Source organism: Carcharodon carcharias, chromosome 18 (assembly GCF_017639515.1).
Source record: "Carcharodon carcharias isolate sCarCar2 chromosome 18, sCarCar2.pri, whole genome shotgun sequence".
Classification (NCBI taxonomy): domain Eukaryota; kingdom Metazoa; phylum Chordata; class Chondrichthyes; order Lamniformes; family Lamnidae; genus Carcharodon; species Carcharodon carcharias.
Window position 1 is genome coordinate 54,521,514 of NC_054484.1, and position 72,089 is coordinate 54,593,602.

General features: G+C 44.2%; 1 protein-coding gene across 1 annotated transcript; it reads left to right on the plus strand.

The window, feature by feature from the left end:
- Nucleotides 1–5,919: 5,919 nt before the first annotated feature.
- On the plus strand, nucleotides 5,920–16,681 carry nr0b1 (nuclear receptor subfamily 0, group B, member 1). The gene is made up of 2 exons (XM_041211736.1): nucleotides 5,920–6,540; nucleotides 16,230–16,681. Exons 1-2 carry the CDS (start codon nucleotides 5,982–5,984, stop codon nucleotides 16,499–16,501), a joined length of 831 nt encoding a protein of 276 aa, XP_041067670.1. The 5' UTR covers nucleotides 5,920–5,981; the 3' UTR covers nucleotides 16,502–16,681.
- The last annotated feature ends 55,408 nt before the right edge of the window (nucleotides 16,682–72,089 follow it).

Genomic DNA, 72,089 nt, shown 5'->3' on the forward strand with positions numbered 1-72,089 from the left:
TTGGATAAAAAAATTGGCTTAAGGACAGAAAACAGTCAGTTAATGGTTATTATTGAGACTGGAGAGTGGTAGACAGTGGTGTTCCCCAAGAGTCAGTGCTGGGACCATTGCCTTTTTGATATATTAAATTACTTGGATCTTGAAATACAGAGTAGAATTTCAAAATTTGTTGTTGATACCAAACTTGAAGGTGTGGCAAAAAGTGAGGATGATACAAATTACCTGTGAAATGACATAAATAGGCTAGCAGAATGGGCAGGACAAGTGACAGATGAAATTTAATATACAGAAGTGTGAGGTGCAGTATTTTGGCAGAAGGGATAGGGAGAGGCAGTATAGGCTTAATGGCAGTTGTTCTAAAGAGTGTGCCAGAGCTGAGGGACCTGGGGGTATTTGTGTATCGATCTTTGACTGTGGCAGGACATATTGAGAGAGTGGTTAACAAAGCATATGGGATCTTGGGCTTCATAAATAAAGATATTGAGTACATAAACAAGGATGTTATGCTGAATATTTATTGTTAGAATCGTATCTCTCAACTGAAGTTTTCTTTTACAAAATGGAAGGACTTGGCATGATCTGGGTGTATTCTAACCTGGGATGTTTTTTAAAAGGTCATAAGTTCACCTGGGAACTGTAAACAAGCAGGCCTCTTCCAAAAAAATCACTTGACCTATATGATAATTGAGAAGGAGTTGTTTGTTTGGTTGAACTGCAAAACACTTTACTTAATGTTCTGTTGAAGGGTCAAGAGGACTCGAAACGTCAACTCTTTTCTTCTCCGCCGATGCTGCCAGACCTGCTGAGTTTTTCCAGGTAATTCTGTTTTTGTTTTGGATTTCCAGCATCTGCAGTTTTTTGTTTTTATTACTTAATGAAAGGCTGGGGGATTAAAAAGGCAGTCACATGACGCAGAGGGAAAAAACTTCTGTTGTGGACCTGCTTGCTTGAAAGGCAGTTTTGTTGGAGACCAAGCTGAGGAATAAAGGCCGACTTGACTGGCTTCCCACCTTTACCTTGCCTAACATTGTGTGTGGCTATCAACCTGTAGCCAGAGAACCTTCATCTGAGTGTAACCTGTCTGAATTTGGAATTGCAAAGCTTAGGCCAGTGGTGAGAATGTCCAGGCACCCGGCGGTACTAGCGGCCTGTCTTCACGCAAGAAGACTCCAGGTCAACAGTGTTGAAATTCTGCATACATTATCCTTTATTTTATAACATCCATCCTCCAAAGCCCTTCTCTGCAAGCAGACTTTATCTGTTTGTCCATTGTTTGCCTTCATGTGTGTGTCTGTGTGTGTGTGCTGGGGGAATTCTTCAGGAAGAGTTAGATAGTTATACTTCCCGATTACAATTGTGTGTTAACCGGTACTTGCAACTTGTTAAAAGAAGTTTTGTTTTAAAATAAATTAATCATTCTGAGTTTTTAAAAAAAGCCTGGCCAGAGTCTCTTTTCTTCTGGGTACTAGAGGTGTAGGTACACAATTGGTCATTTTGGTGAGAAAATTAAACATTTAAAGTAATGGTATGGCCAGCAGAGTAATGGGGCTTGATAATCCTTGCACTCTCCCACAACGGTCATTAAATTATAAAGCCCTGATTAGGCCCCATTTGGAGTATTGCATCCCGTTATAGTCTCCACATTTTAGGAAGAATGTGAGGTTGTTGAGAGGGTGTAGAGAAGATTTACCAGGATGGTTCCAGGGATGGGGATTTAATTACAATGTTAGGTTGGAAAGGCTAGAGTTGTTCCCTTTAGAGCAAATGCTGCGACCCAAGCCAAGTTGTTCCAGTACAGCTACAACACTGGCATCTACCCAACAATGTGGAAAATTGCCCAGGTACATTCTGTACACAAAAAGCAGGATAAATCCAACTTGGTCAATTACCAGCCCATCAGTATACTCTCCATCAGTAAAGTGATGGAAGATACACAATTGGCCCAGTTTGGGTTCCGCCAGGGCCACTCAGCTCCTGACCTCATTACAGCCTTGGTTCCAGCATGAACAAAAGAGCTGAACTCTTGAGCTGATTTGAGTGTGACTTCCCTTGACACTGAGGCAGCATTTGACCGAGTGTGGCATCAAGGAGCCCAAGAAAGACTGGAGTCAAAGGGAATCAGGGGGAAAAGTCTCTGCTGGTTGGAGTCATACCTAGCACACAGGACAATGGTTGCGGTTGTTGGAGGTCAATCATCTTCGTTCCAGGACATCACTGCAGGAGTTCCTCAGCGTAGTGTCTTAAGCCCAACCATCTTCAGCTACTTCATCAATGACCTTCCTTCCATCATAAGGTCAGAAGTGAGGATTACACAATTTTCAGCACCATTCGCGACTCCTCAGATACTGAAGCAGTCTATGTCCAAATGTAACAAGACCTGGACAATATCCAGGCTTGGGCTGACAAGGTGCAAATTACATTTGCGCTGCAAAATTGCCAGGCAATGACCATCTACAACAACATAGAATCCAACCATTGCCCCTTGACATTCAATTGTATTACTATCACTGAATCCCCCACTAGTAACATCCTGGGTGTTACCATTGGCTAGAAACTGAACTGGACTAGCCATATAAATACTGTGACCACAAGAGTAGGTCAGAGGCTAGGAATCCTGTGGTGAGTAACTCACCTCCTGACTTCCCAAAGCCTGTCCAGTCAGAAATGTAGTGGAATAGTGTCCACTTGCCTGGATGAATGCAGCTCCAACAGTACTCAAGAAGCTTGACGCCATCCAAGACAAAGCAGCCTGTTTGACTGGCACACCATACCACAAATATTCATTCCCTCCACCACCAACACACAGTGGCAGCAGTGTGTACCATCCATAAGGTGCAGTGCAGTAACTCACCAAGGCTCCTTAGACAGCACCTTCCAAACCCACAACCACTGCAACCTAGAAAGACAAGGGTAGCAGACACATGGGAGCAGCACCACCTACAGGTTCCCCTCCAAGCCACTCACCATCTTGACTTGGAAATATATCACTGTTCCTTCACTGTCGCTGGGTCAAAATCCTGAAACTCTCACCCTAACAGTATTATGGGTGTACCTACACCACATGGACTGCAGCGGTTCAAGAATGCAGCTCACCACCACCTTCTCAAGGGCAATTAGGGATGGGCAATAAATGCTGGCCCGGCCAGCGATGCTCACATTCCATGAATGAATAAAAAAAAAGATTAAGGGGAAATTTGATAGAAGTGTACAAAATTATGACAGGCTTGGATAATGTAGAAAAAGAAATTCTCTTCCCAATTGCTGATAGTGCAAAGACTAGAAGAGAAAGATTTAATGTTTTGGGCAAGAGATGAGGGGGAATGTGAGGAAGAACATTTTTTTAATGCAGTGAGCGGTACTGACCTGGAACTCATTGCCCACAAAGTTGGTGGAAGCAGAGAGAATCATCGATTTCAAAAGGAGATTGGATAGGTTCTTGAAGGAAATAAACCTGCTGGGCTATGGGGATTAACTGGGAAGTGAAACTGACTGGATTGCTCAACAGAGAGCCAGCATCAACTTGATAGGCCAAATGGTCTCCTTTTCTGCCCTAAATGACTCTATGGGTGGAATTTTCCGAGCCTGCCGATGGCATGTATGAAAAATATGGTGGGACCTACTTCACAACGTTGTGAAGGCAGGTCGCGATCTTCCGCTCAGCCCGCCAATGACGGGCAGCATTTCCCGCCATTGGTCAGCGGGGAGCTAATTGTAATACATTAGCATTTAATTAAAAGGCCATCTTGCCAGGCTCTTGGAAGCCTGCTGTATCGTCCATCCATGTCGGCGGGAAAGCACACCCACGTGTTTCACAACAGTACACAGGCAACGTGCACTTGGCGGCCTTCACTTGGGGGAATTGAAGTGAGTGAGCAGCAGCATTCACCACAGCTTACCTGTTGTTTGCAGGCCTCAAGAGTCCTGGGGGGAGGGGAAACTGATGCCTGGCCCCGCAGGTGACTGCTGAGGGGTGGGGGTGTCTGGGAGCAAGTGCTGGCCAGCCTCGGAGGCAACTGCTGAGGTTTATCAGGGGAGAAGTCAAGTGCTGCCCTGGCGCTGCATCCCATACACAGGGAATCAAGGTTGGGGGTGCAGGGTAAGTGAGGGAAACGGCCATGCATTCAGGAAGCCTGTACAAACTGACCATGCCTCTGCAACTAAGACAGGAATGTACAGGCCAGTCTAATCTCAGTAGATGCAGAAAACTCTCTCAGCCCAGTGCACACAAGACATTCTGATCCCAGTAGGTGCAGTGAGGTGTAGAGAGAACAGTCTGATCCCAGCAGGCACAGTTAGGGTTGGAGAGGGCAGTCTGATCCCAGCAGGCACAGTTAAGCGTAAATAGGACAGTCTGATCCCAGCAGACACAGTTAGGCTTAGAGAGGGCAGTTTGATCCCAGTAGGTGCAGTTAGGTGTAGAGAGGACAGTCTGATCCCAGTAGGTGCAGTTAGATGTACAGAGGACAGTCTGATCCCAGTAGGTGCAGTTAGGTGTACAGAGGACAGTCTGATCCCAGTAGGTGCAGTTAGGTGTAGAGAGGACAGTCTGATCCCAGTAGGTGCAGTTAGATGTACAGAGGACAGTCTGATCCCAGTAGGTGCAGTTAGGTGTACAGAGGACAGTTTGATCCCAGTAGGTGCAGTTAGGTGTAGAGAGGACAGTCTGATCCCAGTAGGTGCAGTTAGGTGTACAGAGGACAGTCTGATCCCAGTAGGTGCAGTTAGGTGTACAGAGGACAGCCTGATCCCAGTAGGCGCAGTTAGATGTACAAAGGCCAGTCCCATCCCAGTAGGTGCAGTTAGATGTAGAGAGGACAGTCTGATCCCAGTAGGCGCAGTTAGATGTACAATGGCCAGTCTGATCCCAGTAGGTGCAGTTAGATGTACAGAGGACAGTCTGATCCCAGTAGGTGCAGTTAGATGTAGAGAGGACAGTCTGATCCCAGTAGGTACAGTTAGATGTAGAGAGGACAGTCTGATCCCAGTAGCTGCAGTTCGATGTAGAGAGGACAGTCTGATCCCAGTAGGTGCAGTTAGGTGTACAGACGACAGTCCGATCCCAGTAGGTGCAGTTAGATGTCCTCTGACGGTCTGATCCCAGTAGGTGCAGTTAGATGTACAGAGGACAGGCTGATCCCAGTAGGTGCAGTCAGATGTCCTCTGACAGTCTGATCCCAGTAGGCGCAGTTAGATGTACAAAGGCCAGTCCGATCCCAGTAGGTGCAGTTAGATGTACAGAGGACAGTCTGATCCCAGTAGGTGCAGTTAGGTGTAGAGAGGACAGTCTGATCCCAGTAGGGGCAGTTAGGTGTACAGAGGACAGTCCGATCCCAGTAGGTGCAGTTAGATGTCCTCTGACAGTCTGATCCCAGTAGGTGCAGTTAGATGTACAGAGGACAGTCTGATCCCAGTAGGTGCAGTTAGATGTACAGAGGACAGTCTGATCCCAGTAGGTGCAGTTAGATGTACAGAGGACAGTCTGATCCCAGTAGGTGCAGTTAGATGTAGAGAGGACAGTCTGATCCCAGTAGGTGCAGTTAGATGTACAAAGGCCAGTCTGATCCCAGTAGGTGCAGTTAGATGTACAGAGGACAGTCTGATCCCAGTAGGTGCAGTTAGATGTACAGAGGACAGTCTGATCCCAGTAGGTGCAGTTAGGTGTAGAGAGGACAGTCTGATCCCAGTAGGTGCAGTTAGACGTACAGAGGACAGTCTGATCCCAGTAGGTGCAGTTAGATGTACAGAGGACAGCCTGATCCCAGTAGGTGCAGTTAGATGTACAGAGGACAGTCTGATCCCAGTCGGTGCAGTTAGGTGTAGAGAGGATAGTCCAGTTTTAAAGCTGTATTGCTCCGGTGAGCGGGCGCCCTCTGCTGCTGCTGCCGCTCGCAGTGGGTGGGACCAGAGCTTGGACCCTTATAAGTGAGCAGGCAGCCTCGGAAGCTTCTTGTTTTGAGTGAGTGTGGCGGCGGCTGCCAGCGATGTCTTCAGCTTGTGCGGACTTGTGTCAATGTAAGAACGACAGGGGGCTGAGCAGCATCCTGTACAAACTGCTGAAAAACGATGACCCGGAGCTTCCCCCGGAACAGCAGAACCCCGCTGCAACCTCTCGACCTCCGGGGCAGGGCTGCCCCTGTAAGTCTAGGCGGAAAATGGTGCTCAAATGCCCCCACACCAGCTGCGCAGCAGCCTCCGTGGTCCTAGCGAAGACGCTGACATTTGTTAAGAATGTGCCCTGTTTCCAGGCTCTGCCCTGGGATGACCAGCTCACCCTGGTGAGAAGGTGCTGGGCGCCTCTCCTGGTCCTGGGACTGGCACAGGACAAAGTCGATTTCGAAACGATGGAAACCTCCGAACCCAGTATTTTACACACGATTTTAACCAACGGGCCCCCGAACATCCAGGAAGAGACAGGACATCAACATTTACCTTCGGCGGCCGAGATCCAAACCATTCAAAGGTTTCTGGTGAAGTGCTGGAGCCTGGACATTAGCCCCAAGGAGTATGCCTATCTGAAAGGGATTCTCCTGTTTAACCCAGGTTGGTATATTTACAGATAAATTTGGCACAGTGATAAAATGTTTCGTCACGGAAAAGTTTCAAGTTAGTTGCAGAAGTGTAACTGGAATAATTTTCATCGCTAATTTCTTTATGATTCGCTTCTCCATTTTATCCCGATACACCGTTAGTGGCGTAAATATTGTCATGAGAAGTGTTAAGGCTGCACCACGGAATTTTCGCAGCATCATTATGTTTCATACTGACTGACCCTGAGGTCAGAGGGTAAACGTGGAATTATGGCTAAATCCCATTTCAGAGAGTGTGAGCTGAGACCCCCACCCCAGTAGACAGTCCCACACCACCTAGGGATTGGCGAAGTGTCGCGTGTAACTCCAGTCCAACGCTAATTCAAAAAGGAGCGAAGAAGCCTTTGCATTTATATCGGACCTTTCACATCTTCATGATGTCCCGATGATGCACTATACAGTGAAGTACAGTCATTTAGGCAAACGCAGTAGCCAATGTACACAGCGAGATCCCACAAGCGCACAAAAAAATCCAAAGCTAACTTGTTTTAGTGGGATTAATATTGACTAGGGCAACTCCCCTCTTCGCCAAAGAGCGTCAGGGTTCCCTTCACATCCAGCTGAGAAAGCTCAAATTGGAGAACAGCACCTCCAATAGGGCAGCACTCTTTCAAGTATTGCACTCATGGAGAGGGGTTTGAATCCACAGCCTTCTCACTCAGAGATTTGAATGCTACCATGAAGTGAAAACTGAAAGTTAAAGCTTGCTTAAAACAGGCTCACGTACCTCTTTTTAACAATTATTATCCAGAATTAAATACAAATGTTCCAATAGTGCAGACACTCCTGCCCTCAGTTCTCAAATGTTTAAATTTGAAATGCTGTGAGAACAGCTCTGTATATGTGTGGCTCCAGTGATGTATCTGCATATGCCAAGGAAACCGCTGGGAGCCTCTGGCACTTGAAACAACAGGAGAGTTCTCGGGCTGAATAATCACTTCTCGAGTCCTTGATGCTGGGAGGAACTGATACTGCAGCAACTAATCTGAGACCCTGTAACTACAGTGCTATTAAATACCAGGTTTCCCAACTAAATAATATTCTGCCCTAAAATGTAATAACATAAGATTGCTTTACAATATCAGAAGCTGCAGGATAACAAGATATGAGTGACATTTACAGATTTTAATTGCAAGGTTAAAAGCCTTAGTCTTAACACGGGGGCGCCCTCACGGGCCAACGCAGAAAGGCTGCACTCCCGAAGCAGGTAATGGAGAGGAAACCATTCCATTGGACCAGGCACGGCTGGGATTGCAGCTTCTCATCTTCCTGGACCTGACATTGAGCCATGGAACATCCAGTTTAGATGGATGCCTCCACACGTAGTTTTTTTTTTTGGGGGGGGGGGGGGGTGGGGGCACCACAGTGATGGAAAAATTCTGGTGATGCCGCAAAATCATCCTGATTTGGGACCACGACAACCCTCATTGACTGTCTCCCCGTGGAATGCGCAGCTGACCCTAATCTTAATAGTACGTTGGATTTTGATCTGGCTGGTCAGACATAGCCCACAGCAGATGACAGTGAATGAGTCACTTGTTCTTTCATGGCAGAATTTCTCTGCTCACTGTTTCTAATAAAATGCTAAATACATCACCGGTGTGATGAGGAGCTCACCTGTTGAATCCTCAAAGTCTACCCACCTCGTTGTACTGCCTCAAGTCGGCAGTGTGATGGAATACTCCGCTCCATACCTGGATGGATGTTGCCCCAGCAGCAGTTCATCCTAGTTAGACCACTTCGCTTAACCGGTGGCCCTGTATCTACTCCTTCCATCAATGGCACACTGTGGCTGCTGCATTTACCCACATGATGCAATCGAACACCTGATCAATATTACTTTGACAGGACCTCCCTCCCCTGTGACCTCTATCACTGAGAATGAGAGCAGCAATGTCATGGGAATGCAGTCTCCTGAGAGTTCTCCTCCAAGTCACATATCATCTTGATTTGGACGCAATGGGCTGGATTTTCCCTGTCTCGTGGAGATGAGGTTTGAGGCGGGTGGAATGGAAAGGTAGGGATTGCTGTGGTGGGACAACTCCCTGGATCATTCTCGCCACAAGGAATTTTCCCAGGGTCGGGCTGGAAACAGGATCGGCTGCATATTCTGCAGAGAGGCAGCCAATGAGAATAGTTAAGGCCCCAATGCGGGGAGATTTTACAGCATCACAAGAATTTTCCCTCAAAAAAAAACACTGCGTGTGGAGGCCTCCATCCAACCTGGATGTTCCACAGCCCACTGACAGGTCCACCTGATTGAGAAGCTGCAATCGTGGCTGTGCCTAATCCTGTGGAGTGGCTAGACCTGCTGAGTTTTTCCAGGTAATTCTGTTTTTGTTATCCTTTCCATTATCTGCTTCAGGAGTCTTCAGTGCAGCCCTTGTGTTGGCCAGTGAGGGCGTCCCCACGTTAAGGTGCTTCCTTGTTACCGACCTGCCTCAGCAGCGCTACCAGCCTGGTGTAGTTGCCAAGGCGCCAGGGTTTTCGGCCTTCTGATTGGACTGGCAGCATCGGGGACCTGTCTGACATTCTTAATAGGATGACGAATGTGGAGGTGGCCAATTAGGAGGCTGTCTCCCACAATATTGCACCACTGGTCTTGCTGCTGTCAAGTGCAGGTTCAGGACTCCCATTTGGTTACAGCGCTGGAGCCTTGCAGCCTGCGAGCGAATGCCACTCAATGTTCCCTATAAGCCACATAGCAACCCCGAAGTTCCCACGCACGAGTCGGCCCCATTCTGCACGGCTGCGCAGAAACATTAAAGGACCTTCACACAAAAAAATGAATAGGCTGCGCACCACTAAAAAACTTTGAGGTGACATTGTTTGGACATATATTCTGAATGGGATTGGGCTAACGTTGAGCAGACAGGAATGATCACATTGTACAGAATCAGAGAATGTATCGCACATAAAGAAGCCATTGTGCTAGCTCTTCAGCCAGAGCTGCTGCTCTAACTTCCAATTCTCTGAGCTTTCAGCAGATCCTTTTATATTCAAATGATTATTCAGTTCCTTTTTAAATGATGTCACAATGTCTGGGTGAAGAGACACTTGTGGTAAGCTATTCCATGATATGTTGATCCTCTGTGTGAAAAATGTCTCTTTTAACCCCACCCCAACCCATTCTTCCTGTAATAAACCTTAGTTTATGTCCTCCTTGTTTCCAACTTGCCAACCAGTGAAAACAATGTTTCACTACTTATCCTCTCATCATTTTGAAAACCTCAATTAAATACTTCCTTAACGTTCTTTCATCCAGTAGAAAAGGCTGCAGTTTTTCAAGCTTTTCACATCAACAATAACTTCTCATTCTGGGTCTCACTCTGGTGATTTTTTGTTAACTTTTAAATACCTCTTGTATCTGCACCTCTAGATCTCTATGCATCTTATGCTACATTTATTTTCATTTTTCTTTTTCTTAAATTCTACTATTTCACATTTCGCTGCGTTGAACTACATCTGTCACCCAAGTGCACATTCTCTGTTCTCCTGCAATCTTTTGCATTCTTCCTCATAGTTGACTGACCCCTCTAATTTGGTATCATCTGCAAATTTTGATATCATTCCTCCACAGAAAATATTAGAAACACTAATAAAATGATAGTGGAACATACAAAATAAACATGTTTTACATTCAGAATAGAGTAGCAAAATAGCAACATAAGTAATTTCCTTTGCGCAATGTACAAGTAAAGAGCTGAAAGTAAATTATACATGGTGTGAGAAGCCAATATGATTTGGTGCACTCCAGCTACAGTCCCTTAAAAGCATAAGAGCCGGTGCAATTCTGTAATACTGCATGTTAGTTACCAAAAACACACGTGCATTTCTCTCTCTTTCCCCCCCACCCCCCTCCAACCCCAAGTTAACTCTTTGTTTATTTTTACTCTACATTTGAGTCCTCTTGCAAAGTTTTTGACTGAACTATGACAGGGAGATAATAGGGACATGCTGCATTTCAAAGCTTACTACTGGGCCACTGGTTTAACCAATTTTATATCTAGTGGAGGACCATTTCATCTTCACAATTGTGTTTGATGCATTTTGCGGATGCAGGCATATTGTTTTTCCTCGGCATTAGTTATAAAATGAAATATGTGTCAGAAAAGGACTATACTTCGATCACTCTTCAAAAATCATGCTTTACTATACGTGCAAATTTTTGTCACAATTAAAATTTTTAAATAGGGAAAAGAAAGTCAATATTTTCCTATGATCTTGGAGAATCGCCAGGGGTTTATGAGAAGCTGCCAACAAAATGAAAAATAATCTAGCAGTTAGTCTCTAATTGATGCCAGGTTGTGCCTTTTGCAATAAACAGGTCTTGTGACCTTGAAAAAATTGCCAACTCACAATCAATTCCATGTTAGGACCATAAGAACATAAGAAAGAGAAGACCCAATTGCAGGCTGAGCCTGTTCCACTATTCAATATGATCATGGCTAATCTTGAGCTTCAACTCCACTTTCCTGCCTGCCCCTCGATTCTGAGAAACCATAAATCTGTCTATTTCAACTATTCAGAGATGGCACATCTGTGAGAGAAAATTCCAATGATTCTCAACCCTATGAGTGAAGAAATTTCATCTCATCTCAGTCCTAAGTGATCGGCTCCTTATCCTGAAACCGTGTCCCCTTGTTCTAGATTCCCCAGCCTGGGGAAAGCACATCTCAGTGTCTACCCTGTCAAGCCCCTTCATAACCTTGAATGTTTCAATGAGATCACCTTTCATTCTTCTAAACTCCAGCGAACATAGGCCCAATTTACTCAGTCTCTCATCATAGGACAACCCTCTCATCCCAGGGACGATCTGGTGAACTTTTTCTGTGATGCCTTCAATGCAAGTAGATTCTTCCTTAAATATGGAGACAGAAATTGCACACCATATTCCAGGTGTGGCCTCACCAAAGCTCTGCACAATTGTGGCAAGACTTTTTTTTATTCTTGCACTGCAATTCCTTTGCAAGAAAGGCCAACATGTAATTTGCTTTCCTAACTGTTTACTGTACCTGCGTGCTAACTTTCTGTGTTCCTTGTACAAGTACAACCAACTGTCTCTGGACATCAACATTTACAAGTTTCATGCCTTTAAAAAAAATTCTGCTTTTCTATTCTTATGACCAAAGTGAATAACCTCACACTTCCTCAGATTATAGTCTATCTGCCACCTTGTTGCCCACACACTTAACTTGTCCATGTCTCTTTTCAGCTTCTCACAGCTTGCACTCCCACCTAGCTTTGTATTGTCAGCAAACTTATGTGCATTATTGTCTGTCTCTTTGTCTAAGTCATTAATGTAGATTGTATCTACATTATATCTACTATATAATATCTGACTCCCCACAACTGATCCTTGTGGTACTTCACTGATCACAGCCCTATTTGAAAATGCCCCATTTATTCCTATTCTCTGCTTCTTGCCCTTTAACCAATCCTCTATCCATGCTAATATATCACCCCCAACTCCTGAGCCCTTATTTTGTGTATTCACCTCTTGTGTGACGCCTTATCAAATGTCTTTTAGAAATTCAAGTATACTACATTCACTGATTCCCCTTTATGTACCCTATCAGCTATATCCTCTAATAACTCTAATAAATTTGTCAAACATTTCCTTTTGGTAAAATCATGTTGGCTTGTTCTAATCATACTATGCTTTTCTATGGAAATTGTTAAGACTGCCTTAACAATAAATTCCAGCGCTTTCCCGATGACTGATCTCAGGCTAATGGGTCTGTAGCTCCTTGTTTTCTCTATCCTTCATTCTTGAACACTGGTGTTATATTTGCTAACTTCCAATCTGCTGGAGAATTTCCAGAATCTATAAAATTTTGGAAAATCATAGCCAGTGCATCCATTATCCCTGCAGTTATCTCTTGTAGAACCCTAGAATGTAGGCCATCAGGTTCTGGGGATGTCGGATTTTAGTCCCTTGAGTTTCTCCAGTACTTTTTTTTTCTGCTGATATTAATTATTTTAATTTCCTCACTCTTATTAGCCCCCACATTACTGCCTATTTCTGATATGTAACTTGTGTTCCTACCGTGAAGACAGACACAAAATATTTGTTCAATTTCTCTGTCATTCCCTATTCTCCATGATTATTTCTCCTGTCTCTGCTTCTAAGGGATCAACATTTGTTTTAGCTACTCTGTTCCTTTTTCTATACTTGTAAAAGCTCTTACAATCTGTTTTTATATTCCTGGTTAGTTTGCTCTCACGTTCTATTTTTTCCCCTTTTATCAACTTTTTGGTGGCCCTTTATTGGTTTCTATAACATTCCTAACCCTCAGACTTACCAGTTTTTTTTTTGCAACATTATAAGCCTCTTCTAATCTAATACTATCCTTAACCTCCCTAGTAAGCCACAGATCTTTCTTGCTGAGGCTTTGTTTTTCAATGGGATCTACTTTTGTTGAACATTTTGAAATGTTTCTTAAATGTTTCCCTCTGCCATTTACTGCCATACCTTTTAGTCTATTTACAATCAAAAAATTTGCCAGGTCTGCCCTTGTACTTATGTAATTGGCTTTGTTTAAGTTGAAAATTCTTGTTTGTGATTGGAGCATGTTATTTTCAAACTTAACATGGAATTCAGTTGCACTATGATCACTATTTCCCAGTGAACCTTTTACTATGACGTTACTAATTAATCCTGCCTCATTGCACAATACTAGATCTATAACAGCTTTATCCCTAGTTCTTTCCTTTACATATTGCTCCAGGAAACTGTCACAGAAACAAACTAATCTTCCAGACCAGCTTTGCCAATTTGGCCCAGTCTACATGAAGACTGTTACAAGCTCTAATAATTTCTTGTTTAATGCTCTATCCAATGGTATAACTAGTGTTAGAGAGCCTATTAATTATTCCCACCAGCATTTTCTGATAGTTGCTATTCCTAATCTCCACCCATACTGATTCTACATCCTGATTTTCTGAGCCAAGATCTTTTCTCACTAATGTCCTCAGGGTTACCTCTCTGCCATTGCTATTTTGCTTGTCATTTCAAAATGTTGTGGATCCAGGATATTGATTTCCCAACCTTGGTCACCTTTTAACCATGTCTCTGCATTGGCGATTAGACCTAAACCACTCATCTATATTGGTGTCACTAGTTCATTTACCTTATTGCAGATGCGCTATGCAAACAGATAAAGTGACTTTAATTTTGCTTTTTACTATTTCCTTCATGGATCTTACTCTCTGATGCACTATTACCATTAAAATCTCTGTCCCTTTCTGTCCCATTTAGCTTGTCTTTACCCATATCTATTTCCTATATTTTCCTGTTTCCTCAACTTTTACCTTTGGTTTCTAAATCTTCCTTCACCCAAACGCTCCTCCCTCCATTTTTTAAGTCTATTTTCCCTACTCTGTCTGTATATGCAATCTGTTTGTATGCCCTGTCCTGTCACACTCTGGTTACCATTACTCGTACTGCTACCCTGAACTATTGCCCTGTCCTTTCTCTTTAACTTAACAAATTTCCCCTAACATGAACCCTCCCTGCCCAATTAATTAGTATAAACCCCTCTCTACAGTTGCGTAACAGCACTTGTTATGCAACTTGTCAGGGCACTGGTCCCAGCATAGTTCAGGTGAAGGCTGTCTGAGCAGTACAGCTCCCTCTTTTCCCAGTACTGGTGCCACTGTCTGATGACTTAAACCCCGTTTCTCTCACACCAGTCTTTGAGTCATGCATTCAACTATCTGATCTTATTTACCCTATGCCAATTTGCTTGTGGCTCAGGTATTAATCCAGAGATTATTACCTTTGTGGTTTAGTTTTTTGATTCAACCCTGAGCTACTCATACTCCCGAAGCAGAAACTCTTTCTTAGTCCTATCTTTGTCATTGGTACCCACATGGACCACAACAACTAGATCCTTCCTTTCCCACTCTAACTTTCTTTCCAGCCCTGAGGAGATGTCCTTAACTTGGGCTCTGGACAAGCAAAATAGCGTGTGGACTCACGCTTTCAGTCGTAGACAACAATATCTATCCCCCTAACTATACTGTCTCCTACTACAAATACATTCCTTTTTACTCCCCCCTTGAATAGCTCCCTGCATCATGGTGCCATGGTCAGTTTGTTCATCCACCCTGCAAGTGCTGCTCTCATTCATACAAGCTGCAAGAACCTCAAACCTCTTGGACAATTGCAGGAGTTGAGGCTCCTTCATTGCTACCTTTTGAGTCCCCTTACCTACCACAGTCACACCCTCCTGTTCCTCACAATGAATCAAATCAGAAATACATAGCCGAAGGGGAGTGACTGACTCCTGGAACAAGTGTCAAGGTAACTTTCCACCTCCTTGATGCATCACCGTGTCCAAAGCTTGCACTCCAGCTCATCAACTTTGAGCCAAAGTTTCTTGGGCTGTAGACACTTACTGCACATGCGGTTTCTGGTGTCCACCAGCTCCCACATGCTACAGCTGTAACACATCACTCGCCCTGCCGTCTTTATTGTATTTCATTTAATTAATTAGGTTTCAATTAGGCTTAGAAATGCCATTCAATTGTTGACTAGTTAAGTTTTTTAACTAGTTGATCTATAAATTTATTGCAATATTTACATCTTGCCAGTACTGCCCTCATTTGGAGGGATAAAACTCGCCAATAAATCACTTACCCATTCACCTAACTAATGCCTTTAAACCCTCACAAACTACTGGAGGCTGAAAAAAGGTATAAAAAGCAACAACTGCTAAGACAGCTTCCTGCTTCAGTAATTAATACCTATTCAGGCAGCCACTCTCAACTGATTGACTGATAACTGCTACTGCCAGGCTGTTTCTAGTAAACTACAATATTTTTAAGTAGCTTTCAGTTTTAAAATCCTAAATCAGACTCTGACTGTTATTCTAAATTATATCTTGAGAAAAACTTACCAAAGATTAGCACTGGCACTAAATTCCCAGTTAGCACTTGTTCCTCATTGCACTCAGGCCTCATTGTCTCCAGCTTGTGCCCCACTCTGCATTATATGAATTAAAATGAAGAAAGAGGACATTCAGCCTGTCATTTCTGTGCTGGCTCCTTGCTGGAGTTGCAGCCTCTGCCCTGCAAGGTCCCATAAGTTTACATTTTCTACTACTTCAAATATTTATCCACTTATCCTTTGAAAAGATGCAATAGTGTCTGTCTCACATTTCCTCTGGCAAAACAATTTATGCTCCAACAATTGTCTCTAAAGAAATTTATTCTAACCTGTCCTTTCACTACCTTAGTGACAAGTTTAAATTCAATTCATGGTCTGTCACTACTGATTCATCAACCAGAAGAAATCATCCTTCCCTATTCATTCTGTCAGAATCTATCATTTAAAAAAAATCTATGAAATCCACTCTTAGCTCTTTGTGTTTCAGTATTTGCACCTAACCGACATAGTTTAGCTTTGCATTTAAAATATGAAGATTCTGTACAACATAGTCAAATACAAATTAATCTTGACAAGGTGCACACATTATTTTTGTTTTAATTTGTGACCACCCAATTGTAACAAGCTGTGCAATGAAAATAGTTAAAACAGTTTTAAGTCGAGGTCTGTTCTAAGTTTCATGTGATTTTTTAATGTGGATTGCATATTCCTCTGTGTGGTGTTGAAATATTGCACTGTTCTTTTTGTAGAGCTCCCAGGACTGCACTGTGTAGGGTACATTCAGAGTCTTCAGCAAGAGGCACGGCAAGCTCTCAATGAATATGTGAAGACAATTTATACCCAAGATCAGACTCGCTTTTTCAACCTGATCATTGCACTTTCCATGCTCCGATCCATTAGTGCAGGTGTCATTGTTGAACTTTTTTTCAGACCCACTGGTAATATAAACATAGAGGACAAGTTGCTGGATATGCTGTGTGCCCATAGCAAGGCTCAAGCTACAGGGAAAACGAGTGCATAGTAAATGCTGATGTTGCTCGATGTGAATATGCTGTAAAATAGTCTATTTAAGTTATTTGTGTTTTTGCAGACAGTATTTTTGTATATTACTAATCTTGAATTTAATGTGATTTGTCATGAATAAATGCAATATTATTGAGATTGACTGAGCTCTCATAAACTTGTTTAATTTTCCAGTAAAGCATGTTGTTTTTCTCGTTTCAGTATGGGAATATTTAATGCTTTGTGACACTGCAGCAAACTCTTCTTCATCTCCTGCAACAATTATCTGGTCATTTTGATGGCCTGCATAATGTACCTTGACCTTGGTCCTTCACATCTGTATCCTAATAATAAAAGAAAGTGCAATTGTGTTGAGGATAATATATAGCTGATAGCAGAAAACAAAGTTTTGATCCAGCTACTTGGATAATTTTTGTCATAAACCGAGAAAGAAAGAAAACTTGCATTTATCTAGTGTTTTTCATGCTCTTAAGCTGTCCTTCACGGACTATAAATTACATCAAATTTACAGCATGGGAACAAGTAGTTCAACTCAACTGGTTGCTGGTGTTCATGCTCTACACAAGTCCCGTCCCACCTTACCTCATCTAATCCTACCGGCGCATTCTTCCAATTCCTTTCTCCGTCATGGCCTTATCCAGGTTTCTTTGGACTTTAAAGAACAGTCTTGTGTTCATCACAGAAATAGAACAGCAAGTAAAAACACATCAATTTTTGTTTTGTTTGTTTGTGAGATGTGGGTGTTGCTGGCTTGGCCAACATTTATAACCCATCCATAATTGCCCTTGAGAAGGTAACGGTGAGCAGCCTTCTTCAACTGCTGCAGTCCGTGTGATGTAGGAACACCCACAGTACTGTTAGGAAGGGAGTTCCAGGATTTTGACCCAGTGACAGTGAAAGAATGGTGATATAATTCAAGTCAGGATGGTGTGTGGCTTGGATGGGAACTTGCAGGTGGTGATGTTCCCATGCATCTGCTGCTCCAGTCCTTCTAGGTAGTAGAGGTTTGGAAAGTGCTGTCGAAGGAGCCTTGGTGGGTTGCTGCAGTGCATTTTGTAGATGGTACACACTGCTGTCACTGTGAGTTGGTGGTAGAGAGAGTGAATGTTTAAGGTGGTGGATGGGGTGCCAATCAAGCTGGCTGCTTTGTCATAGAAACGTAGAAAATAGGAGTAGGAGTAGGAGTAGGCCATTCGGCCCTTCGAGCCTGCTCCACCATTTATTATGATCATGGCTGATCATCCAACTCAATAGCCTGCTCCTGCTTTCTCCCCATATCCTTTGATCTCTTTTGCCCCAAGAGCTATATCTAACTCTTTCTTGAAAACATACAATGTTTTGGCCTTAACTACTTTCCGTGGTAGCAAATTCCACAGGCTCATCACTCTCTAGGTGAAGAAATTTATCCTCATCTCGTCCTAAATGGTCTACCCTGTATCCTCAGACTGTGGCCCCTCGTTCTGGACTCCCCCACCATCGGGAACATCCTTCCTGCATCTACCATGTCCAGTCCTGTTAGAATTTTATAGGCTTCTATGAGATCCCCTCTCATTCTTCTGAACTCTAGTGAATATAATCCTAACCAACTCAATCTCTCCCTATATGTCAGTCCCACCATCCCAGGAATCAGTCTGGTAAACCTTTGCTGCATTCTCTCTATAGCAAGAACATCCTTCCTCAGATAAGGAGATCAAAACTGTACACAATATTCCAGGTGTGGTCTCACCAAGGCCCTGTATAATTGCAGCAAAACATCCCTGCTCCGGTACTCAAATCCTCTCGCTATGAAGGCCAACATACCATTTGCCTTCTTTACCATCTGCTGCACCTGCATGCTTACCTTCAGCGACTGGTGTACGAGGACACCCAGGATTCATTGCACTTCCCCGTCTCTCAATTTATAGTCAATCAGATAATAATCTGCCTTCCTGTTTATGCTACCATTTATCCACATTATACTGCATCTGCCATGCATTTGCCCACTCACTCAACTTGTGTTGTTTGGTGTCAAGCTTCTTGGGTGTAGTTGGAGCTGCACTCATCCTGGCAAATGGAAAGTATTCCATCACACTCCTGATTTGTGCCTTGTAGATGGTGGGCAGGCTTTGGGGTGTCAGGAGGTGAGTTACTCTCTGCAGAATTCCCAGCCCCTGACCTGCTTTTGTTGTCTCAGTATTTATATGGCTCGTCCAGTTCAGTTTCTGATCAATGGAAATGCCCAGGATGTTGATCGTGGGGGATTAAGTGATGGCAATGCCATTGAATGTCTCTCCTCTTGGAGATGATCATTTGCCTGGCACTTGTGTGGCATGAATGTTACTTGCTGCTTATCAGCCCAAGCCTGAACGTTGTCCAAGTCTTGCTGCATACAGACAAGGACTGCTTCAGTATCTGATGAGTCGCAAATGGTGCTGAACATTGTTCAGATGTCCCTGAATATCCCCACTTCTGACTTTATGATGGAGGGAAGTTTATTGATGAAACAGCTGAAAATGGTTGGGCCTTGGACATTACCCTGAGGAACTCCTGCAGTAATGTCCTGCGACTGAGACAATTGACCTCCAACAATCACAACCATCTTACTTTATGATACAAACAGCAAATGAGATCAATAATCAATGAACACTTGTTGGCAAGTATTTTACATCTTGCGTGATTTTTATTTCCATTGGTTTCAGGTACTGCCAATTGAGTGAAACTAAGACCTGAGAAAGTGAAACATATGCAGTTAATGAACATTAGCTTTATGGTTAATTTCATACATTTAGAAGTTTACAGCATAAAAAGCAGGCCATTTGGCCCAGTTATTGTATGTGGCAGTCCTTTGCTAGAGCAATCCAAAATCAATCCCACTGCCCTGTTCTCTTCCCAGAGCTCCTTATCTTTATCTCAAATGTTTTTCCAATTTTCCATTAATACATGCAATGATCTCTGCCTCAATCACTCCCTCTGGCAAAGCAATCCATGCTCCAAAAACCATCTGTGCACAGACATTTCTCCTGTCCTTATCCTCATTACCCTCATTCTTTGTGGTTGTATTAACAACCCACAAAAGCGCAATGGTGATAATAGTCTCAAGTCTTAAAATTATAGTTTCTCATTGCCGGCATCGCTTGGTGAATCTATGCTTTACATTTTCAATGGATATTTACAATGGGTGTTCAAAACTATACATGGTACTCTTAACTGTAACCTAACAGATGTTTTGTGTACAAATTTATCACTATATCTGTTTTCCTGTAGCCTATCCCCCTATTTATAAAACCCAAAATGCTGTTGGTTTTTTTTATGGTTTGATCTGTCTGCATTCACATGAGATCTATGGGCGGAATTTTCCGTGCACGCTGCCATCAGATGTCATGGCCGGCACGAGTGGACAATATTACAGGAAGGCCAAAAATCAGTTTCAAAGGACAGAATTTTCCCTCGGCGAGCTGGGGGCGGGGGAACAGCGCGATCAGCCCGTCGACCTGTCAATGGCCAATTGAGGCCATTGACAGGATAATTAAGGCAATTAAAGGCCCTGCCCATCCAACCTTAAGGCTGGTGGGCAGGCCAGGAGCCCCAGCGGGCTTCTGAAAAAAACATGTAACCTCATCCAATGGTGGGATGAGGTTTCATGTCTGTTTTTACAAACTTTAATAAAGTTTCTGTGATATTTATTAACATGTCCCATCTTGTGTGATATTGTCACATGAGGGGGACATGTTAATAATTTTTTTATTTTTCTATTTTTAAACTTTCAAAAACGTTCAGCGCTCTCCCTGAGGCAGCACTTAGTCTCAGGGAGCAGTGGGCTCTTCCGTGCGCACGTGCGAAAGAGCGCACTTTGGCAATTGGGGAATTCGCCCCCACCTACACAGGAAGCGCATAGCACTTCTCGTTGTGTAGCCCGGAAGGCGGGCCACCCAATTGGCCCACCCATTTAAAATGGCGGCGGGGCCCGTTTCGGCGGCGGCCATCGGCTGCCCGCCCACTGCTGAGCCAGTGGGGCCTGCCCGCCCATCAAGGGCAAAATCCTGCCCAGGATGATGAGAAAGTAGTTTGCATTCGTCTGCTCATCCTGTCAATGGCAGGCCTTGTTTGCTGCTGCCGCCACACATTAGGATCTTCATTGTAATACATCTGCATATCATTATAAGCCCAGCTTGCCGGAATCACCCCCACCCCATGCTGGATCACCCAGGCACATCGGTGTGACCGCATGTTGTAATGTTTCACAACTGTACATAAGTGATGTGCACCTGGCGAGCTGCTCTTTGCTCAGGCCTTCAAGGTTTTTTTGCCTACCTTTCTTCGGGCAGCACTCATGGTCATCAGCGCCAGGCTTCACAGACAGCTCCACCTCACTGTTAGGGGTGCCTCACAGGCAGGAGTCTCTACCTACCAGACCAGCCAAAAGGCAGGGGTGGCTTTTCAATGGCTGTAGGGCTATGGCTTGCTTGGGGAAGGAGGAGAAGTGGCCTTAGGCAAGGGAAGTGGCTACAAGGCTAGGACATTACTGGGGAGGGAGGTATCCCAGGGTGTATATAGGGACACATGTTGATCTGTCCATGTGGCCCCAAGAGGTGAGAGCTGAGGAGGCAGTCCCCAGAGGAGATGAGGCCAGATGGAGATGAGAGGTTGTGTGTGAGATCTCCCTTGAGCTGGCAGTGAGTGAGATGCCAGTGAATGTGTGATGGGCTTGTGTGAGAGTTTAGAGTGATGAGGTGGTTGCTTAACCTGGCAGCATAGATGAGATCATTCATCCTCTTTGTGCCCTGGATAGCAAACCTCTTCTGTGCAGTGTTGGCACTGAGCACTACTGCCACCGCTTCCCAAGCCAGAGTGGTGACACTGATGGGCTTCCTGCAGCCAGGGCAGGGGTAGAGGACATCACGTGAGGTTCCAACGGTGTCCAGAAGGCATCCCAGGTGTGCGTCACTGAATCAGGGGCTGCAGTCTTCTTGCCTTTCGGGGCCATGTCTTCTGTGCAGCAATCCTGGGCTGGAAGCACTAACAGGCATGCGCGCAGCTGCACTTTAAATATGGTGCCCGGCCTGAGGAAGTAGCGAGGTGAATTGGAGGCTGCCCACCAGCGAAATGGTGTATTTCCCGGGAATGCATGATTAATGAGTCAGGATTGGGATGATACAGCACAAAAACCCCCCATTGTGGCCAGCAGGTAAAACATCCTTTTTCCTGCCAGCTACCACACTTAGTGCAAATCTGGGATGATTCTGCCCTATGGGTTTGAACTTCTATTTGTATTGCTCATCACATCCTTCAGAGTGTTTTTTCATTGAGTGTATATACATACATTTCTTGTTTGTCTTCTAAATGTATTACCTTTCCCTTAGTCACATTATAATGCACCCACCAGCAGTCTGCCCATTCCAATGACCTGTCTGTATTCCTTAAGTATTTTAGACCTCTACTCACTGATAGCCAAACCATCTATTTTTGTTATCAATAAATGTTGAGTTTAAGTTGCTTATGCCCCAGTCCAAATACTAGTAAGAAACCTGGGTCTGAAAATATGAGCACACAGGAATCGATTGCTATACCTGAATAGTGTGGCCCGACGCAGAGCTCATATTGAGTCTCAGGATTTATCATCCTGTAGCTTCCTAGCTGAAAGGTAAGCACAGCTCAGCTAATTGGTAGAAGGGAGAGGGACATCCCAGGAGAGGATGTATTCTGGTTTGAAAACAGGGTTCTATTGGATCAGGGGTAGTGATTTCTGGAAGGCAGGTGGCAGAGGACAGGGGTTACCCACTGCGATGGGGGAGGGATTTGGTAGGTCCACATTTAGTTAAAATTTCCTTTTTGGTAGTGGCCTGTATATCAGGCAGCATCTGGCCCTATTTTCCTGAGCAAACAAATCATGCAGCCTCAAACAGGTATATTAGGCTATTTATTTGCACATGCAAAGGGTTTAAAACCTGCGTCAGCTTGCAATCAGTGTGAGCTTCTTCCTCATTATGTTGGAGGCTTAGGGACATTTGGAAAATGATCACTGTGCAGCTGAAATATTAAATTTAACTCCTATATCCACAGATGCTGAATGACCATTTTTTGCTTCAAATTCCCAGCATCTACAATAGTTTGCTTTTCACTATCCTTAGGGATTAACTTGGTATTAAAACATTAAAATATATGTTTAAGAGATTAGAATTAGGTTTAGAACATATCACCCTAGTGAGCTCTGTGAACAATGATCAGTTTTTTTCTGAACACATAAAGCTGATACCTGTAGGCAGACAATGCATTAATATGTAACTTACTTCACTTGTGTCTGAGCCTGATATCCCATGAATGTTTCAGCAAAAATATGGGTCTCTCTTCCTATGCCATGCTGAAGTATAACACTTAACTCACCAGAGGTAAAGCCAGGGACCTCTAGGTTAGCTATCCATGCCACTCCATGGATAGCAGGAGATTCTAGCAGGAGATTCATTTGTGAAGTCGATAGGCTATACATATTTTTCCTCTCCCTCTGATACAATATCCTTATAGAAAACTCTCAAATGGTTAATTATTTCCATGATGTTCTTTTGATCTGTTTCTTCATATGTTTAGAATATTATAGATTAAATACTCTGTTCAAAATATTCCTTTGTCGTGCTATGTATAGGCCTATTGAATAGCGAAATTCCGAAATCTTGGATTATTTAGCAGCACTGTGTCTCCAGGTTTGTGGCTTATGCCAGACACTGTCCTGAGGGGATTCTGTTCAGAACTGATGAAGGTCATAAACTGTTTTCTTGTTTTGAATGTTTGAAATCCACCTTGGTTTATACACCTTCAGAATGGAAACGCATGAGTGATATGATCTGTTGGTATTTGGAGGAAAAAGTTCCTTCTGTTCCTTGAACAAAAAAAACATTTTTATTTTCAGTGATGTTAAAAACCCACTGCAGTGGTGATCTAATTTCCCTCAGGGTCTGGTTACTCAAGTTTGCTTTATCAGCTCGCAGAAGAATAGGGTTGCTCAGCAGAGAAAATACAAATGTTTCACATGAAAAAAAATCAGTTAGAGATTGCTGTTGTGAATATGTGTATCTTAATCCTTTTTTTTACACTTTTGATCACAATTTTACTGAATAATTTCCACAAGAACTTTGCTCAATAAATCTAACCATAGGAAAGTCATCATTAAATGGATAGCAATTCAATCTGTGATATAGCAGAGAGACGAATGCTAAAGCCCCTTCTGTTACAAGTTTGTCAACATAATTGTATGTAAATTTACCTGCTGTACAAATTTACTAAGTTTTAAGCCATTCCCTATTTCCCAGAAATAGTTCTATCAAATTTCACAAAATATTTCAAGTTAACTAGGTAAAGATGGTCACTCTTCCCTTGGAACCACTCTATATACCATTTTTTATACGTCACCAGACTGCAATGGTTTAATAAGGCCCACCACCATCAGTTCAAGGGATGGGCAATAATTGCCAGCCATGCTCACATCCCAAGAATATTTTCTTTAAAGTGTGGTGAGGGTGCTCATTTAGAGATTCGACAAAAGGTATCAGATAAACAGCTGTCAAACTGAGAGAAACTAAATGAGCCATTTTCTTTCCTACTCCAGAGAGCCTTGTCAAGTCAGCAAGAATTTCAGTTATTTACAGAGTTATGCCACTGGGCAAAATGAATTTCAATTCTCATTTCAGATGTATGACTGTGATTACTGTGCTAGAGATCCCTACATAACACACAATACGTAAAGCTGACAGCTTTGCATAGACACAATAGGTTCTTAATGTAATCAGAGAAGGAGAGCCATCTTTGAGATCTTTAAATTGTGGTTATAATTTTAAAGAATCTTCATGAATACCATTCAACTATTTCCTGGTGTCATTAGCTAAAATTTTACTTGAAAGTTTAGGTAGGTTGATACTGCAGTTTCTAACAGTGCTTCAATATTTCATGTTACATATTGTATTGTTCATTTATAGTTCTCTGTGATACCCTTAACTGCATTTTTTTGGAATGCGTACAGATGGATCAGAGAATACTTAATGTATGTCCTTGGTTTCAGTTATGTAATGTTAGGCTGGAGTCCTTAACTTAATATTCATTTTTTGTATGTACTGAGAAAGGATAATAAAATGTATAAATTTCCTCTGAAAAATCTGTATCTCATAAGAAATTCTGTTAAGCCAGCTGAGAGCATGCCATTTTATTTCTTGTTCCTAAGTATACCAAGTGTGGGGTGAGTAACTGCAGCATGCACTACCTGTAGAATGTATTACAGAAACTCACCAAGGTCTCTTTGACAGCACCTTCCTCTCTTATGACCTCCACCACCAAGAAGAACAAAAGTGCCAATATCATGGGAACACCATAACCTCCAACTCAGCCTCTAAGTGAAGTGTCAGCCATGATTCAGTTAGTAGCACTGTTGTCCCTGTTTTAGATGGTTACAGGTTCAGTTTCCACTCCAGGACCAGAGCACAAAAATCTAGGCTGACGCTCCAGTACAACACTGTGGTGGACTGTCAGAGGTGCCATCTTTAGGATGGCTCTGTCTGCACTCTCAGGTGAACATAGAAGATCCCATGCCATTATTTTGAAGAAGAATTATCCCTTGTGTCCTGACCAATATTTATCGCTCAAAGCCAAAGGAATTAGTTATGTGCAAATTAGCTGCCATTAGAACAGTGACTACACTTCAAAAGTATTTCATTGGGTGTAGGTGCTTTGGGATGTCCAGTGATCAGGAAAGGTGCTATAGAAATGCAAGTTTTTTTTCTTTTTAAGCTACATACCATCCCTATTTGGAAGTACATCACTATTCGTTCACTGCCATTCCCCATCTAATACTACACTGAGAACACCATCACCACAAGGACTGCAGTGGTTCAGGGACAAGTCTCACCACGAGTTTTCAGGTTAATTAGGGATACGGAATAATTGCAGCCCTACCAGTAATGGTCACATCATGATTATAAAATTATAAAATATACATGTTTTGGGCATTCAAATTTTAATACATTTGGATAGGCAATGTTAAAATATGGTTTATATACATCTTTTCCTAGGTGAATATGTATACAGGGGGAATAAACAAACATTTAGAACTGAGAAAATGCAATGCTTGCAGTTAATTTGATGCCAAGCCAAATTATTATAAGTACATTTTTATTTTTAATAAAGATGAATTTGAGGTTTCAACATGACTAGGCACACATGTTCTTGTGAATTATAGGAAAGGAAATGGAATTATTTCCCTCCAGTATATGTCCCCATGGTATTCCAAATTGAATCAACAAATATAAATCTGTTCTCCTGTTTAACCATCCTGGTCACACAGGTTCACAAGGTTTAACTCTAAGACACAAAATGCAATCCTGTAGCTGAAAATTGTATTCTTCTAGATAAAGGATTAAGAGAGGGTTTTTGTTTACACCATGTCTCTTGCCAATGCAAGATGGCCACCAATAGCCACCCATGCATGCGCACTAGTCCGCGCGTTGGTAACAAATGCAGCCTTTTGTTTAATCAAATTGTTTTCTACTAATGGCTCTATCACCTTGTTGTGTAGTTTCTTCATAGAAGTAGGTCATAATCAGTCAGTAAGTTGAGCATTGACTCAAATAGCAGCTTGAACTGCAAGCAAAGATGTTCTGATTATTTCAAAGATCAGTTTTCTTTAAATTTATTGAGGATGCAAAATATTCAAGGAAAATAACTGACTAGGTTCCACTTTTGAAGTAATAAAAAGGAAAATAGTGCAGAAATAAAAAAACAGAAAATGTTGGAAATACTCAGCAGGTCTGGCAACATTTGCAGAGGGAGAACAGAGTTATTGGCCAGAATTTTTTGTGGAGGCAGTGGCCCTGTTCAGACCCACTCAGCTAAAAAGTTAGGTGTGCCCAGCTCTGCAGGGCTGGGAAGTCATGACCTGAATTTATGGCCATCAGGCAGTTAAGTGGCTGAAGTTGTGGCTTCCGCCCCAATCTAAAAAGAAGTCTAGCTTTTGAGAGCTGCTGGCTAATCAGGCGACTGACCGCTCTCCAGTCCCAGTACTGTCACTGAGAGCCGTGGCCACCGCTGGGGCTGCAGTCAGTGCCTCATGAGAGTCAACATGGAGACTGGACTACAAGGTAAATGGAGCGGACCTTCTGGGAGTGGAGACAGCCAGACCTGTGAGGGCCACCTCTACTCGGGCAGCGGATAAATAGAGGGTGAGGCTCAGGGCCTTTATTCACCTTCTGGAAGCAGAGACAGCCAGACCTGCGAGGGACACCTGTACTCGGGCAGTAGATGAATGGAGGGCGAGGCTTGGGGCCTTCATTCACCTTCCGGGAGCGGAGACAGCCAGACCTGCGAGGGACACCTGTACTCGGGCAGCAGATGAATGGAGAGCGAGGCTTGGGGCCTTCATTCACCTTCCGGGAGCGGAGACAGCCAGACCTGTGAGGCACACCTGTACTCGGGCAGCGGATAAATAGAGGGTGAGGCTTGGGGCCTTTACTCACCTTCTGGAAGCAGAGACAGCCAGACCTGCGAGGGACACCTGTACTCGAGCAGCAGATGAATGGAGGGTGAGGCTCAGGGCCTTTACTCACCTTCTGGAAGCAGAGACAGCCAGACCTGCAAGGCACACCTGTATTCGGGCAGCAGATGAATGGAGGGCGAGGCTTGGGGCCTTTATTCACCTTCCGGGAGTGGAGACAGCTGGACATGCGAGGCACACCTCTACTCGGGCAGTGGGCTGAGTTTGAAAAAGAAAATGCAGGAGTGACATCACAGGAAAACTGTAAATTGATTGATTGGTGAGAAGCTATTGTTCAGGAGTGTGTTTAAATAGCTTAAAGCTAGAAAAAAGTGTCATTTCTAAAGAAGTAGCTATTTGAATTTCAATAAGGAGCACGAGCAATAGGGAAGTAAAGTTAAATCAAGTCAAAGTGAAATAAAGCAATTAAGTAAACTAAAGTTAGATTAAGTTAGGGTAAGTGTAGTTAAGTTACTAGTAATTAAACTACTTACTCTAAATGTAATAAATAGTTTTTAGAGTTACGGGATGGCAAGTCAGTTCAGCCAAGTGTCCCTGACAAACAGTTGTAGGAAGTGTCACCAGCTGCATTAGCTGGTTTCGGAACTTGAGCGGCGGCTAGAGTCACTGTTGTTCATCTACGAAGCACTGGACTACGTGGATAAAAATTTTAAGGAGGTGGTCACACATCAGGTCAGAAGCATACAGCCAGAGAGGGAATGGATGACCGCCAGGCAGCCAAAGAGAACCAGGCAGGTAGTGCAGGAGTCCCTTGAGTCTATCCTGCTTGCTAATCGGTTTTCCATTTTTGATGCTGATGAGGGCGACGGTTCCTCAGGGGAGTGCAGCAAGAGCCAAGCCTGTGGCACCATGGGTGGCTCAGCTGTACAGTGGGGGAGGAAGAAGAATGGAATAGTGATAGGGGATTCCATAGTCAGGGGATCAGACAGGTATTTCTGCAGCAGTAAACCAGGATGATGTGTTGCACCCCTGGTGCTAGGGTCGAGGATGTCACAGGGTGGTGGCAGGACATCTTTTGTGGGGAGGGGGATCGGTCAGAAGTCATGGCCCACATTTGCTTTAAGGACCTCATCCCTCTTCCCAGGGAGTTAGGAAGGAAATTAAAAAGCAGGACCTCAAGAGCAGTAATCTCAGGATTACTCCCAGTGCCATGTGTTAGTAAACATAGGAATATGAAGATAGATCGATTAAATTTGTGGCTGGAGAATGGTGTGGGGGGGCATCAGATTTCTGAGAAATTGGGACCAGGTCTGGGGCAGGTGGGACCTGTACAATCTGGATGGGTTACATCTTAACAGGACTGGGACTGATATACTCGCAGGAAGATTTGCTAGTGGTGTTGGGAAGGGTTAAAAGTAGCTCGTCTGGGGAGTGGGAACCTGAGGCGTGGCCCAAATTGGAAGAAAGGAAAGTTGGTAACAGGAAGAAGCAATGAGATGAGAAGGCAGGAGGAACAAAGCAGTGCATTGTGTATGTTTTGAATGTGGAATGATGTTAAAAAGACAAAGTTAAGGGCACTCCACTTGAATGTGCATAGTATCCACAATAAGGTAGATGATCTAAAGGCATAAATAGAGGTAAATGGTTATGAAATAATTGCCATTACGGAAACATGACTGCATGGTGACCAAGACTGGGAACTGAATATTCAAAGATATTCAACGTATAGGAAGGACAGACAAGAAGGGAAAGGAGTTGCGTTGATAATAAGGGATGGAATCAGTGCATTAATAAGGGAGGATCTCAGATCAGTAGAACAAAGTGTGGAATCTGTTTGGGTGGAACTAAGAAACAGCAAAAGGCAGCAGACATTGGTTGGAGTTGTTTATCAGCCACCAAACAGTAGTGGTAATGTGGGACATGGTATTAATCAGGAGATGAGAGAAGAAATTAGCATGGGCAATGCAATAATCATGGCTGACTTCAATCTGCATATAGACTGGGTAAACCAATTGAGTACCAATGCTGTGGAAGACGAGTTTCTGGAGTGTGTTATGGATGGTTTTCTAGACCAGTATGTTGAGGAGCCGACTAGAGGACAGGATATTTTAGATCTAGTATTATGTAATGAAAAAAGGCTACAACAATAATCTTGTTGTACAAGAAGCTTTAGGGATGATTGACCACACATGATAGAATTTTACATTACGTTTGAAAGTGAGGTAGATCATTCTGAAGCAAGGGTGTTAAAGTTGAATAAAGGAAGGTGTGAAGGCATGAGGGACATAAGGTGGATTGGGAAAGTACATTAAAAGGTGTGACTGTACATAGGCAATGGATAGTCTTCAAAGAACTATTGCATAGCTTACAGCTCCTATACGTTCCTTCAAGGTGCAAAAACCCAAAAAATGTCAGTCAACCATGGCTGACAAAGGAAGTTAAGGATTGTATAAGATTAAAAGAAAAGGCTTATAAAGTTGCCAGAAGTAGTAGTAAAGCTGAGGATTGGGATGTTTTTAGAATACAGCAAAGGAAGACCAAGAAACTGGTAAAGGGAGAATAGAATATGAATGCAATCTAGCAAAAAACATAAAAACGGACAGTAAAAGCTTCTATACGTACATAAAAAGGAAGCGTTTGGCTAAGACAGATGTGGGTACATTAGAGGCAGAGTCAGGAGAATTCATAATGAGGAATAGGGAAATGGCAGAGAAAGTAAATGATTATTATTTGTGTCTGTTTTTACTGAGGAAGGGACAGGAAATCTCCCAGATTTCAAGATCCAAGGGACGAGGGAGAAGGAGGAGTTGAAAGAAATTAGTATTGGAGAAATTAAGGGAACTGAAAGTTGATAAGTCCTCAGGACCTGATATTCTGCATCCCAGAATGTTGAAAGAGGTTGCTGCAGAGATGGTGGATACATTGGTGATCACTTTCCAAAATTCTATAGATTTTGGAATGGTTCCTGAAAATTGGAAGGTAGCAAATGTCACCCTATTATTTAAGAAGGGAGGGAGAGAGAAAACAGGGAACTGCAGACCTGTTAGCCTTACATCAATAGGAGGGAAAAATGCTAGAATCTATTATAAAGGATGTGATAAATGGATTCTTAGATAATCATTATCTGATTGGACATAGCATGCATTTGTGAATGGGAAATCATGTTTGACAAACTTGTTAGAGCTTTTTGAGGATGTTACTAACAAAATTGATAAAGGAGAGTTGATCGACATAGTATAGTTGGATTTCAGAAGACTTTTGATAAAGTTCCCCATAGGAAGTTGATGAGCAAAATAAGAGCACATGGGATAGGAGACAATATACTGGCATGGATTAAGGACTGGCTAACAGGCTGAAAACAGACAGTAGGAATAAGTGGGTCATTCTTGTATTGGCAGGCTGTGACTAGTGGGGTACTGCAAGGATCAGTACTTGAGCCCCAGCCGGTCACAATATATATCAATGATTTGGATGTGGGGATCAAATGTACTATTCCAAGTTCATGGATGATACAAAGCTAGGTGGGAATGTGTGTTGTGAGGAAGATGTAAAGCGGCTACAGGAGGATTTGGACAGACTTCGTGAGAGGGCAAGAACATGGCAGATGGAACATAATGTGGAAAAATGTGACGTTATCCACTTTGGTAGAAGGAATAGATGTGCAGAGTATTTTCTAAATGGTAAGAGATTTGAAAGTGTAGATGTACAAAGTGGCCTGGATGTTCTTGTCTGTAAGCTACTGAAAGCTAACATGCAGATGCAGCAGGCAATTAGGGAGGCTGATGGAATGTTAGCCTTTATCGCAAGAGGATTTGAGTATGGGAATAGTGAAGCCTTGTTTCAATTGTATAGAAGCTTGGTTAGACCACACCTGGAGTGCTGTGTGCAATTTTGATCCCCTTACCTCTGAAAGGGTATTATTGCCATAGAGGGAGTGCAACAAAGGTTCACCAGATTTGTTCTGGGAATGGCAGGACTGTTTTATGAAGAGAGGTTGGGGAAACTGGGCTTGTATTCTCTACAGTTTCGAAGAATGAGAGGTAATCTTATTGAAACCTACAAAATAATTAAAGGAATAGACAGGGCAGATGAAGGTAATATATTTCCCTGGTTGGGGAGTCTAGAACCAGGGACACAATTTCAAAATAAGGGGAAAGCCACTTCGGACCAAGATGAGGAGAAATTTCTTTACTCAGAGGGTTGTGAATCTTTGGAATTCGCTACCCCAGAGGGCAGTGGAAGCTCAGTCATTGAGTATGTTTAAGGTAGAGATTAATAGATTTCTGATTAACAGTAATGTAAAGGGTTATGGGGATAGTGTGGGTAAAAAGCATTGAAGTGTTCGATCAGCCATGATAGTATTGAATGGTGGAGCAGACTCGACGGGCTGAATGGCCTTCTCTTGTTCTCATATTTCACCAAGGCCAGTCAGGCAGGCCACAGTGAAGGGACTACATTTGGGAGGCCAGGGGGCGGGAGAAACAAACAGGGCAGTGATGATCATTGTGGGAAACCTCCATTGGGCACAGAGTGCCCAACAGTGGAAACACCACCTGATCCCTCAGCCAGGGTTTAACAGGCAGCCCGCCATGTGCTGATAAAATAATTGGCCACCTAAGGGCCTCAATTGGCCCAAGGGCGGGTGGGCTGCATGGAACCTACCCTGTTGCTGTTAAGTTTCCAGCAGAGGTGTGTAGGTGACAGGGATGGAGCCCACCCCCCCACTCGCCCATATGATATCACAACCACTCCCCCAACTGTCAGCCTGCTCCCTTCTCTTTGCTCCCCACAGTCTTCTCCTCTCATCCATCTCTTCTTTTCCTTTAACCCTTCTCCTCCCTTGCTCCTACATTTTTTCTCTCCCCTTCCACCCATTTCTTAATTTTCCCTGTTGTTGTTCATATTCTATCTACTGTTGATGACTGGCATGTTGAGTATTTCCAGTTCATGTCTCCATCACATTTTTCCCAGCCAGGTAAACCTGGATTAGGCTGAATAGGCTCTTTCCAGGCTGGTTGCCGTTATCTCATTCAAACCTGTAACAATGGATGGAATTGTCCCAGATTTGCACTAAGTGAGATAGCAGTTGGGTGAAATGACGTTTTATCTGCCTGCTGTGATGGCGGGTTTTCATGCCGTATCGTCCACATACCCGCTGCATTAATTGTGCATTCCCGGGAAACACACTGTTTCCGTGGTGGGCAGGCTCCCATTCACCCACCACGCCACCACCTTGCACTTCATCACACTGGCACCACATTTAAAGTACAGCCTCGCTCAGTCCTACTGGACCAGGGCTGCAGCAAAGAAGACGTGTCACTGAAAGGCAAGAAGACCACAGCCCTCGAGCGCCTTTTGGATGCCATGCAGGCCCTCTCTGATGTCCTCTAGCCCCATTCTGGCTGGAGGAGGGGCCGCTACATTACCACTCCATCTTGGTAGACGATGGCAGTGGTGGTCAATGCCAATGCTGCACAGAAGAGGTTGACGATCCAATGCAGACAGAGTATTGCAACCATCTCATCATTCTAAACGCACATACTTAAGCCCATCACGAGCTTAGAAACTAAGAACAAGGAGCAGAAGTAGGCCATTTAGCCCCTCAAGCCTGCTCTGTTGCTTAATAAGATTATGGCTGATCTGATAGTAGCCCGAAATCTCCATCCCACCTACTGCCGATAACCTATCACCCCCTTACTAACCACCTTGGTCTTAAAAATATTCAAAGACCCTGCTTCCATGACCTTTTCAGGAAGAAAGTTCCAAAGACTCACAACCCTCTGAGTGAAGAAATTTCACCTCATCTCTGTTTTAAATGGGTGACCTCTTATTTTTAAACAGTGACCCCTAGTTCTAGGTTCCTCCACAAGAGGAAACATCCTATCCACATCCACCCTGTCAATACCCCTCAGGATCTTATACGTTTCAATCAAGTTGCCCCTTACTTTTCTAAACTCCAGTGTGTCTAACCTTTCTCAAAAGACAACCGACCATTCCAGGTATTAGCCTGGGAAACCTTCTGTGAGCTGTTTCCAACATATTTACATCCTTCCTTAAATAAGGTGACCAATATTGTACACAATACTCCAAATGTGATCTCACTAGTGCTCTGTATAACCGAAGCATAACCTCCCTACTTTTGTATTCAATTCACCTTGCAATAAATGATAACATTCTATTAGCTTTCCTAATTACTTGCTGTACTTGCATAATAGCCTTTTGTGATTTACACCCAGATCCCTCTACATCTCAGAGCTCTGCAATCGCTCACCATTTAGATAATATGCTTCTCTTTTATTCTTTCTGCCAAAATGGACAATTTCACATTTTTCCACATTATACTCCATTTGCCCAATCTTTGCCCACTCATTTAACCCATCCATATCTTTCTGTAGCTTCCTTATGTCCTATTCGCAACTTAATTTTCTGCCTGTCATCAGCAAATTTGGCAACCATCCCTTCAATCCTTTCATCCAAGTCATTGATATAAATTGTAAATGGTTGAGATCCCAGCACTGATCCCCCTGGCACATCACTTGTTATAACCTGAAAAAGAGCCATTATGCCTACTCTCTGTTTCCTGTTAGCCAGCCAATTTTCTGTTCATGCCAACCTATTACCCCCTATACCATGAAGTTTTATTTCCGCATGATGTGGTACTTTATCAAATGCCTTCTGGAAATCTAAATACAGTACATCCACCGGTTCCCCTTTATCCAGAGCACGTTACTTCCCAAAGAACTCCAATAAGTTGATTAAACACAATTTCTCATTCACAAACCCATGTTGACTCTGCCTGATGACTTTGAGCTTATCCATGTGTAATAATAGCTTTCAACCCATTCACTGGCATTGCATTCACTGCCAACTCAAGTGATACCACCAACTTTTCTCACACACATACCCTTACCTGTCCATCTGGCCTCAGCTCCTCTGGAGACTGACTCCTCAGCCCTCACATCTTGAGTCACTTGCACAGATCAACACAGATCACACATCCTGAGATACCCTCCTTTCCCAGTAGAGCCCTCACCATGCAGCCTCTACCCTTGCCTGAGGCCACTTTACCCCTTCCCCAAGGAAAACATCTCCCTGCAGCCATTGAAAAGCCACCCACATATGGCTGATCTGGTAGGCAGAGACCCACCCATGAGCCCCCCTAAAAGTGATGTGGTGTTGTCTATGAAGCCTGGCACTGATGACTATGAATGCTGACCGAAGCAAGGTAGGCAAACGTATGTTGAAGTCCCGAGTGAAGTGCAGCCTGCTGGGTGCATGTCGTTTATGTGCTGTTGCGAAACACGTCGGCGTGTTTTCCCGCCGACATGGACGGACGGTCCCTCGGGGGGGGTGGTGTGGGGAGTTGGGGGGGCTGATTCTGGCAAGTTCGCCTTACGATGGTATGATGATGCATTACAATGAGGTTTGCGATGTCCGATGGCAGCAAACGCAGCCCGCCATTGGCAGGCTGAGCGGTTGATCGCAAACTGGTTTCACGCTGTTATGAAACCGATTGTGCCATATTATCTGCTCACACCACCTAACATGCCCGATGTTGGCGGGCATGGAAAATCCCAGCCAATGGGCGGAATTGTCCTCGGTTTGCACTAAGTGGGGTAGCGGGCGGGTAAAAGGACATTTTACCCCTTAGCCAGGATGGCTGGTTTTCATGCTGTATAGTCCCAATCCCGCCACATTATTTATGCATTCCTGGGAACACATGTCATTTCGATGGCGGGCAGGCAAATGAGAGCTCGCCCGCTATCACCTCGTCACTTCATCACTCCGGGTGCCATATTTAAAGTCCAGCTGCGCGCACACAACTTAGTGCTTCCAGGCCACGACTACTGCAGGGAAGAAGACTGCAGCCCCCAGGTTTAGACACGTATCACCAGAACGCCTTTTGGATGCGCACCACGATGTCCTCTGCCCCCACTCTGGCCACAGGATGGGCAGTGGTGGTCAACGTCAATGCCCTGCAAAAGAAGACAGCCACCCAGTGCCGCTACAGGATGAATGGTCTCATCCGTTCTTCCAGGTGACTCACTCTTGTCACCACTCTCAACTCACAAACCCATCACACATGCACAGGGATCTCACACCTCAAGGGACAACACCACTCACTCTCACTCACACCCTCACATTTCTATCAAGCTCATATCCTCTGGAGCTCGTGTCCTCATCCCGTCCATGGCTCCACTCACCACACTAACATTCTATGCAGTGCCATGTGTCCCGCTCACAATCTCTGCATCTGTTTTCATACGGGAGAAGCTGGCTCACCACAGCAGGGAGAGGCCCCAGACCGGAGGTGTAGTGGCTCACATTAGGTCTTTCACTCACTTTGAGGAGTGTGCCATCGCGCTGACTAGTGAGGATGAGGACCATGCCTGTGGCGACGGTGAGGTCGGCGGCGAACGTCCACCTGAGGATCCTGCACCACATCATCCCTCCCTCATCGCAACTGTGACTGCTCTCTCAACTGCTTTTGACTCTACTGCCATGCACTAATTATTTCTACTTTGGTTCACAGAGATCTCTGCCAAGGGACCAACACCCTCAGCCAGCCAGTCCATCAGCTCCATCCACAACTTCACCTGCACCAAGAGGACTCCTCCTCCAGTGACGAGCTGGAAATAAGCAGACTGGAAGACCAATCACCACCGAGGGAGCAGCCGGCCCATGACAGATTCTGGAGGGAAAAGTGTGTGTGGGGCAGGGACTTTCAGAGCTTTGTGCAAGCACTCTCCCACGCACACAAATCATTCACTTTTAACACTCATCTCACTGTCCTAAGCATTTTGAATGCTGCCAGCTGGGGTCACTTTCAGTTGTCCATCTGATTGACCTGCATCTCCACCCACCGACTGATCTCACTCCCATGCAGCACATGATCTCGCCCACTATGACTCTCGTTTCACTTTTGATTTAGCAAGCATGGACTGGTTTCACTGCATCATGCGCTCCCCGTCTTTTATGCTCCACTGGTCACCCACTTCTTCTCCCCCAGCACAGTTGACCTACCCCCCCCCCAGCATCACCTTCCACCACCCCTCCGTTACCTACCAGCCACAACCCTTTTCCTTCAGGGATGTCAAGGTGAAAGTGCACATTTGCTTCCTTCCCAAAATTTCCACCGCAATCCACATTCGCCTCCCCGACCTCCTCCTTCCCACCCCCAGGGCCTCCCTCTGGGTCCCCACCAACAACCGTTGCCATCCCTTTTATTGCTACAGTCAAACCCTCACCCTCCCACCCTACCGCCTCACTCTGCCCTCAGTCATTCTCACCCTTCCTCCATACCACGCCTACCCTCAGTTTGCTCCCCAGGAGGCAGGTGTGGACCTATCTGACCCCTCCTGTGCACGTTCACCTGCACATGAGCATCCAACCCGCACACAGCCCTTCCCCACTCTGCATCCCTTCCCCCCTCCATTATCCTGCCACCCCACACCTCCTTTTTTACGCCTGCCTCCCTGGAAACCCTTCCCCCTGTTGAAACCTTTCCCCCTCCCATCCCTCCCACCCCCACCCCCGGACTCTCGCCCCCTGCTTAGTCCCTTCCCCTTCCTGACTCCTTCCTCCAGCCTCACTTCTTCATCCAGCCTCACTCCTACCCCCTTCCTGACTCCACCCTCCACTCTTACTTCTTCCTCCACCCCTACTCCCTCCCCTCTCTCCACGCCTTCCTCCCCACAGACACCCTCCCCTCTCTGCATGCCTTCCTCCCCCAAGACATCCTCCCCTCTCTGCACACCTTCCTCCCCCCAGACACCCTCCCCTCTCTGCACCCCTTCCTCCCCCCAGACACCCTCCCCTCTCTGCACGCCTTCCTCCCCCCAGACACCCTCCCCTCTCTGCACGCCTTCCTCCCTTCAGATACCCTCCTCTATCTGCTCACCTTCCTATCCCTGGACACCCTTACCGCTCTGCACCCCTTCCAACCCCTGGACACCCTCCCTTCTCTGTACGCCTTCCTCCCCTCAGATACCCTCCCCTCTCTGCACGCATTCCTCCACCTTCCACACCTCTTCCCCCCCTGCACGCCTTCCTCCACGTGGACACCCTCCTTCTCCACACTCCTTCCCCCCCTCAGACACCCTCCCCTCTCCGCACTCCTTCCCTTGCACCTTCCTGGCCAAAGCTTTTTTATTAAATATCCCTATGGTGACACAAAACATCTTAATGTTATCACACAGGCCACAAAATTTGGCTTCGTAGTGCCCGTAGCTCGGGTGCTGGAGGTGCCATTTTGGTTGCAAAGTGGTGTGCAGCGCATACATACATGCAGACTTCTGGTGTGGACCATACCAAACACCACCTTGTGTAGGGCAGTAGCATGGCCACATGGAGTGTGCACAGGAGGTTTGCAGAATAGGCAGATTGTGATGTTGATTAGCACATAATGCTGACTTGATGCCACCCTGGAGCTCAATGGTCTGGCAAATGGTCACTTCTTTAGGTATTGCATGCTGGCTTTCTGCAGTGCTATACTCACACAAACTTGGCTTCCCTGCTGAGGCATGCAGCCACTCAACAGTAACTTTAGCACTGGGCTGCATGCTGCAGTCACTTAAATTAGCAGGCAACATGAACATTGGGTTCTGTCTGCATCAAAAACAATGTTTTTGGTTTAATTCCTCATCATGGTCCCTTGTGGGGCTCAAGTTCAAATCAAATTGAGAACTCATTCTCCAGAACAGTTGTTATTGGAAGGAAAAAATGTAATATGATCAAGGAGGTTGTTTTTAATTGTTGAAATTGTGGCTCAGTTGCACCAATTGATTTTGGTTCCAAGTGAATAGAATGTTTAGAATACTTAGAATAGAATATTCAGAATGTTTCAATTTTGGGATTATTTGTGACATTCTGACTAAAGCCAATTATAAGCAATTACCAATACCAATCAAACTCTAGAGTGATGAGAATTTGACTGGAAACAATAACTGAAAAAGAGACTACATTTCCCTGCCACTTCTCCAAAACACTTCAAAAACAAAGTGACCTTTGTGCTTGGCAATCTGTAGATGTACAAAATGTCATGGATACCTCTTCCTACTGACCACAAGAATAATTTGAATGAAGGCATTAATAAGCATGGCAAGAATCTCTTATTAAAAATTTAGGAGGGAACACTAATCCCCACCCCCACAGGGGGGACGGGGCTGGAATGGGGGGCTGTGGTGAGTGGTTAAATCAGAAAATTTGTGAAAGCTGACCCCAACCCGCCAAGAAGGTGCCTGTTTCCATGTTAGCTAGATCGGGTTACAGTCATCTGAGTTGCCCGCTCTGGAGAGGCGGGTCTGTAATTATAATTTGTAAATAATGCTCTGCTCCTGATATTATGTCAGTGTTTTAACTTTAATGCAGGATGGTAATTTTTCCCAGTGCTCTGGAAACTCAGCAGCTACAGGGAGATGGGAGCAGCCAGATCGAGCAGGTAAGTGCTTTTTGTGGCATTGCTTCTGCTACAATTTGATGAACTTGCACCGCCCTCCCACCCAATTCATCCCCACACCCATCCCCAACTCTCCAAATCCAGAATCTCTCCCAGTCATTTCCTCCCTCCCAATGGCCGGCTGCAACTCCTCAACAACCCAGACACCCTCCCCTCTCTGCACGCCTTCTTCCCCTCAGACACCCTCCCCTCTCTGCACGCCTTCCTACCCCTGGACACCCTCCCTTCTCTGCACGCCTTTCTCCCCTCAGACACCCTCCCTTCTCTGCAAACCTTCCTCCACGTGGCCACCCTCCCGTCTCTAAACCCCTTCCCCCACTGCACTCTTTCCTCCACGTGGACACTCTCCCCTCTCTAAACCCCTTCCCCCACTGCACTCTTTCCTCCACGTGGACACTCTCCCCTCTCTAAACCCCTTCCCCCACTGCACTCTTTCCCCCCCTCAGACACCGTCCCCTCTTGGCACTCCTTCATCGCCCCGGTCACCCTCCCCTCTCGGCACTCCTTCCTTGCACCTTCCTGGCCAAAGCTTTTTTATTAAATATCCCTGTGGTGACACAAAACATCTTAATGTTATCACACAGGCCACAAAATTTGGCTTCATAGTGCCCATAGCTAGGGTGCTGGAGGTGCCATTTTGGTTGCAAAGTGGTGTGCAGAGCATACACACATGCGGATTTCTAGTGTGGGCCATACCAAACACCACCTTGCGTAGGGCAGTAGCATGGCCACAGGGAGTGTGCACAGGAGGTTTGCAGAATAGGCAGATTGTGATGTTGATTAGCACATAATGCTGACTTGATGCCACCCTGGAGCTCAATGGTCTGGCAAATGGTCACCTCTTTAGATCTTGCAAGCTGGCTTTCTGCGGTACTATACTCACACAAACTTGGCTTCCCTGCTGAGGCATGCAGCCACTCAACAGTAACTTTAGCACTGGGCTGCATGCTGCAGTCACTTAAATTAGCAGGCAACATGAACATTGGGTTCTGTCTGCATCAAAAGCAATGTTTTTGGTTTAGTTCTTCATCATGGTCCCTTGTGGGGCTCAAGTTCAAATCAAATCGAGAACTCATACTCCAGAACAGTTGTTATTGGAAGGAAAAAATGTAATATGATCAAGGAGGTTGTTTTTAATTGTTGAAATTGTGGCTCAGTTGCACCAATTGATTTTGGTTCCAAGTGAATAGAATGTTTAGAATAGAATATTCAGAATGCTTCATTTTTGGGATTACTTGTGATATTCCAACTAAAGCCAATTATAAACAATTACCAATACCAATCAAACTCTAGAGTGATGAGAATTTGACTGGAAACAATAACTGAAAAAGAGACTACATTTCCCTGCCACTTCTCCAAAACACTTCAAAAACAAAGTGACCTTTGTGCTTGGCAATCTGTAGATGTACAAAATGTCATGGATACCTCTTCCTACTGACCACAAGAATAATTTGAATGAAGGCATTAATAAGCATGGCAAGAATCTCTTATTAAAAATTTAGGAGGGAACACTAATCCCCACCCCCACAGGGGGGACGGGGCTGGAATGGGGGGCTGTGGTGAGTGGTTAAATCAGAAAATTTGTGAAAGCTGACCCCAACCCGCCAAGAAGGTGCCTGTTTCCATGTTAGCTGGATCGGGTTACAGCCATCTGAATTACCTGCTCTGGAGAGGCGGGTCTGTAATTATAATTTGTAAATAATGCTCTGCTCCTGATATTATGGCAGTGTTTTAACTTTAATGCAGGATGGTAATTTCTCCCAGTGCTCTGGAAACTCAGCAGCTACAGGGAGATGGGAGCAGCCAGATCGAGCAGGTAAGTGCTTTTTATGGCATTGCTTCTGCTACAATTTGATGAACTCGCACCGCCCTCCCACCCAACGCATCCCCACACCCATCCCCAACTCTCCAAATCCAGAATCTCTCCCAGTCATTTCCTCCCTTCCAATGGCCGGCTGCAACTCCTCACCAACTTGTGATGTTTCCCAGTTGCCAGGGACCACCAAGTTCTATCCATGGCCTTTCTGCCTGACAGCTGGCCAACTTCTTCATCTGACCCGCTGGTGGGCAAGAGAAGGAGTAAAAGAAACAATAACTACCACTAAGTTTAGCAGGACCTCCACATTCTTAGCACTTCTGGGTTTTCTCTGAATGCAGAAAACGTACTCGCCTGCTCACCCCCGCATTGCCCTGAGTTTTTGTACTGCAGTATAATTTTGGAAACTCCTGAAATCCTGGACCAATGGTATATTTTTCTTTATTCTGCTGCTAAAATAAGCACTAACATCATATCTAAATATCTTAACTGTAATATTAACTGTAGTTTGTTAAACTACAGACACAATGGGACTAATGCTGTTTTTCTGCACTGTATCATTCTACGATACTAAAAGCACCATTTTACATAGGAATAAACATTTTATTATAAATATAGTGGACCAATTGAGGGTGGTTGGTGATTGGGGGGTGGGGGGTGGGGGGGGAGGTGGGGTGGGGGGTGTGGGGCGGTGTTGGGATTTGGGATTTAGACAAGATTTTACACGGCACTTAATTTCCACTGCAAGTGAGGGAGAGTGTACAATGACCATGGCCTGACTACAGTGCGGCCCTTCAAATGACAAGTTTAGGGCAAACTGATCTGCCACAATATTGTCCACAATTAAGAGGATGAAGAAAAGTTCTGGTCCTGGGGCCTTCCTCCACCCCAGTGTGATCCATGTCAAATGCTCCTTGCATTCTCTTCACTTACTGCAGCTTCCTGACATCAATGTGTAGAAGCAGGCGGTTGGCAATAAAAAAGTGTTGATAATGGTGTCAGTATAAGAGAAAGGATTGAGGGGGCCTTGTATTTGCATCTTCTCCTTCAAAATTTGGCCTAGCACTTTCCTGCTGAAGGCCTGAATCTTGTCAGAGTAATTTAGACCAACTGAGCAAATCTGATGCAGCAATCTTAAGGATGAATTTCTGTATTTCATTTTACTGTCAGACAGAGGGCTCTTAACTTTACATTGAATGTCTATCATGTCTTTTGTATTTTGTGGATGTCAGTGTGAATACTTAGCTGAAAGCTCTGAAGATGACATTAAGAGCTTCCTAGCTTTATTTGGAAATTTCCCTCTAGTGTGTTTGGGAAACTTCCAGAAAATAAAGAGGAAGACCATAAAGCATTTTCCCCCTTGGGGGCACTTCTCTTCATGATTTTTGCTTTGTTGGTGAAAGAACAGAAGCTGCCTGGCAAGCCCAGCTTACAAGAAGGCACCACAGGAAATTCAGAAGCTGCTACAGGTACCTAACAACCAGATGATGTGTCCTTGTTATATCCAGGAGATCCCTGTCTTCTGTTAGACAAATGAAGGAGTTCCTTGAGCTTGGCACTTGCTCGAGGTTCCTGTGTGTTGTAGAGAAGCCCTCTCTGATAGTACCGCACTGATACCATTGGACTCTGACATCTTTTCTGAAAGCTGCTGTGCATCTTCAGAGCATTGTTGTTGGGCTTTAATGGTTCTGACGCTCTTCAAACATTTGTCTTTTCATGACAGGGCCCTTGAGATAAGTATCTGAATGCTCAACAACGAGTATCTTGCATCTCCTAAACCCTCATTCAGGTACCTGCAATAGCTCATCCTTTAGCTTTGTGAGTCATGAATCATCCAAAAACAATTCCTCATCTAGAATATCAGTATCACTCTAAATTAACCTTTCGGATTAGATCAGAATCAGACATCACATAAGAAGGCTATTTGGCCCAGCTTGCCTGTACCAGCTCACTGAAAGAGCTTTTGAATTAGTCCTGTGGGACTAATTAAAACGTGGGCATAAAACAATGAATAAAAATGGAAATAAATTTTAAAAATAATTTAAAAAAAGTGGAAAAAACTAAATAAATAAAGTTTCAAAATAGAAATGCATATTGGAAAAAGGGGATCTAAAAGGGGGTGAGGATGGAGGAGAGTTCATGGTCTGAAGTTGTTGAACTCAATGTTAAGTCCGGAAGGCTGTAAAGTGCCTAATCGGAAGGTGAGGTGCTGTTCCTTCAGTTTGCATTGAGCTTCACTGGAACATTGCAGCAGGCCAAGGGCGGACATGTGGGCATGAGAGCAGGATGGTGTGTTGAAATGGCAAATGACAGGTAGGTCTGGGTCATGTTTGCGGACAGATTGAAGGTGTTCCGCAAAGCGGTCACCCAGTCTGCATTTGGGGTCTCTCCAATGTAAAGGAGACCGCATTGGGAACAGTGAATGCAGTAGACTAAATTGAGGGAAATGCAAGTGAAGCGCTGCTTCACTTGAAAGAGTGTTTGACCCCTTGGACAGTGAGGAGGGGGGAAGTAAAGGGGCAGGTGTTGCACCTTGTGCGTTTGCATGGGAAGGTGACGTGGGAGGGGCTTGAGGTGTAGGGGGTGATGGAGGAGTGGACCAGGGTGTCCTGGAGGGAACAGTCCCTATGGATTGCCGACAGGGGAGGGGTGAAGGAAAGATGTGCTTGGTGGTGGCATCATGCTGGAGTTGACGGAAATGGCGGAGGATGATGGGGTGAAAAGTGAGGACAAGGGGGACCCTATCATGGTTCTGGGAGTGAGAGGAAGATGTGAGGGCAGAGGCGCGGGAGGTGGGTCGGACATTGTTGAGGGCCCTGTCAATCACTGTGGGTGGGAACGCTTAGTTAAGGAAGAAGGAAGACTTGTTAGAAGCACTGTTTTGGAAAGTGGCACCATCTGAACAGAGGTGACGGAGGTGAAGGGACTGAGAGAATGGGATGGAGTCCTTACAGGAAGCGGGGTGTACGGAGCTGGAGTTGAGGTAGTTGTGGGAGTCGATGGGCTTATAATGAATATTGGTTCACAGTCTATCACCAGAAATTGGGACAGAGATGTCAAGGAAGGGAAGGGATGTGTCCGAGATGTACCACGTGAAAGTGATGGAGGGATGGAAAAAGGAAGCAAAATTGATAATTTTTTCCAGATCCAGACGAGAGCATGAAGCGGCACCGAAACAGTCATCTATGTACCGAAGAAAGAGTCATGGGAGTGGGCCTGAGTAGGACTGGAACAAGGGATGTGCCACATACCCCATAACGAGACAGGCATAACTGGGGCCAATGCGGGTACCCATAGCCACACCTTTTTATTGGAGGAAGTGAGACAAGTTTAAGGAGAAATTGTTCAGTGAGAAAACAAGTTCAGCCAGACGGAGGAGAGTGGTGGTGGATGGGGATTGTTCGGGCCTCTGTTCAAGGACGAAGCGGAGAGCCCTCAGATCATCCTGGAGGTGGACGGAGGTGTAGAGGGATTGGACGCCCATGGTGAAGAGAAGGTGGTTAGGGCCAAGGCCCCTCCCATGACTCTTTCTTCGGTACATTGATGACTGTTTCGGTGCCACATCATGCTCCCGTCTGGATCTGGAAAAAATTATCAATTTTTCTTCCTTTTGTTGACATGATGTAGGGCATCAGAGGAATCACGGATGTAGGTGGGAAGAGACTGGACAAGGGGAGAGAGAATGGAGTCAAGATAGGAAGAACTGAGTTCCATGGGGCAGGAACAGGCTGACTCGATTGGTCTGCTGGGACAGTCCTGTTTCTGGATTTTGGGGAGGAGGTAGAAGCGGGTTGTTCAAGGTTGGAAGCTGTGGAGGGAAGATCTCCAGAGGAGATGAGGTCAGTGATAGTCCTGGGAACAATGGCTTGATGTTCGGTGGTGGGGTCATGATTCATGGGGAGGTAGGAGGAAGTGTCAGAGTTGGCGCTTAGCCTCTGCGAGGTAGAGGTCAGTACACCAGACAACAACAGCACCAAATTTGTCAGCAGGTTGTGCCTGAGAGAATGGAATAAGGCAAGTTCAGAAGGAGACAGGTTAGAGTGGGTGAGAGGAGCAGAGAAATTGAGACTGCTGATGTCACGCCAACAGTTCTCAATGAAAAGAGCAAGGGCAGGTAAGAGGCTAGAGGGAGGGATCTAGGTGGAGGGAGAATACTAGAGGCGGGAGAAAGGATCTGTTGAATGGGGGAGGACACCTGCCCAAAGTAGTGAGCACGGAGACGAAGGCAGCAGAAGAAGAGTTCAGCATCATGCTGAGCCCGAAATTCATTGAGGTGAGGGCATAAGGGTATGAAACTGAGTCCTTTGCTGAGCACTAAACATTCAGCATCAGAGAGGGGAAGGTCAGGGGGTATGGTGAATACATGGCAAGGGCTGGGATTAGAAGACGGGATGGGGTCAGAGGGATGGGAAGGAGTGGAGGATCCTGGTTGGGCATTAGTATCAATGAGTTGTTGGAGCTTGCGTTCCTTAGCACTTGAAAGAAAGAGACAAATTTTCTTGTTGAGGCGTCGGATGAGACGAAGAATAAAATGACGGGGACAGCTTTGGACCTGGAAAAAATTATCAATTTTGCTTCCAATTTCCACCCGTCCATCATTTTCACATGGTACATCTCGGACACATCCCTTCTCTTCCTTGACCTCTCTGTCTCAATTTCTGGTGATAGACTGTCTACCAATATTCATTACAAGCCTACCGACTCCCACAGCTACCTCGACTACAGCTCCTCACACCCCGGTTCCTGTAAGGACTCCATCCCATTCTCTCAGTTCCTTCACCTCCGTCACATCCGTTCGGATGATGCCATTTTCCACAATAGTGCTTCTGACATGGCTTCCTTCTTCCTTAACTAAGATTTCCCACCCACGGTGGTTGACAGGGCCCTCAACTGTGTCCAACCCATCTCCTGCGTCTCTGCCTTCACGCCTCCTTCTCCCTCCGAGGGCCATGATAGGGTCACCCTTGTCCTCACTTTTCACCCCACCAGCCTCCGCATTCAAAGGATCATCCTCCGCCATTTCTGCCAACTCCAGCATGATGCCACCACCAAACACGTTCCCTTCCCCCTCCCTGTCGGCATTGCATAGGGACCATTCCCTCCGGGACACCCTGGTCCACTCCTCCATCACCCCCTACTCCTCAACCCCCTCTCACAGCACCTCCCCATGCAATTGCAGAAAGTGCAACACCTGCCCCTTTACTTCCCCTCTCCTCACTGTCCAAGGGCCCAAACACTCCTTTCAAGTGAAGCAGCATTTCACTTGCACTTCCCTCAATTTTGGTCTACTGCATTTGCTGCTCCCAATGCGGTCTCCTCTACATTGGAGAGATCAAATGCAGACTGGGTGACCGTTTTGCAGAACACCTTTGGTCTGTCCACAAGCATGACCCAGACCTCCCTGTCGCTTGCCATTTCAACACTCCACCCTGCTCACATGCCCACATGTCTGTCCTTGGCCTGCTGCAATGTTCCAGTGAAGCTCAACGCAAACTGGAGGAACATATTCCATTTAGGCACTTTACAGCCTTCCGTCTTAATATTGAGTTCAACAACTTCAGACCATGAACTCTCTCCTCCATCCCCAACCCTTTTTGATCCCCCCCTTTTCTATTTTTATCTATTTATTTATTTATTTTCCCACTTATTTTCACTATTTTAAAAATTTATTTTCATTTTTATTCATTGTTTTATCCCCATATTTTAACCTTTTCGATCTTTTTTCACACCACTGTCCCTTCCCCCCACCCCACTCCCACTCGGACCATCTGTCACTTTCCAGAATTATTATCCTGGTTCTGCCATTATCACGTTCTGCTTTCCACTCTTAACGTCACCATTAGCACCTCCTTTAGCCAATACTGCCACTATTAATACACCTTTGACCTTTTGTTCATGACATCTTTTGCAATCTCTCTTTTGCCTCCACCTTCTATCCAGCTTTACCTGTTCCATCCTCCTTAAACAGTATATATTTTACCACATTTCTACTTCCCTTTAGCTCTGAAGAAAAGTCATATGGACTCAAAACATTAACTCTGTATTTCTCTCCATAGATGCTGTCAGGCCTGCTGAGTTTTTCCAGCATTTTTTGTTTTTGTTTCAGATTTCCAGCATCTGCAGTATTTTGCCTTTATTTTATTATATTGAATTAGTCCTACTGTTTTACTTTTTTGAATGGAAAATATTTAACTTGCCTTTATTTATCTCCTTGCTGCTCCCACAACCCAGTTTGGAAGTGCTAATGTTACATGATCACTGGGCCCTGTTCCTAATATTCATTTCTTACTGTGTCATTGCTATCATCAGTGCCACAAAACTCACACTAGACTGATGGCAATTCTGCACTTCAACAGGACATCCATTGCATCAGCACTAGGACAAGCATGGACCAAGCATCATTCATTAGCGGAGATAATTGATCATTCTGTTTCAAAATTAACCTACTTTGACATGTCTCTGTAAAGTATAAGTGCAGATTTAAAGGGGCTTGCAATCTGTAACATGCTTGCTGATCATGATTGTCATTCCTAACATGTTACTTGTGTTGATAGATTTGCAAGAAATGCACAGAAAGAACAATTGAAATTCAAAACAACTGCACTGAATGGATTTTAAAACGTTGCTGTATAAAATCACAGCTGTTGTTCCTTCAATGCTCCAACTAATTAACCAGTCATCTGGTTCGATGATCAGTACCACTTGGATTACAAATTGTGGAAAGCAGCATTTATGCTATGTCTAGGGTCTGGAACCGCTGAAATTGATACAATCTCAAGAGATCTTGCACAAAAGAAATGTTTGCACCACGTTTAGAGCCAATAACCACTAACATTAATCCCAAGAGGTCCAGTAAAAAAGATCTGTCAATATCTCATTTAGGAGCAGTAGCCCGCAGCATATTTACAATGGAAACAGATATCAAGATTATTCATCAGAGTTTAACACATCATTACACAGGAATCCATAAGCAATGTGGGAGACTATTAGAGCAGATAACTGAATCTGACAGACTAATGGGAATACAATGCAAAACTGTGGAAGACCCCAGTTGTAACATCCTAGATGATTTGCCACAAAGTACTCAGAGCAGGAACATGCAAAAATAAATACAATCTCAAGATGATCATTGGATAATATTTAAAAACTAGGATTAAATATTTAAGAAGGAGATGAACTTGCCTTTATACAGTGCCTTTCATGTCTTCGTGATGTCCCTTCATGGCCAATAAAGATCTATTGAAGTTGTAGTCACTGTTGGAAAATGTGGCAGTAAAGTTGTTTACAGCAAGGTCCCAAAAGCAGCAGTCAGATAACTGACCCGATAATCTGTTTTGATGGTGCTGTTTGAGAGATAAATATTGGCCAGAAGGCCAGTACTTACTCAGTACTACTGAGTAAGGTGTCAGTCTATGTTACGGCCCAAATTTTCACCATGACAGAGAGGCTCTCCATCATGGCTAAAATAGTGGAAGTGCTTGAAAATCCTAAATTTTGCCCCCGAACATGGAAATTCCCAATCTCGCGGAGGCGGGATGGGGAACAGGGTGTGTATTGCGCATGCGTGATTTATAGAGGCAGTTGGCCATTTAATTCATCAGCTGCCTCCATTGAAGCAGGATTTTGGTAGGTCAGGAGTGTGAAACCCGAAGTGTGCAGATTAAGAGGTAAGAGCAGGTCTGAACTTAGTGGATTTGTTTGACTAGCCAGGACCTCTTTGGATCTGGCCCTGGGACATCTTTGGGGAAGGTCATGTGCCCTTTGGTGGCAGTCAGGTACCCTTTGGAATTGTTAAAATTAGGCATAAATGTCCTTAAAAAGTGCATAAACTCATTACTGTCAAGTTCATTGGAACTGTCAACAGACCTGTCAAACTCAATTGTCAAAACTGTCAGAAATACCTGTCAAAGCATCCATCAAAGGGATCTGTCAAAACTGTCAGAAGCACCTGTCAAAGGGACCTGTCAAACAGACCTGTCAAAACTATCAAAAGCAGTTGTCAAAGCACACGTCAAAAAGACCTGTCAAAGAGAACTGTCAAAACTGTCAGAAGCACCTGTCAAAGGAAGCTGTCAAATATTTAAAAGTCCTGTCCTTTAAATTTTTGAAAAAAAAAATGTCTGGAGTGTTAACAAAATGATTGCTTGCTATTTCACTCTGTCTGTTGACTTACGCCTGAGTGTTTCCATTACCATTTGTGCTGTATGACTGGTTTCACAATGTTCCATTATCATAATGGGTGTGGGGGAGGGGTGAGGATTGAAGGTTGGAGGGAAGTTTTATGTTTTAATCTTTATTTTTAAGCTTTGGGCACAGTGACAGAGCCCCAGGCAGTCCTTCCACCCAGCCCACATCTGCACCCAGCCTCCTCCTCGGTTCTTCCTGGGTTTCCTGCCCCCAACTTCCAAATAGCCCAAACCCCCCAGCCAAAACTCCAACGTCAGGCGGCCATTTTCAAAGGCCATGTTCACGGATCGGGGAATTCTCCCATTTCTGCACACCTGACCCAGGATCGAAAATATGGGCCTTTGTCTTTGGAGTGGGTTGGGAAAGGAGGGAAGGGAGCAACCAGGAGGAGAGGAAGATAGGGTTGGCGGTGGGGGGAAGCATTTGATTAAGAGAGGAAGGTGATTGAAGAGGCAGTGACTAGGAAATGGAGTGGGATCAGGAGAAGAGTGGAGATCACAGTTGGAAGTGGGATTGAAGTTGCGACCAGAAGGGGATGGAGCAAGTGACTGTTGAGATAGAAAGTTGAGTGATGGCCGGCAGTGGCCCATGATTTGAAAATGGCGCTGGGAAAAGCAGGAGTGTTCCACATTCAGTTAATTAATTTTAAAAACCTCTTTTTGACAGGAGGCGTATATTGGTCCCTTTAAAGTACTGGTTAGGCCAGATATAGACCTGCTATATATAGGCTGGCCCAGCTAAGGCCTCTTTCAGGTGTGGCCCTGGTGCCTATATTTCCACCTGTACAAATATAGTGACCAGTGCACTACCTGTACATGCTTCCTCCCACCATAGGTGCTTAATAAGTGCCTGAACGATGCGTGCAACACCATTGAAATTTTGGGCCTATAGGTTTATATTTAAAAGGCACAGCAGTATCTCTTGTAGTACTTCCTTTTTGTTTTGTTATGTCTTTAATTGAATTGATGTCAAAGATCACTCAGGAGAAAGACCATGAGTTTCTCAATGATGAAGAAGAGCTGAGTCAGATGAGCATGAATCCCAAGGTAGAAGGATTTATAGCTGAAGGATGAATTAATTTGATTTTGCACAAAAACAATGTATGGGCATGTTCAATTTCAGTTAAGGAAGCCATCACAGAAATCTTTGTTTTGATTGCTCCTAAACCTAGACACTGTTGCAGTCAATCACATCATTCTATTCTTGACCATGAAGTTATTGCTACTTTCAATGTTTCTACTGGAAGGTGTTTATCCATCTGGTGGCAGTTATACTGATATTAGTGTTTTCAAGACTCATTCATTCTTCACTTTCCATTTATTCACCTATTATGGATTAAAAACAGAGAGTGTTCCAAAGCGTTAAATGCTATTGTGGAAACATAGAAAATAGGAGCAGGAGTAGGTCATTCGACACTTTGAGCCTGCTCCGCCATTCAATATGATCATGGCTGATCCCCTATCTCAATGCCCCAATACTCCTGCTCTCCCCATACTCCTTGATGCCTTTAAAGTTCAGAAATCTATTTCCTTCTTAAATATATTCAGTGACTTGGCCTTCACAGCCCTCTGTGGTAGACAATTCCATAGATTCACCACCCTCTGAATGAAGAAGTTTCTCCTCATCTCCGTCCAAATGGTCCTCCCTGTATCCTGTGACTGTGACCCTTTGTTCTAGATCCCCAGCCAGAGGAAACATCACCCCTGCATTCGGCCTTTCCATCCCTGTCAGGATTATATATGTTCCAATGATATCTCCTCTCATTCTTCTAAACTCCAGTGAGTACAGGCCTAGTCGGCTCAAACTCTCTTCATATGACAAACCTGCCATCCCAGGAATCAGTATGGTGAATCTTCACTGCACCCCCTTTATGCCAAGTATATCCTTTCTTAGATAAGGAGACCAAAAGTGCACATAATATTCCAGGTGTGGTCTCACCAATGCTCTGTACAGCTGCAGTAAGACATCCTTGCTCCTGTACTCAAGTCCTCTTGCAATGAAGGCCAACATACCATTTGCCTTCTTGACTACTTGCTGCACCTGCATGTTTGCTTTCAGTGATCGGTATACAAACACACCCAGGCCCCTTTGTAAATCAACATTTCCCAATCGATCATCATTTAAATAATACTCTGCCATTCTGTTTCTCCTACCAAGGTGGGTAACTTCACACGTACCCATATTATGCTGCATTTGCCATGTACTTTCCCATTCACTCAACCTCTTTAAATCACCTTGAAGTCTCTTAACATCCTCCTCATTGCTCACATACCCACCAAGTTTTGTGTCTTCAGCAAACTTGGAAATATTACATTTGATTCCCTCATCCAAATCATTGATATATATTGTGAATAGCTGCGGCCCAAGGACTGATCCCTGTGGTGCCCCACTAGTTACCACCTGCCACTCCAAAAAAGACCCATTTATTCCTACTCTCTGCTTCCTGTCTGCTAACCAATTCTCAATCCATACCAATATATTACCCCCAATTCCATGTGCTTTAATTTTACACACTAACTTCTTATGTGGGACTTTATCAAAAGCTTTCTGAAAATCCAAATACACCACATTTACTGGTTGTCCCTTATCTATTCTGCTAGTTCCATCCTCAAAGAACTCCAGTAGGGTTGTCAAACATGATTTCCTTTTCATAAATCCATGTTGACTTTGTTTAATCTTGATGATGGTGCTGTGAGCATAACATCATGACACCTAACATATGTGACCGTCAATTACTCGCACTCAATTTGGCAGATTACACCGAAGTATTAGTTGCATTATTTAACATTCACCAGGGGGTGGTGTTGCAGCAATGCATTTTCAGAAAATGACAGACATGCTGAAGGCAAGTGAAGGAAGTAAGCAAAAATGTTTCCAGTGTCCTTACCTTGGAACCCATGGAAATTGTCTCTTTGTGTTTGTCACACACCAATTCTTTGTTGGGTTATGTGAACTCTGGGCTTGCCAGCCCCTTCTGTTTTGTGTTGGTCTTGCTGCTGCTGCTTCTTTTCCCCCAGCGTATGTGAAATAGCTGCTGGGTCATTTTGCCTACTGCTGCTGCCTTGATTTCTTGTCATTATACCCACCTAGCTTGTCTGTTCACTTTCCACTCATTGGCCTCTCTGATCTGTCCACCACCCCCTCTGCTGTTGGAACACATGCTTTCTGTGCTCAACAAAGCCAGAAGCCTCTGTTCCTGTGTAGAGTTTTCTGTGTCTGTCCACATAATAGTCTTCCACCACTTCAGCCCTGTAACTCCTCAAATTCTCTGCCCATTCTCTTCCTTCTCTTGCTCTATTCTCTTCTTCCTCCTTAGTTCCTCTTTTTCCACCTGCTGATTCTCATATTTTCTCCTCTGTCCATCCTCTCTCCTCCACTCATCTCCTCCTTCTCCTCTCCTTTCATCCTCATCTTCTTTCCTCCCCTCTCCTTCCCTGCCACTCTCTTTCCTTTGCATTCTCTTTCTCTATCCCCCTTCCTTTGACTCATCATTCCCCTCCTCTGTCATTTTTCTCTTTCCCCTTCCTCTCTCGATCTCCTTTCTCTTTCTCGAGCCCTCTTGCGCACTTCCTCATCTCTTCAATGTCCACTACTTCTTCCTTGAGCTCCCTCTCCTCTCAATTAATTTTCACCCTGAAGGTACTTATATCCAAATGTAGATGTTTCTTTTATCATCCAACCATACTCTGATGTCCTCTCCAAATTCTCAATTCTCTCTGAACTGTTGGAAAATTAAATATTGTACTTGTTTAAAATTCAAAGTTCATGTTCAAAATGTTTAAAATTCAAAGTTCCAAGTTCAAAAGTTTAAAATTCTATTCAGTGCAACACACTTATTGAATGGTACAACCTACAATGTCCACTCTCCACATCAACACATTACTTGGGAATTGCATGATTTTCAGACTGTCCAGTAGAGAAAATAAAAATCATTCGGTTATCAAGAAAATAATTTGGTTTGGTTTGGCTTTATCGAACAACTAACGATCAAACTATGTCTAACTGTATTCGGTTTATAGAGCATGAGTAACTAGTGACACTGCAAGACTAGTTTATAACATAGGGCAAAGACTTGCTTGAAGAGACTTCTGTGAATAAACCACTCAAATGACACCTCACTGAGGACAAACCACTTTCATGACTGTTATTTTCAAACGTTTGATCTCCAAGGTTTCTTCCAGCATGATTCATGATTGTTCTGAGCAGACAGGAGCTATCCAGCTGGCTGAAACCACTCTTCATAGTTTCCCTAATCTCTGACGTGTTCACTGGCATTCCAATGAAGCTTGTACATTAGCAGCATTAACCAGATCAGTCTTTATCCTCTTGGATAGTAAATCCTCAGCTCAAATTTCATGACAATTACATAAATGTGCATTGGTATCATCTTATTTTAGCGCAAATGAAAGAAAATTGTTTCCTTCATCAGTTTTCTCCAAGCAATGCTTTGTATAATATAGTTTTGATGATCTTCCCAATCTGCTAAGAAACTGAAATCTAATACCCATTTCCTCCACAATAAAATAAGTCTAAGGCGAAGAGCTGAGTCATGCCAAACCTGAAAGGCCTGGCAATAATGATCAGTTAGAGAAATATATTTTAAAGCTGATTTAAGTCCTGTAGAGGGCAGCATACCCCTTTCAAACATATATCACTGTTCAAATAAATTCCAACAATCATGTTTCTCAGGGTCTTTTAAAAGTAATTTTTTCTTTTTTTGGTTCGCTTGTGCCACAAACCATTCATTTATGAAGGAGGCAGCTAGTGGCCTCCGCCCAGCCCTCTATCAAGGCAGCCGTAAATCCAGAATGTTAGCAAAGAAATAGGAATCAGTAGGAAATTTCTCCCGTGTAAATTTTCCTGCACTCTTTTATGGTACTTCATGAGTGAACACCCTATCAATGGATTCATAATAACAACAATAATGAGCACAACATTGTTTGCGGGGTGGTGGTGGTTTGGCGGGGTGGGGTTAGAGGGGAAAATAAAGTGAGAAAGGATATGAAAAAAAAGCAAAACCAAAATAGATGCAATATGGATAAAGCCTAATATGTTGTACATTAGCTGGCTTGTTAATATGCTAATGTATATTAGGAGCATCGATCAGGATAACTTGTTGCTAGCGTGGGACGGTAAGCCTGGTGGCAATGTTACTATAGTAATCTAGTTGTCTAGGGGTATGGACAAATGCTGGCAGGTTTGTAGGCAGGGGGTGGCCATAAAATTCTTTGGGTGGCCTTCCCACTGGATTCTTGTCCACCCAATCTCTCTGCAATTTTACAGAGGGATGGGTGAGGCATAGGCCAGCTGCCTCTGTCCTTACCCCAGTTGAGGCCCTTAAATGGCCGCCTAAGGGCTGTTTCCTGCCCAGCCTCAATTTTAAGCAAGAGGAGCTCAGGTGCAGGGCCCAATAGGAAAAAACAGTTCGGACCAGTGTTCTTATTTCCCAGGTTTTACTGTTTTTTCATTATTGGGGTGGGGGAAGCCCGTAAAGTGACCTGCTCGGGCCTTCGGTGGGAAGGGGTGGGTTCGCCTCCATCAAAGGTCTGCTTTTAACATCCAGTGTCCCCCACTGAAAGGCCTTGAACCTGCAGATGCTTCCTCCCTCACTGGCCTCTCCAGCAACACCCAAGCCACCCCCCAGCCTACCCACCCATCAAGCCTTACCTCCCGTCCCTGCCCTGAGACCTCCAAAACATACCTGGTCCTGGACTCCCGGGACTTAGACTCTGGGGACTGCTTTCAGTCCCAGTCCTGTCCACTGCAGCTTCCAGTGCTGCTGGGACTAGAGAGTGACCAGCCAATCAGATTGCAGGAAAATCAGCCAATCTGAGGCAGGACTTCTTCCCAAATGAGGGCTGGGAGTCCCATCTCCAGTCACTTGATGCTCATTGGACGGCATTAGGTGAATTTAAATTCATTTCAAAAATCTACAATTAAATGCCAATCTGTTTATCAAGAACTTGATCTTGATCACTAACTTACCAGATTGTTGTAAAAACACATCTGGTTAAAGTCCCTCAGGGGAGGAAATCAGTCGCCCTTAACTGGTCTGGTCTATATGTGACTCCAGACCTGCAGCGATGTGATTGATGTTTAACTGCTCTCTGAATGGCCTAGCAAGCTATTCAGTTGTAGGTGGCTCTCCACCACCTGTTCAAGGGCAATTAAAATGTGCAGTAAATCTTGACCTGCCAGCAATGCTCACATCCCAAGAACAAATGAAAAAACCTAGTGCTTTTATCTTTGGTGTGCATTAGTGCATTTTCAATCCTTAGGTTAAGTACTCCTTTTAATTCTTAAATAACGGTGATCTTTTTGGTTTTGGATTGAAGCATTTATATGAAATTCTTTGTCCAGTAATGTGTTCCATAGCTTTGAGATCCTTGGTAACAGTAAGAGGCTGTATGAGGAGCTTTGGGACATAAATTTGCCTTGGATATTGGCACAAAATGGGTAGCAGTCAAGCGGCAGCTCGTTTTATACATTGTTGAAGTCATTGTTAAATAAAATGGGACACACTAGAAAACAAACTGCCAATTTCCTGTTACCCATTTCATTCTACCCACCCAAGAACAATTTAGTTCAATACCAACAGTTTGGTGATTTAAATATTATACTGAGGTTGTGCATCTTCATTTGTCATTCTATTTTAAATCATTTCAACTGTATATCCTGAGCTATGGGATGCCCGGCAGCTGCAATGACTCAAGAAGGGCTGAATACATGAGATAAGGGCATTTACAACACTGCTAATGGGCTAGGAGGAGCAGGCCCAACAATCTATCCAGTATGGTACTGTGATCTATCTGCTTCCCATTCCTAACACCATCACCCACTGGACCCCAATTCACCGCCAACCACCAATGGATCCCCAACCATGACTGTGTCCTCTCACCCCAACCACCATTGGCTATCCAGACCACCATCTGCCCTTAGTTCTCATTCTGTAACTGATTTGACTCCAAATCAATCTATTTCATTCCCCGTCATTCCATTGTTTCTTTCTCAATCCAAAATCTCATTTACTAAGGAGATAAACTGTTGAGCCAATCACCCACCAAGATCCTAGATGGCTCACTGCCCTCACCATTCTGTAATTAGGTTGCACTTCCCGCAACTTGTGGGAGAATTTTGTTCTGATGCAATGGTTGAGGGAAAATACCCAATGGAGCACACCATGAGGTGACATAATCCAGCAAAATCTGAATCATTGTTTGTAACTCAAGAGGTGACACTTGATTTCATGGCCTGGATTTTGCAGTGAGTGGTGAACAAATGACACTTACTATTCATTGCACTTACACTTGCCCATCTCTGGGCTTCCATACTGCAATTTGTGGTAGGTAGAGAGGCAAAATAATGTTGGCTCTCTACATGGGATCTAGGGCCTATATGAACCGAGAATGGTGTGCCTCCTCAAACATTCAAATTTTAAAAATGCAGTGTCTAAACCAGGAAGTGTAAGTTAGAATATTTAATTGGTGAGGTACTGGTGTAGCAAGCCTTGTGATGGAGCAGGACATCTCTTCCTAACAGGACAGCAACTCCCCGTTTTCGCATTCAACTGCACATGTGCAGATACTGTTAGTTGCTGTTCAATTTTTCTCCTCACTAACAATGAGTGCCGATAACCTCATTGTTTATTCTTACAGCAAAATCCTTGCCTTTAAATCTACATAATAAATTGTACGTAACGCATTTTATAAATAAAAACAAAAACAAGGTTTTTACAAATCATGGATTTTACTGCAACAGGGCAGCTTGCAATTCACTGGGCTTCCCTTCTTCACCACAAGCTGCTGACCAATTTACACATTGATAAGAGTAACGCCATTAATCTCTCTGTTATTTTGGCAACAAAATCTGGGTCATAGCATGTTTTAATAACAGTTATAATAGTCACTTAGTAGGACAGAACTTGAATACTCCTGAAAAGAGAGACATATTGCCAAAGCTTTTAGTCTTGAATTCATCAGGACAAATACAAGAATGCAAAATTTCAAACGATCACAACAAATTATACTACAAGAGAAAGGGGTGCTGACTGTTTGTAAAAATGACTCTGATTAACTGAGGTGTTGCCATGGTGAGAGCAATGGGGAACTATAGGTTCTACAAGCTCTCTGGTAATTCAAAAAAGGTACTAGGCTTGAACATATTCCTTTTATTTGCAGAGAACAGGTCCCTGTATATGACTGTATGTTACTTCTAGAAAGCCTAAGTGAGCCACATTAAGAGATCAACTGATTATAGCCATAGCTATTTGCCCATCAAGATTGTTCAGCAAGTGCTGTCCAATTGCAGAATCACATTTAACAGTAGATATTTTGATTTGGGTTTTGCAAGTGCCAGCTGGTTGAGTGCGGTCTGTATTCTGAATATTATAAACCACCTACGGAACATGCTGCTTGATTTAATCAGTCAATCATTGGCATGTATGGGCTACATACCCGGCACCACACTGGCACTGAAACTCATACACAATGTTGCTCAAATGTATGGTAGGCATACTATTGGACTGCAACAACATCCTGTTAGTGGGAAATATAACTCAAATAGTCACTGCATTGTAGCAGTGTGAAACAGATTGCTCAACCTGTTGTTCATTATAAAAGTCTTTTTTTTAATAATTATAAAAGTTTTCAAAAGTTTTAATGGAAGGATGGGCTTCAATAACTTAGCTAATAGTAATTTAAAGGAATTTAAGAGTCAGATTGCAAGTAAAGAATAAATATATTAACTGCCATGCCTGAAATGCCCTTCCTACTAAAGATATTTTTCAAATGATTCCTTCCCCAATTTAAGGATTTAAAAATTGTAATTATATGATTCTATGATAATGATAAATAAGCTACCATTTACTAATTACGGATCATATAACACATAAATATTATGAAGGCAGGCCAAGAGGATAATCATTTTTCCTTCTATAACAGTATTTTTATTGCATCCATCTAAACGTCAAATAATTAGTGCCATCCAAAACTACTTATAAACTAGTACATTCTTGGGAAAGAGTCACAATCCAATGCAATGTAGGATAATAAAGCAGGACACTGATAAAGCAGGCACTGACCAGGGAAACCAATAATATTAGAAAAAAATCAACACCACACAACAGGATGACTAAACTGTGATTAATGAACAGAGTAGAAGAAGAAAGCTCCCCAGCAGAGTACACTCCATCATGATCGGTCAACCACAAGAGAGACATTCATTAAAGCAGACGGTAGAGTGATTCCTCTTTTTCATGGTTGTACATAGTTGTGGGGTACATCCTTCATTTCCCTCACCTTCCAGACACATAGATGCATAATATTGTCCACATCTAACTCCCATGGGAAGAAAATGCTGCAAACACGCAGCATGTCAGGCAGAGAAAGTTAGGATTCACATTTCAGGTCAATAACCTGTCAAGAGCACACTTTGAGAGGTCATTGACCTGAAATGTTAACCTAACATTTTTATCTTCATAGATGCTGCTTGACCTGCTGACTGTTATTAGCATTTTCTGTTTGTACTTCCCACTATTTATTTTTGACCTGAAGTCCACTATACGCACAGTGTTGCTCCTCCCCTGCCCTCCAAACCTCTGAGTGGGTGGTCTTCAGCCAATCTTATAGAAATGAGGACTGGCTGTTAAATTTGGCTGGATCTCACCATCATCCCACTTCTGGTGCGCCTCCTGCTTCAGAGCTCACTGTTCTGGCCCTCACATTAAAATCGGATTCGACATGCCAATTAATAATATATTAGTGTTGACCGTTTAGCATTGGGATTTCAGGGCTTTTATTCAATTCTAAGCTTGCTAACCACACATAATACTTATTCACCAGTGTCAAAAGATAAAAAAAAATAAAGCACAACATATCAATTTTCTTACCTTCTTTTAAGTAGCAGGTTGTTGACCTTTCAACTTTGGAACTTCAGTGTGAATTCAAACCAAGGTGGAAGCTCTTTCTCGCTGTTTCTCATGGGAAATTATTTTTGACAGCTTTGACCTAGTTTCTGATGACAATGTGAAACTAGAAGCTGGGACCAAATTGACAATTTCAGTCAGACACCGTAGCAATAGCTGACGTGGGGAAGAAAAGAAAAATCACATTAATGTAGTAGGAATGTTTATGATAATAGATGTTCCTCAGTGTCGAGATGAAGAGAAATTGTTGTATTGAACTAGTGGCAAAGTTGAATGAGAGAAGCTTAATTTTATGTACACAGGAGAATGTACTCCTTTGCGTGGTCAGTAGTGTAGAGTATATTTATTCTTGATCTATACCATGTTATATTTGACAGTGCTATGACAGCATCAAATTGGAAAAAGTTTTTCATCTCCTAGCAATGACAGCCTGACAACTGATGACACCCAACAATGCATTTTTATAACAGCTCCAGAGTAAATACAAGAAAACAGACAAATATGTATGCATTTAGTTTATTGTTAATTTTTGGGGGGAATTCAATAAAACTATATATTGAACAATATCACTGGGAGTAATTTTGACTTTGGCTGGTAGTGTGAAACAGGCAATATTGTATGTTGCCCATTTGAAATCAAAGGAAATAAAAATTGGGAGGGATGTATAATGGGCAGCTAATCTAATATTACCCATTTTACACAATCAAAATGACCCTGCTGTATGTTCGTTCAGAGAGTCAGCTCTTTATAATTTGCAAACTGCTTATACTGACTGTGTTGGGTCACATATATATTACAGAATGAGGAAAATATATTATTATAAAAGAATTGTTGCATTTAGGGAACATGTGGCGAATATCTACAAGACATTTTCAACCTTTCCCCCTCAGAAAAATTGTATGATATCCCAGAGTGCCAGCTAAAAATCACAGATGGCTTTGGGTGGGTGCCTTTGATGAATTCATCCATCTATGTGTTAGCAATAGCATCTGGAGTCTTAGAGATGAAACATAAAAGCTTGCATTTACAACATTTAGAGTAAGTCATTTCTGCAGTCTCCTATATGAATCCCCCAGGCTTTGTTTGATTTGAGAAACCTGCCATATTAACCTAATCCACAATGTTGATTTATATAGTACTTAGCCTTAAGAGTTATACAAGTGTCTCATCTTCAGACTGATTAATATGCAATAAGCAAAAATACTGTATTTCAGATGCTCGGAAAAACTTTAATCACAGTGGAAAATTTATGTTCTAACAGGGAGTGTTCAGGCAAATAATTCTTTAAGATAAAGGGAGCTACATTGGGATATGTAGTGCCATTTTTTAGTTGCTACGCAGTCTCCTAATGGTGGAAAATGGTGTCTTAGATGCATGCAAGCTTACAACAGGAAATGTGTCAGACCTTGGTAAAGGGCTTTGTGTGCATTCATCGAACAAACCATCAGCAGCATACAGAACAGATATCAAACATTGTGCAATGCAAGCACCAGTGCTGCCTTTTTTGAATACCACACTCCAGTATATGTCCTGACCTAACCATGCACAGCTGAATGTGACGTTAAACGTGCTCCCCCACCTCACCCCACAAGCAGCACTACTTAAAAGGATCATTAACTATTTGCTGGTTAGTTACTGGATTATTTCATCTGAGAGCTGGGACAATTGTACATGATTTTGATATTTGGCCACACTTGAGTAAAGTTTCAAGTGAAGTCTACAGTGATTGGTTTGGCTTTTGCTAAAATAGTTTTTGTTCATTTAAATACTTGTGCTGAAACAAGTTGCTTCCAGACCTGAATGGCCTGATGAGCCTTTCTCTTGGGCCAGGATTTTACCAATGGCGGGTGGGCTGGGCGGAAGCAGGCGCAGGTGGGTGAGGAGCCGGTTGCCGCCTGCAATCGGCTCCGTGCTGCCATTTTACGCGGGCAGGCCAATTAAGTGTAAATCGTAGCTCTCAAGATCAACGGGAAGGGGCAGGCGGCAGCGGATGCCAATGATCGCCAGGTCAATGGTGATCCGACGGCCTATTCAAAAATGGCGCAGGTAGCCATCCTAAGGTTGCCACTGATGTCAGACAGGAGGATGGTCGGATAGCATCCTTGGAGAGCAGGCCTGGCAGGAGGGCAGACTGCACTGAGGTTTTTGGATGAGTGCCTCGCTGCCCTCCTCAAGGAGGGTGCAGCACTCTGCGGGATCGTTGTGCTATGGGACGGGAGGAGGAGGCCCCCCCCCACATAACAAAACGTGCCTGGGAGGAGGTGGCAGAATGGGTCAGCTCCCACGATGTGGGGAGACGCACCTGGGTGCAGTGCCGCAAGCAGTTTAATGACCTCCTGCTGTCGGGAAGGGTGAATACCATGTTGGCGTGGGTCACTTAGCACAGCAGTTAGGATAGCTCCCTTAACTCAGAGTTTTGTTTTTGTATTCATTCATTCATGGGATATAGCCTTCGCTGGGTGGGCCAGCATTTATTGCCCATCCCTAGTTGCCCCTGAGAGGTGGTGCTGAGCTGCCTTCTGTATCTGCTGCATGTGGCGCAAGAACACCCGCATTGCTGTTCCCATCTATCTGCTGCCCTTGTCCTTCTAGGTGGTAGTGTTCGTGGGTTTGGAAGGTCTTAGAGTGTGAGTGGAAAATGTGATGGAGGCAGCATCTGGGCAAGGGGGTCACCCCTGGCTGCTTAGAATAAATGTATGGCGGCTCCAGGGTCATGAATCGGATGAGCCTTGCAAGGTTTTCCTCAGGTGGGGTTGGCCAGGCTGCAATGGTAATGCAGGTACAGGGTGGACTAATCAATGCTCCTCTGTCCTTTCAGGAGAAGACAACCCAAAATAATACAGAGCGGCTGTGGACTGGCAGAGGGCAGCCCCACCTTCTCATCATGACCAGTATGAGCAGGAAGCACAGGAGCTGGAGAAGCGCCATGCGCCCAGGTCAACCACCACGGTGAGGTTGGGGTGCCACAGGAAAGTAAGAATGCCGTGCACTAAGGTCACAATGTCTGTCGATGCAAACAGAATCACAGAATCACAGTGCAGAAGAGGCCCTTCAGCCCATCGAGTCTGCACTGACACACCTGACCTACCTACCTAATCCCATTTACCAGCACTAGGTCCACAGCCTTGAATGTTATGACGTGCCAAGTGCTCATCCAGGTACTTTTTAAAGGATGTGAGGGAACCCGCCTCCACCACCCTCCCAGGCAGCGCATTCCAGACTGTCACTATCCTCTGGGTAAAAATGTTTTTCCTCACATCCCCGCAAGACCTCCTGTCCCTCACCTTGAACTTATGCCCCCTTGTGACTGACACTTCAACTAAGGGGAACAGCTGCTCCCTATCCACCCTGTCCATGCCCCTCATAATCTTGTACACCTCGATCAGGTCGCCCCTCAGTCTTCTCTGCTCCAATAAAAACAACCCAAGTCTATCCAACCTCCCTTCATAACTTAAATGTTTCATCCCAGGCAACATCCTGGTGAATCTCCTCTGCACACCTTCCAGTGCAATCACATCCTTCCTATAATGTGCCTATCCGAATTGCATACAGTACTTCAGCTCCAACATGACCTCCCTACTTTTGTAATCAATGCAAGGGTCTCATCTGCCTTTTTCACCACCCCACTAACATGCCCCTCTGCCTTCAGGGATCTATGGACACACACACCAAGGTTCCTTTGTTCCTCAGAACTTCCTAGTGCCATGCCGTTCATTGAATACTTCCTTGTCAAGTTACTTCTTCCAAAGTGTATTGCCTCACACTTTTCAGGGTTAAATTCCATCTGCCACTTATCTGCCCATTTGACTATCCCATCTTTATCTTCCTGTAGCCCAAGACACTCAACCTCACTGATAACCACCCGGCCAATCTTTGTGTCATCCGCAAACTTACCAATCCTACCCCCACATAATCATCTATGTCATTTATATAAATGACAAATAATAGGGGTACGCCACTGGACACTGGCTTCCAGTCACTAAAGCATCCTTTTGTCATCACCCTCTGCCTCCTACAACTAAGCAAATTTTGAATCCACCTTTTCAAATTACCCTGTATTCCGTGTGCCTTTGCCTTCTTTATAAATCTCCCATGTGGGACCTTGTCAAAGGCTTTGCTGAAATCCATATAAACTAATCAACTGCACTACCCTCATCTACACACCTGGTCACCTCCTCAAAAAATTCAGTCAAATTTATTAGGCATGACCTCCCTCTGACAAAACCATGCTGACTATCCCTGATTAAACCTTGCCTCTCCAAGTGGAGATAGATATTCTCCTTCAGAAATTTCTCCAATAGTTTCCCTACCACTGACGAGAGACTCACTGGCCTGTAGTTCCCTGGCTTATCTCTGCAACACTTCTTAAATAGTGGAACCACATTAGCTGTTCTCCAGTCCTCTGGCACCTCCTCCGTGGTCAGAGAGGAATTAAAAATTCGGGTCAGAGCCCCTGTGATCTCTTCCCTTGCCTGCCTCAACAGTTTGAGACACAAATCATCTGGACCTGGAGATTTGTCCACTTTTAAGCCTGCCAGCACATCCAATACTTTGTCACTCCCTATATCAATTTGCTTAAGAACCTCGCAGTCTTTCTCCCCAAGTTCAATACCTTCATCCTCATTCTCTTGGGTGAAGACGAACGTGATGTATTCATTCAACACTCTAGCGATGTCCTCTGGTTCCACCCATAGATTGCCCCCTTGGTCCCTTATGGGCCCTACTCTTTTCCTGGTTATGCTCTTCCCATTGATATACTTATAGAATATCTTGGGATTTTCCCTACTTTTACCAGCCAGAGCATTCTCATATCCCCTCTTTGCTCCCCTAATTGCTTTCTTAAGCTCCACTCTGCACTGTCTGTACTCCACTAATGCCTCCGCTGATTTGCTCCCCTTGTACCTGCTAAAAGCCTTCTTTTCTTTCTCATTATAACCTGAATATCTCTGGTCATCCATGGTTCTCTGGGCTTGTTACTCCTTCCTATCACCCTAGAGGGAACATGTTGAGCCTGTACCCTCCCCATTTCCTTTTTGAACACCCCCCCACTGTTCTTCTGTAGATTTCCCCACAAGTAGCTGTTCCCAGTCTAACTTGGCCAGATCCTGCCTTATTTTACTAAAATCCATTCTCCCCCAATCCAAAGCACTGAAGAGCCTCGACACCTGGGAGTGTCTCAGGATGTAGGCGTCATGGGAGCTGCCTGGGTACCTTGCACAGACCCGCAGAATCTGCATCCTCTGATCACACACTATCTGCACTTTCATGGAGTGGAATCTCTTCTTGTTGACGAAGGCACTCGGCTCACCCACTGGCACCTTGATGGCCAGATGTGTGCAATCAATTGCACTCTGGACACAGGGGAACCCAACAATCGCTGCTAAGCCTCTGGCTCGCTCTGTCTGTCTGGCCTTGTCTGTGCAGTAGTGAATGAAAGTCAATGCATGCCTGAACAGAGTGACTGTCACCAGCTTGACACAAGTGTGGACAGCTGACTGGGAGACTCCTCAAAGATCACCCACCGACCCCTGGAAAGAGCCGGAGGCATAGAAGTTGAGGGCAGGCGTGACTTTCAGTGCCACTGGCATGGGGTCCACCCACACAGTTGGAACTGGTCTCAGGGCTGATCATCTGACAGATGGAGGTCACTGTCTCCCTTGAGAGGTGGAGCCTCCTTTGGCATTGCACCTCAGACATATTGAGGTTGCGGCATCGCTGCCTGTAAACCCTGGCAGCAGGATAGTGGTGTCTTCTGCAGCCCCTTCCGCTTTGGACTTACTGTTGCCCCTACGCCCCTTGTGTTTGTGCCTGTTGTCCCACAGATGGCTCTCCTGGAGGCTGAATATGGGCTCCTGGCCTCCTCCCCCTTCTGGCCCTCTCTTCCTCCTCAGAAGAGGTGCCTCCAGCGGAGACCGCAATCCTCATTCCCACAGTAAGGGAAGGCTGTCTGATATCTGCAAGGCCTCAAGTGTTTTGATTCCTCCAGAGTCCTGAACTGAAGCCTATTATTTCTGTCAAAGCAGCTCTGAAGAGAATTGAAGTTGTCCTGTTCACGCAAGCAATTAGCAGTAAGTAAAAAAACTAAAGTTATAATGACTCGCATTGAGCCCACTCACCCCTCTTATCCCACCTGTGGATGAGGTTTTTAAAAATGTGACCTACCCGTCTGCCCATTACACTGAAAATTGCACAGGCTACGATAAATCATCTTCAATTGCTGCCTCAAGGGCCTTAGCTGGACCATTAATTATGGTGAATGCGCCTAGGAACTCATAGAACCTGCCTACCGAAACATCGCAATGGTGCGTGGTGACATCGGGACGCACATCTGACATCATCGTGCATCATTTTACGCATTGGCATGTCGGGCCTGCCCCTGCACGTCAACTGGAAAATTCAGCCCTTGGAATTGAGTATGGCCAGGAAAGTGAAAAGAGGTTACACAAAGCAGGACAAGCTGCTAGAAGAGGGAGAAGGAATGGGGCTGAGGCTGTGATGGTGAGGTAAAACAAAAGACTGGTAGCGTCGAGAGCCAATTGATAGCATTTGCTAGTAAGTGAGAGATGGGATATAGTAAATTTAGCAGTGAATGATTCTAGTGATGCTGCTGATAAGATATGACATTTGAAGATGAACTAACTCACTTTGCTAACTCAGTTGAGGTCATTAAACTTTAATTAGCACTAACCACTGGCAAGATCAGGCACCCTGCTGATGCAAACAGCCAATAAACAGTGCATGTTGCATTGGCTGCATGCTGCAATCATGTAAAAAAGCACAAATTGTACTTGTATTCAATTTAACCCCCATGGCATATTAATAGAGATATAACACACAACAGTGATTCATCAAAACCTGATAATTATTAATGAAAAGTGAATATAGCTTCTCAGGCCAATAAAAAGTGACCATTTATAAGTTGTCACTCTTTTCAAATGCATGTCTGAACAGGTATGCAATCCATTACTGTCTGCTCATGAATGGCCACCCTGGTGATATAAGGTTAAAAAATCCCATATGTTAAATGTATTGTTCTATTCTTCATAACTTACCAATAACAACAACAACTTGCATTTATATCATGTCTTTAAAGTAGTAAAACATCCCGAGGTGTTTCAACATTTGATAACAATACATAAGGAAATGTATGGGCTGATGATCAGAAGCTTGGTCAAAAGTTTATATTTTAAGGTGTGTTTTAAAGGAGGAAAGGCAGTAAGTGAGGCAGAGTGGTTTAAGAAAGAAATTCCAGGGCTTAATGCTTTGGCAAATGAAGATACAGCCACCAATGGTGAAGCAATTAAAATCAGGGATGTCCAAGAGGATAGAATCGGAGGAGCATAGATATCTTGTAGGCTCGAGGAAATTACAGGAAGAACAAGGCTTTGGAAGGATATGAGAATTATAGAATTGTCATGTTACTTAACTGGGAGCCAATGTAGATCAGTAAGCACAGGGTGTTGGGTAAATGGAATTTGGTGCAAGTTAGGACACAGGCAGCAAAAAGTTTGGATAATTTCATGCTTATAGAGGCCAAACATGAGAGGTTGGCTTGGAATGCATTGAAACAGGTAACAAAGACATGGATGAAGGTGTCTGCAGCAGATGAACTGAGACAGGGGTGAAGTAAGGTGATGTTACGGAGGTGGAATTAGGCTATCATGGTGCTGGCGTGGATTATGTGGTCAAAAGCTCTTCTGAGGGCCAAATATGATACCAGGTCCGGTTCACCTCAGACAGTTGCAGGGAGACAGATGGAGTCAGTGAGGAGAGAGCAGAGTTTGTGACAGGGTCCAAAGACAGTGGAAAAATAACAATTATTCAGAAAGGGGAGCAGTAGTAGCATTCTAACTACAACCACCATTGAATGAATTGAAACAAAACACACCTCTGCATGAATCTTACATAATCATCAGATAATAATCTGGCTACAGGAAAATTAGCAGAGAGTAATACAATGAAGAGAGACAGAAGAGATGGATAAATCACTGAAGGATGAATCACAGCCTATTGATACTAGGTCTGTGGAAGGAGCTGTCCTCCACACTCATCTAAATTTTACTAATATAATGTAAATGTTACACATACATTATCATAGTAATCAAAAGTGCAACACAACATAATAATTAATTTTACATATGGAATTATTGCAATTCTCATATTCTGAGGTCACACCTTACTCTCAGCCTGCACAAGCTAGCACAGTAGGCAGAAGGTGGAGGTTGTGGAGTTGTCTGTTCTTTCTGAAATTGCTTGGTTGTCAGTCTTAAATGTCCCTATTTTCCAAAAGAGATGTTGTAACACTTTGTCCTATTTTGAGAGGCCACTTCTTTCATGGGATGTGGGCATTGCTGGCAAGATCAGCATTTATTGCCCTACCCTTGAGAAGTGTTGGTGAGCTGCCTTCTTGAACCACGGGGTCCATTTGGTGTAAGTACAGCCACAGGATTTTAATGCAGCAGAAGGAACAATGATATATTTCCATGTCATGCCCTTATTCTTCTAGATATAAGTCGTGGGTTTGGGAGGTGTTGTTGAAGATGCATTGGTGAATTGGTGCAGTGCAACTTGTCAATGGTACACACTGCAGATTGAGTATGCTGCGGTGGAGGAAATGAATGTTTAAGGTGGTGGATGGGGTACCAATAAAGCAGGCATCTTTGTCCTGCATGATAGCAGCAAAATAAAAGCAAAATACTACAGATACAGGAAATCTGAAACAAAAACAGAAAATGCTGGAAAAACTTGTCAGGTCTAAAAGCATCTGTGGAAAGAAAAAAAACAGATTTAACGTTTCGAGTCCTTATGACTCCTCTTCAAAGCTCTGAAGGATAAGCTCTGAAATTACCTGAAGAAGAGTCATACAGACTTGAAATGTTAACTCTTATTTTTTTTTTCTCTCCATAGGTACTGTTAGACCTGCTGAACGTTTCCAACATTTTCGGTTTTTGTCCTGGATGATATTGAGCTTCCTGAGTATTATTGGAGCTGCATGCATTCAGGCAATTAGAGTGTATTCCATCACAGTCCTGAGCAGAAGAATGGAGGCAGGGATCTGGACACACAAAGTGTGGAGCTGAGCAGCAGTAACAGGAGGAGCAGCAGCAGAGTGGCAGACAGGGCCACAGATACACAATACGCAGATGAGTGAGGCCACACAGTCGCCTCAAATATCTATGCCATTTGCTTTAAAAAGTCTTGTTTCATAACCAACATAGCTCTGGACTGAGTGTTATTGTACCTCATGCTCCTAATTCTAGTGGTGCGACAGCAGAATCAGAAGCCAAGATTGCAATGCATTGCCAATATTTCCCAGGAGATAGTCTTCAATTGTTCTTCACCTTCAAATGTATAGGCCACAGTTGATTGCCTCACAATGAAGCATTTGTGAGTGCCTCCAGGGAACCAGCCTTTAATGTGTAGAACTTGTAATGGCTACTGGACCCAAATGCCTGTTGGTGGAATGAAACCCCTAGTGCTTCACATATACACAATAACCAGACTGTGGCTGGGAGATGAACAGTTATGTGCATACAATCAATCACACCCTGCGCTTTACAGAATTTTGCAGTCCTATATAATTGGTAATATTCTCCCTTGCTACTACAGCTGCTTCTTGCAGAATGTAATGATGCTTTCACTGTTTATATAGAAAATCAGTAATTCCCCAAACACAGCAGTTATTGCATAACTGACCTTTGTGTTTTCGCCACTTAATGCATGAAATGAACCAGTAGCATGGAAGTTGAATATTGGCCACAACCAAGGCAGGGTTTTAAGTTCATAGGGCGGGTGCACGCCCGACCTGATCGGGTGTAAAATCTCCCACGATAACATCGGGCGAGCGTCCTGACGTCATTGCGCAGAATTGCAATCATTCGGTCGGCGGGCGCACGCGAGGTCGGCAGCACGCCCGCCGACAGTTAAGAGGCCCATTAAGACCCTTAAAGTATTAATTAAGTTGTATTTTGCGCTGCCTGCTCAACCGTTTGGTTGGTGGGCAGGCGAATAGGCAAGGTGGCCTTTGCATTTTTTACAAAACTTCATCCACGGGCGGTAGGAGGTTTCCAACGGTAATTAAAAAACTCAAAAAGGAATTTCCGCTTCATTTTAGACATGTCCCTCTTCCTGTGACTGATTCACATGTGGGGACATGTTTATATCATTTATTAAATTTTTATTTTCTTTTGTCCAAACCTTCAGCTCCATGGCAGCTCTGTGCCCTCCGGGAGCTGTTAGCGTGCGCTCCCCTGTGCATGCGCAAACTTCTGCGCTGACCCTTCTCCCACCCCCACCCCGGCAGTGCTGAGCCTTTCACATTTACTGGCCGTTAATTGGCAGTTGCAGTGAAATTGCGGTCAGGGCCTGATCGCAGGCAACGGTGTGTTTCGAGGTCACTCCCGGGCCTGCCCACCTGCCGGACGATGGGAAAATCCTGCCCCTTGTGTTTAACTAATGGGATCTTACGAACAGTGATAAGTCACTGTGGTTGAGGATGCAGCTCAAACATTGCATCCTTAGTCAGCTGCAAGCATGAGGCATTGCTGATGAAGAGCAACAGATAAAAATACAAAAATCAAAGGAAGGGAAATAAAAACATCTGGTCCGCCACCATCCTGCCTTGAAAATATATTGCCATTCCTTCATCATTGCTAGGTCAAGACTCTGGAACTCCTTACCTAACACCACATGGACTATAGCAGTTCAGGTAACTCCATTTCTAGTAGCATTGTGCGGGTTCCTACAACACCTGGACTGCAGTGAAGACAGCTCACCACCACCCTTTCAAGGACAATTAGGGAGGGGCAATAAATGCTGGCCTAGCTAGCGACGCCCACGTCCCATGTGCAAATTAGAAAAACATCTTCTCAAGGGCAATTAAGAATGGGCAATAAATGTTCAATAAATGTGATGCCCCCATGCCATGAATGGATAAAAAAATAAGGCTGCCTTACACACCAATTTCCACTCCTCTCTCATTTTCACATGGTCCATCTCTGAAACTTCCCATCACTTCCTTAACCTCTCTGTCTCCATTTCTGGTGAGGGGCTGTGTACCAATGTTCATTACAGGCCCACTGATTCCTACAGCTATCTCGACTACAGTTCCTCACACCCTGCTTCCTGTAAGGACCCCATCCCATTCTCCCAGTTCCTTCACCTCTGTTGCATCTGTTCCGATGATGTACCTTCCAAAACAGTGCTTCTGACATGTCTTCCTTTTTCCTTAACTGAGGGTTTCCCTGCAACACTGTTGTTGACAGGACCCTCAGCCTGTGTCCAACCCATCTTCAGCATCTCTGTCCTCACCCCTTACCCTCCCTCCCAGAACCATGATAGGATCCCCATTGACTTCACTTTTCAACCCACCTGCCTCCACATTCAAAGGATCATCCTCCACCATTTCTGCCAACTCCAGTATGATGCCATTACCAAACACGTCTTCACCTCACCTCAACCCGTGCCCCCCCGCCCCCCCACCCCCGGCTCCCCCCAAGTCCCATCAACATTCCATAGCATCCACTCCCTCTGTGACAGCTGGTCTGGGTGCTTTGATATGTACTAGTTTTGATATGTAAGAGTGTGCATTTGCATTTTTTGAGTAGAGCATTCAAAGAGGGGGGGGTGAAAATTTGATGCCTTTCTAACAGCTACCAAGACATATGTGTTTTTTTTTTATTCATTCACGGGATGTGGGCTTCACTGGCTGGGCCAGCATCTATTGCCCATTCCTAGTTGCCCTTGAAAAGGTGGTGGTAAGCTTCCTTCCTGAACTGCTGCAGTCCATGTGGTATAGGTACACCCACAATCCTGTTAGGAAGGGAGTTCCAGGATTTTGACCTAGCGACAGTGTAGGAATGGCGACATATCTCCAAATCAGGGTGGTGAGTGACTTGGAGGGGAACTTACAGGTGGTGGTGTTCCCATCTATCTGCTGCCCTTGTTCATCTAGGTGGTAGTGGCTGTGGGTTTGGAAAGTGCAGTCTAAGGAGCCTTGGTGAATTCCTGCAGTACATCTGTTACACACTGCTGCTACTTTGCATCGGTACTGGAGGGAGTGAATGTTTGTGGATGTAGTGCCAATCAAGTGGGCTGCTTTGTCCTGGATGGTGTCAAGCTTCTTCAGTGTTGTAGGAGCTGCACTCATCCAGGCAAGTGGGGGGTACTCTATCACACTCCTGACTTGTGCCTTGTTGATGGTGGACAGGCTTTGGGGAGTCAGGAGGTGAGTTACTCGTCACACGATTCCTAGCCTCTGACCTGCTCTTGTAGCCACGGTATTATATGGTTAGTCCAGTTCAGTTTCTGGTCAATGGTAACCCCCAGGATGTTGATAGTGGGGGATTCAGTGATGGTAATGCCATTGAACATCAAGGAGCGATGGTTAGATTTTCTCTTGCTGGAGATGGTCATTGCCTGTCATTTGTGTGGCGCAAATGTTACTTGCCACTTGTCAGCCCAAGCCTGGATATTATCCCGGTCTTGCTACATTTGGACATGGACTGCTTCAGTGTCTGAGGAGTCATGAATGGTGCTGAACATCATCAATGAACGTCCCCACTTCTGACCTAATGATGGAAGGAAGGTCATTGATGAAGCAGCTGAAGATGGTTGGGCCTCGGACACTACTCTGAGGAACTCCTGCAGTGATGTCCTGGAGCTGAGATGACCGACCTCCAACAATTACAACCATCTTCCTAAGTGTTAGGTAGGACTCCAGCCAGTGGACCATTTTCCCCCGAATCCCATTGACTCTAGTTTTGCTAGGGCTCCTTGATGCCACACTTGGTCAAATGTGGCCTTGATGTCAAGGGCAGTCACACTCACCTCACTAATTGGTACAATGTTAAAAGGTCAAGTTCAAAGAGGCTGGTGAGACAATGAGAATTTGAATTCAATCAGTGATGGTAGGCTTAGCTTCAGTAGTTTTCAGGTGTGCAGGCAGAGCCAATGTAAGATCAAAAGGCAGCTGCAAGCTTCCAACTGGCTCCACAGTGAAAAGAACCTAATTTTTAATTTGTAAGGTGAAAATGCTTTTCTTGGTGTTTGGTTAAGTTTATGGGTTGCTGTTGCATTAATGGAGATTAGTTTGTTAAATGTAACTTATTAAAAGTTATGATAGCAGTAATTTATAGCCATGTGTACATATATTTTAATCTGTGTAAATTAATAAAATGTTTCATTTAGTTTAATGTTAAACCTTGAGAACTAATGGTCTGATTCCTACGTTCAGAGTCACATCTCAAACATAACACTTAACATAAAAGCAAAATACTGTGGATGCTGGAAATCTAGAACAAAAACAAAAACACCTGGAAAAACTCAGCAGGTCTGACAGCATCTGCGGAGAGGATTACCGTTAATGTTTCGAGTCCAAATGACTCTTCATTAGAACCAAGGAAAAATAGAAAAGAGGTGAAACATAAGTTGGTTTAAGGGGGGGTGGTGGGACAGGTAGAGCTGGATAGAGGGCCAGTGATAGGTGGAGATTGCAAAAGATGTCATGGACAAAAGGGCAAAGAGCTGTTGACGGTGGTGATATTAGCTAAGAAATGTGCTCATGGGGACGTTAAGGGTAGAAAGCAAGACGAGCAAGGTACAGATAGCCCTAATGGGGGTGGGGTGGGGTGGGGGGGGGGAGGATCAAAATAGGCTAAAAGACAGAGATAAAACAATGGATGGAAATACATTTAAAAATAATGGAAATAAGTGGGAAAAGAAAAATATATATAAATTATTGTAAAAAGGGGGATCA

Coding starts and splice junctions, on each gene's coding strand:
- nr0b1 (XM_041211736.1), top strand. CDS start 5,982: ATGTCTTCAGCTTGTGCGGACTTGTGTCAATGTAAGAACGACAGGGGG. Junction 6,541..16,229: donor GATTCTCCTGTTTAACCCAG/GTTGGTATATTT, acceptor TTCTTTTTGTAG/AGCTCCCAGGACTGCACTGT.